This window comes from Octopus sinensis, linkage group LG6 (genome assembly GCF_006345805.1).
Source record: "Octopus sinensis linkage group LG6, ASM634580v1, whole genome shotgun sequence".
Taxonomy (NCBI): Eukaryota; Metazoa; Mollusca; class Cephalopoda; order Octopoda; family Octopodidae; genus Octopus; species Octopus sinensis.
This window is the reverse complement of record NC_043002.1, coordinates 54,668,944-54,741,032: the sequence shown is the minus strand read 5'-3', so window position 1 is coordinate 54,741,032 and position 72,089 is coordinate 54,668,944. Positions and strand designations below refer to the sequence as shown.

General features: G+C 38.8%; 1 protein-coding gene and 1 long non-coding RNA gene across 2 annotated transcripts; one reads left to right on the top strand and one right to left on the bottom strand.

Moving 5' to 3' along the window:
* Positions 1 to 12,108: 12,108 nt before the first annotated feature.
* Positions 12,109 to 34,813, top strand: LOC115212773 (BUB3-interacting and GLEBS motif-containing protein ZNF207). The gene is made up of 9 exons (XM_029781451.2): positions 12,109 to 12,481; positions 20,827 to 20,953; positions 21,806 to 21,938; positions 23,294 to 23,512; positions 24,682 to 24,709; positions 25,008 to 25,164; positions 27,317 to 27,538; positions 29,627 to 29,717; positions 33,184 to 34,813. Exons 1-9 carry the CDS (start codon positions 12,441 to 12,443, stop codon positions 33,321 to 33,323), a joined length of 1,158 nt encoding a protein of 385 aa, XP_029637311.1. The 5' UTR covers positions 12,109 to 12,440; the 3' UTR covers positions 33,324 to 34,813.
* Positions 34,814 to 45,607: 10,794 nt separating this feature from the next.
* Positions 45,608 to 51,903, bottom strand: LOC115212814. Its single transcript, XR_003881766.2, has 4 exons — positions 51,839 to 51,903; positions 47,879 to 47,956; positions 46,133 to 46,287; positions 45,608 to 45,785 (listed from the first exon to the last, which is right to left on the bottom strand). It is a non-coding gene; the product is annotated as an uncharacterized LOC115212814 (long non-coding RNA).
* Positions 51,904 to 72,089: the final 20,186 nt, after the last annotated feature.

The window sequence follows — 72,089 nt, the reverse complement described above, 5'->3', positions numbered from 1 at the left end:
TTACCCAAATCACTGATCACGGATCCTGGGTGGATGTTGTTTACCTGGACTTTGCTAAGGCTTTTAACTCTGTGCCACACAAAAGACATGGTGAAGCTTTCTGCGTTGGGTGTGAGAGACGAACTCTATAACTGGTTAAAGTCCTTTATTTTCAGCCGAAAAGAGGTTGTCACAGTTCTAGGACAGCACTCTTCGCCCTATGAGATGACATCTGGTGTACCACAGGGATCTGTTCTTGGCTCCCTTTTATTTGTTGCATATGTTAATGACATAGATGCCAACTTAAAGAATGCCATAGTGCTGAAATATGCAGATGACATCAAGCTGTACCTCGAAATAAAGAGGTCAAATCCTGTACACTATAGATCTCTATTGCAAGCAGACCTGGACACAATGCAGCAGTGGATCATGGACTGGCAACTCAAGCTGGCTGTGGACAAATGTACCACCATGCATTTTGGGAGGAGAAACCCAGCGTCCACCTACTCCCTCCACAACACTAGTCTCAAAAAGTCTTCATGTGAACGTGACCTGGGTGTTACTGTCGACAGTGATTTGCGCTGGACAAAACACATCGCTAAAATTGTCAAGAAGGCTGAGGGTGTCTTGGCATCACCCACCAAATCCTTTGTGAGCCGCTCTCCGGCTATCTATCTGCGGCTTTATATAGCTATGGTAAGACCTCACCTGGAATTTGCATCACCGGTCTGGAACCCCTATCTTGCCCAGGACATCAATCGTCTGGAAGCTGTTCAGCGACGTGCAACCAAAAGAATACCCTCCATCAGGCATTTGCCATATCCTGAACGCCTTACTTCCCTGGGCATGGACACATTGAAACTCCGACGTCTGGCAGCTGACTTGGCAGACACCCATAAAATTATCAACCATCGCACAAACAATAACTCTGAGCACCTCTTCAAACTCCACCCATCTAACACCCGTGGACATATTTACAAAGTAAGAAAACAGCACAGCTCCCATGACTTCAGGAAACATTTTTTCACGCTGAGAGTTGCTGAAGCATGGAACAAACTGCCGGCATCGGTTGTTAGTTGTCGGAGCACTGCATCCTTCAAAACTTCCATGCTTCCTGAGATTCGCTAACACTACACTTGATTTTCTCCCCTCCATACACACACAAGCATGTATCTGACTCATACATTGTTCGCTTTCCAGACATTTCTACATTACTGCATGTACTTTATATGCACTTTCTGACAAGTTGTGGTGCACCTGAGCACTGTATACAATAATTTCATTATTATTATTATTATTATATATATATAGCACCCCATCCATCTCAGAATTATGATTCCTATTATCGAGACAACGCCATAAATTTGATGAGAGAGTGCAGTCAATTAAATCAAGCCCAGTATTTGATAAATGCTTTATTTTATCGACTCTCGGGAGACAAAATGAGCTACGGCAGGATTTGAACTCAGAACATAAACAGATGTTGACTAATATGCTCTCTGATTTTTGTTTGTGAGTGTATACAGTTTGTCGGTACTTTTTGGTTATCTCACCCCCTTTAAAAAATTGGAGTATCTCCCCCAACTAAAAAAATTGCTTAACCCTCAATAAAACAAAAACAAAAATGAAAAATTAATAAACATGAAAAGCGAAAAATGTTTTTATAGCAAATCCTATCCTGCCTAGTGAGGGGGCCAAAAGTCAACAATGTGTTGAAGTATAGAATCAAAAGGATCTAAACCCTTTTAATCCAATCTCTTCTCCCCATATAAACTCAACTTTTTAGTGGGGAGATAACCCAAGTTTTTAATTCTTTTCTATTCTAGGCACAAGGCACGAAATTTTGGGGGAGGGGGCCCAGTCGATTACATTGACCTCAGTACGCAACTGGTACTTAATTTATCGATCCCGAAAGGAAGAAAGGCAAAGTCGACCTCGGCGGACTTTGAACTCAGAGCATAAAAACAGACGAAATACAGCTAAGCATTTCGCCCAGCGTGCTAACGTTTCTTTTTCCTTTATTGCCCACAAGGGGCTAAATATAGAGGGGACAAATAAGGACAAAGGGATTAAGTCGATTATATCGACCCCAGTGCGTAACTGGTACTTATTTAATCGACCCCGAAAGGATAAAGGCAAAGTCGACCTCGGCGGAATTTCGCCCGGTGGGCTAACGTATCTGCCAGCTCGCCACCTTAACCCAGTTTTTCAATGGCAATTTTTTAATGGGGGTGAGATAAGCAAAAAGTACCAGTTTGTCTTTATTTACAAACATATACCACTATCTTCAATTAAATTCGATTTTATCTTGAAAACCTTGCGTGCTTAAATATGTTTTCCTTCGTATCCTGGTTGTAAAATACGCATGCGCTCACACAATCGCACAGCTGATAGGGGCCAGTGACGTTAACAAAAGACGATGGACATATTTTGTCTGATGAAGATTCTACTGTTACCCAACTTCGTCTAAGTCGGAATTGCGGTCTCATATTTTGGCATAAAGCCATCAATTTTTAAGGGACGGTGAATCGGTTATATAGACCCACGCGCTCAGCTGGTACTTATTTTACCAACCCCCGAAAGGATGAAAAACAAAATCGAGCTTGGCGGTATTTGAACCTAGAACATAAACCGGAAAAAAATGCAGTTAAGCGTTAAATTGTCAGCTTCGCATCTTATTACCTCAAAACTGATACTCCGTCGGTTGCGACAACGAGGGTTCCAGTTGATCCCATCAATGAGACAGCCTGCTCCTGAAATTAACCTGTAAGTGGCTGAATAATCAACAGACGCGCGTGCCCATAATATAGTTCTCAAGGAATTCAGAGTGATACAGAATGTGACAAAGCTGACCCTTTCGAATACTGCTATAACTAATTTTTGCCAGCTGAGCGAACTAAAACAGTATGAAATAAAGTATCACAGTGTGTCGCCAGGAATTGAACTCACAACCTTACGAACTTGAACTGGATACTCTAACCCCTACACCATATGCCTTGAGTACCTCCAAAATGAGAAACGGAAACATCCCGTCACCAGAGTTTTCTCCCTTCGAAGCACCTGAGTTGTCTCTCTTGTTCATGTTATTTGCTTTTATTTCTTTACTATCCACAAGGGGCTAAACACAGAGGGGACAAACAAGGACAGACAAAGGGATTAAGTCGATTATATCGACTCCAGTGCGTAACTAGTACTTAATTTATCGACCCCGAAAGGATGAAAGGCAAAGTCGACCTCGGCGGAATTTGAACTCAGAATGTAACGGCAGACAAAATACCTAACGTAACGGCAGACGAAATACCACAAGGGGCTAACACAGAGGGGACAAACAAGGACAGACAAACAGATTAAGTCGATTATATCGACCCCAGTGCGTAACTGGTACTTATTTTATCGACCCCGAAAGGATGAAAGGCAAAGTCGACCTCGGCGGAATTTGAACTCGGAACGTAACGGCAGACGAAATACCTATTTCTTTACTACCCACAAGAGGCTAAACACAGAGAGGACAAACAAGGACAGACAAACGGATTAAGTCGATTATATCGACCCCAGTGCGTAACTGGTACTTATTTAATCGACCCCGAAAGGATGAAAGGCAAAGTCAACCTCGGCTGAATTTGAACTCAGAACGTAACGGCAGACGAAATACCGCTAAGCATTTCGCTGGACGTGCTGGCAGAAACGTTAGCGCACCGGGCGAAATGCTTAGCGGTATTTCATCTGTCTTTATGTTCTGAGTTCAAATTCCGCCGAGGTCGACTTTGCCTTTCATCCTTTTGGGGTCGATAAATTAAGTATCAGTTATGCACTGGAGTCGATGTGACCGACTTAATCACTTTGTCCTTGTTTGTTCCCGCTATGTTTAGCCCCCTGCGAGCAATAAAGAAATAAATATGGTTTCCCCACCGCCCCACGAAATTCACTCTTTTTAGCTTTCAAATCAGCAGAGAATTAAATCAACGGAAAGATCGGTTGGAGTTTTTATTAGATTTCCTTTGTTTTTTTATTGTATTTGTTATTATCGACACCCACCACCACCCCACCTGCCTCCACCAACGTTTCTGCCAACTAATACCCTTTCTCTTTTTTCTCTATCTACCATTTCCTCGCTCTTTCTCTCTGTCCTTCTCTCTTTGTCTCTACTGTTGTTTGGCAGAATCAGATAGAACACTATGCAGTATTTCGTTACATCCTACCTTTCATTTCTCCAGAATCAATAAAATAAATAAAATAAAATCAACACACCTGGTACTCCACCCCTGTATCATAACCCCACCACCACCATTAGCTCTAGAATATTATTAAACTTTCTGTTTCAGTATTTAAATGTTGTCATCTTGTTTGATTTTTTTTTCTACTCTAAGCTCAAGGCTCTAAATTTTGGGGGAGGGTCAGTCAATAAGATCGACCCCAGTACACAACTGGTACTTAATTTATTGACCCTGAATGGATGAAAGGTAAAGTCAACCTCGGTGGAATTTGAACTCAGAACATAAAGACAGACGAAATACCGCCAAGCATTTTGCCTGGCATGCTGACATTTCTGCCAGTTCACAGCCTTTAAAATACATATTCCTTTCAACTTTAGGCACAAGGCCCGAAATTTTGGGGGAAGGGGCCAGTTGCTTATATCAACCCCAGTATGCAACTGGTACTTAATTTATCGATCCCAAAAAGATGAAAGGCAAAGCTGACCTCAGCGGAATTTGAACTCAGAACATAAAGACAGACAAAATACTGCTAAGCATTTCACCCAGCATGCTACTGTTTCTGCCAGCTCCCCCCACTGCATTTTCTTGTTTGATTTATATTATTGTTCAGTTTCAACATCAGACAATTTCTTTCATTACAGCTGCAAATGGGTATCCCTGTGACCAAATAGCTTTCTGATCAGCCTGCCTAACCAGCAACGTGGCATCATTCGAAAGCTAAAACAATGGAAAGCGCATTGTGACTAGCAATGTATAACGTAATCTGATAGTCTGGTCAATCATGCGATATGTATCATCATCATCCCCATCATCATCATCATCATTATCATCATCATCATCATCTAACGTCTGGTTTCCATACTGGCGTGGGTTTGGACAGTTTTGCTGAAAACTGGTAACCCGGGGAGCTGCACCAGGTTCTCATCTCATTTGACATGGTTTTCTACAGCTTGATGCCCTTCCTAATGCCAACCCTTCCGAGAGTGTAGTGGGTGTTTTTTATGTGTCACTGGCACAAGTGCTATTGACCTGGCACTGGCATCAGCCACAGTTACAGTATCACTTGGCTTGACAGGTCTACACAAGCATGGTATATGTCAAAGCCACTGCCTCCATAAGGCCCAATCCTTGAATGGTGCTTTTTTATGTGCCACCAGCACAGGTGCCAGTCAAATAGCACTGGCATCGGCCACGACTATGACTTCACTCTGCTTGACGTGTGTGTGTGTGTGTGCATGCACGCGTGCGTGTATGTGGCCGTCTGCCAGCTTCGTCTGGCACCTGTGTCGGTGGCACATAAAAAACACCATCCGAGCGTGGCCGTTCGCCAGCCTCGTCTGGCACCTGTGTTAGCGTGCATAAAATCACCCACTACACTCTCGGAGTGGTTGGCGTTAGGAAAGGCATCCAGCTGTAGAAACACTGCCAGATCTGACTGGCCTGGTGCAGCCTTCGGGCTCCCCAGACCCCAGTTGAACCGTCCAACCCATGCTAGCATGGAAAGCGGACGTTAAATGATGATGATGATGATGATGATGATTGTGTGTGTGTATACACAGTAGGCTTCCTTCACTTTCCTTCCACCAAATCCATTCAAAAGGTTTTGATCAGCTCAGGACTCCAGCAAAAGACATATCCCCAGGGTGCCACTCAGTGGGACTGAACTCAGAACTATGTAGTTGGGAAGCAAACATCTCCCCCCCCCCACACACAATCATGAGCTTGTAGTTTTGATTCCCAGACCAGCTGCTATACGTTGTGTTCTTGAGCAAGGACCATTTATTTCATGTTGCTGCAGTTCATTCACCTGTAGATGGGTGACTGTGCAATGGAATAGGCTTTTGATCAGGGTTGATTTGTTCAACTAAAGGTGGTGCTCCAGCATGGCCACAGTCAAATGACTGGAACAAGTCAAAGAATAAAAGAATATATATATATGTATATATATATATTACAGGCTTCTTTCAGTTTCCATTTACCAAATCCACTCACAAGGTTTTTGTCAGCCCAGGGTTATTGTAGAAGACACCTGCATAAGGTGTTGCAAAGTGAGCTTGAACCTAAGAGCACCTGCTTGCAAAGCAAGCTTCTCAACCACACAACCAGTCAATAAATATTGGACTTACTGATGAATGCCATTTGATAACCTCACGCTGGTTGTTAGTCTCTGATAAAATGCCAACACACAGGGTGGAAATAATTGAAATATTTTCTCCAGTGGGGGTAGACTATCAAGACTGACATATATTCTCAAGAAGAATTAGGACATAATTCTTTCAAATTTCTGGAATTCCTATTGATGAAATTCATGAAAAAAATTATTGGCAATAAAACAGAAATGGTAGTGCTCCAGCATGGCCACTGCCTTTGGGCTGAAACATATAAAGGAGTAAAGAAACAGAACTCAGACTTAAGGTCTTTTCTTTGAAAACTCTGGGGCTTGAACACATATCTGATTATGAAATACATAACTTTCTTTTTAGTAATTCTTTTGCAGTTGCCAGCATTGTGAAGAAGGAAATTTCAGAAAAGACAAAGATTTGAAGGAATTTTCATTGGCATCTATTGAAACAAGACACAAAAACAATAATTTATTTCACAAAAATTTTTTAAAGTGTTACTTTGTGTAAGAATTTATGTCATCAGTATTGCATAATTGGCTAAATGTTGGTTTCACCATTTAAAGAGACATTTTTAATGATGATATTTAAAGAAAGAAAACAGAACAACTGTCACAAAAGTCAGTCAAACATTACAATGATTTGTTTTTTACAAAATTTGTTAGCAAGAAAACAGTATCTGTCCTTCAGTTAAGTAAAACTGAGATGACTTAACATGGGTTGTGTGACTCATTCAGCAAGTGCACAAACAGCCCACAACACCCTTGAGTGAAACAAATGTAGGGAGAACAGTTTGAATATGCTTACTGTGTAACTTATTTGAGCCTGGCAGCCATTGCATGCAGTCAGTACATCATCATCATCATCGTTTAACATCCGTTTTCCATGCTGGCATGGGTTGGATGGTTCCACTGGGGTCTGGAAAGCCAGGAGGCTTCACCAGACTACCAGTCTGATCTAGCAATGTTTCTACAGCTGGATGCCCTTACTAATGCCAACCATTCAGAGAGTGTAGTGGGTGCTTTTTATGTGCCACCGGCCCAGGGGCCAGAGGGGGCTGGCATCAACCACAATCGAATGGTGCTTTTTACATACCACCAGCACAGGGATCACAACTACAATTTCCATTTGATTGTGATTTGATTTCCTTTTGATGTTGATGTACTTGTCTCAGTAGGTCTCCTCATTTTTTAAAAGGAAGTTATGACTTCCAAAGTTATTTGTGGTAAGGGTGTTGCATTCATGATTGCCAGATTGTAGGTTCAATTTCTGGACCAAGTGGTGCATTGTGTTCTTAAGCACTTCACTTCACATAGCTCTAATTCACTCAGCTGACAAAGTGGGTGTCAGATGAAAAGAGGAGGGGAGTTGAATGCATGTGGTGGAAAGGAGCAAAAAGAGAAGATTAATTCCTGTTCACAGCAAAGGCAGGAGTCTGTATCGCCCCTCTGAAAAGACAGTCCGAACACAGACAGATGTTGTAGTGAATGACTGGTAGAGCGGGAACAGCACAAGACCGGGGTGTCATTGCTGAGTCTGATATCTCAGAGGTGCTCTGCAAATTGGTCAACCAAGCGACATCCTGTTTGACCAGTGTACAGGGATGGGAAGAAAGAACAGGAGATGCAGTAAATGACATTGCTGGAAGTGTAGGTAAAGGAGTTGGTGATGTGATAGGAACAATGATGGGTGCCTGTGAGGGTGATGGTGTTGGAGAGGTAGGGGCAAGTATGGCAGTGTGGGTTGGAGCAGGGGAAGGAACCAGGCTGGAAGGTGGTGTTGTGGAAGAAACTGTGGACCAAGAAGTCATGCAGGTTATGTGCTCATTTGAAGTAGGAAAGGGGTAGAGTGGGGAAGATGTGCAAGGTGGAGGGTCAGACTGGAGTCACTGGAAGGCTCGGAGAACGGTGCGTTGGAGGGGTGGTAACTGAGGGGAGACAAGAAATGGGCAACAGCAGGGTGGTGTGGGGAGAAAGATCAGAGGCACGGTCCATGGAACATGTCCTGGCAAACACAGTGTGGATAGTGGTGAGGAGATATCCACGAAGGATGAAATAGCAAGCCATGAGTTGAGACTGAGTCTCTAAGTCATGGTTATTACTGCAGAGGCTGTGCAGACAGAGAAATTGGGAGTAGGAGATGGAGAGCTTGGTGTGGGTAGGGGGAAGAGGAGAATTTAAGGTAGGAGTGTGAGTTGGTGTGTTTGTAGTGGATGAAAGTAGTGTGGAGGTCTCAGGTTGGGGGTTGGGTCGGAAGTCTAGGAAGTGTTTGAGGGCAAGAAGTCCTTTGTTGTGTGAGATCACCATATACAGACTCTTGATATCAAGAATGAAGAGAAGTTTAGAGAGGCCAGGATAGAAGTAGAAAGAGTTAAAGAGATGGTGAGCATGGGGAGGGAAGCCAGTTGGGGGGCAAGGACACGGTCGAAGCATATAGAGATCAATTCCATAGGGCAGTTGCAGGCAGAGATGATGGGGCAGCCAGGGTTGTTGGGCTTGTGGATTTTGGGAAGGAAGTAAATGGTGCGGGTGCATGGAGTGCGGATAATGAAGTTGGAGGCAGTGAGAGGGAGACAGGAGGAGGAAATGAGGTCATGAATAGGGAGGATACAGTCTCTTGGTAGTTAGGCATGGGGTTGGAGGGCAGAGGGTAATAGAAAGAGGTGTCTTGAAGTTGGTGGAGAGCTTCAGCCTTGTAGAGATCTGCACACCACAGCTCCACCCTTGTTGGCTGGTTTTATGACAACATGTTTTTGGCGACAGAGACATCAGAATGCCAAGAGTTCAGCCGGGGAGATGTTGAGTTGTTGGGGACACCTGCGAAAGTTGAACCAGTTCACATGTTGGCAGACGCTTCCAAAATGATCAACTGCTTGGAACTGGCCAGTGGGGTGGTCAACGGCCCAGGTCGGTGAAGCAGTCCTCTTCATTAGATGTAGGTGGAGTGTTGTGGAAAAGTGCATAAAGCCTGATGTGGTGCACAAAGCTATGACTATCAGCATGGGTCTGAAACTTGTTACTGGATGAAGTGAAGGGGATGAACCGCAGACCCTTACTGAGAAGAGAGCGCTTCACCTCAGAGAGAGGAAGATCAGGAGGAATGGTAACAACAGACTGAAGTGGGGAGGGGTGGATAAGTTAGATGGGGGGGGGCGGAGGCAGTGGAAGGCTGGGAGGAGGGAGAGGAGGACGTGCATAGGGGTCAGAGTAATGGAAGGGTGGGAGTGAGGATGAGGGGGTGGATCGGAGATGGAGGGGTGGGATGGCTATAGTGGCATCAGGTGGGACAGAATGAAGGAGTGAGTAGAGTTTATGTTGTTTAGTGCAAGTGAGGAGCTCATGGGAAAGATTATTTAAATGGCATATGAAGCATAGAGTGGAGTGTGCATAGGAAGGCGAAAGGCAGGAGAAAAAGGTGGAATATGCGAGAAGGAGAAGGCAGTGGAGGGTGTGTATTTTGGAGATATTAGAATGAATGGTGGCACACATAAGGCTGTACGAAGTAGTACAGAGTGTGGGTAGGATGACAGAAGCAGAGTGAAAGTGGGGTGGAAATGGAGGAGGAAGCCTTTGGGGACGAGGTGGTGGTGAAGGTGGTGACTGAGAAAGGAAACATGGCCACAGGCGCGTGCTTTTTGAAAATCAGTAGGGAAAGATTAATAGAAGGTTGAAGGCAGTGGAAAGGAGCCGTGGAAAAGTGTTCCTTTAGACGGTGTTGAGGAAGGATTTGTAATTAGGCATGCTGGAAAAAGGAGAGGAAAATAAAAGGAAAGGAGAAAGGTCAAGTAATAACGTACGGAGTATGAAAGTTCAAAAGTCGAGGAGAGAAGAAAAAAGGAGAGAAGAGAAGAGAAGAAAAAAAAGGAAATAAAAGAGAGAGAAAGGCAAAGTATTAAAGTTCAAAAATCAAGGTAGATTGGAGCGATTTACATCAACGAAAAATTTCAGTGAAATCTGTGAAAGTAGAGTCGGTATATCCAGTGCTAATCCAGGTGGAGTGCTGGTATGTAGATGAGGAGAGGTACAGAAAGTTCGGAAAGTAGTTAAGATATGTTAAGTCCAAAGAGCAGGAAGTGAAAGCAAGATAAAACTGGGGCAACCACGTGAACATATAAGATATAGCTGAAATTTATAGGAAAACAAAAGACGAAGACATATACATACATACATATAATGTCTTCGTCTTTTTGAACTCCATTTAACGAATTAATTCTTACGATGATCATTTGCTTACACATACACACACACATGCATATGTACATATATACGTGCACAGACACATATACACACGTATATTTTACTTGTTGGGTCTGAAGAAAGGGGCAATGCCAATGGCCCAGACCAATGAGATTGTTACCATTAATGTTCCTCTTGAGCCTTTAACACCTGCACGGGATCTTTGAACGGATAAGATCCCCTGCACGAAAAATATAAGGAAGAAGGGATTGCGAAAGTAGAGAAGGGAAGACGATGCAATTCTTGCACCCCGTTGAAACCTGCCGACTGTTCAATCCATGACAGCATGGGACAGAGACGTTAAATGATGACGATGATGTTGTTGGCGGAGATGATGATGATGATGATTATGCATGTATGTATGCATGTATGGGGTTTTATAGAAAAGCAAGAAAAATAAGTAAAAAAATTAATTTTACGACAGCGAAAAAGAAAAAGGTGACAGACAACAAAACTTCCCCTCCATTTCACCCAAGTTGTGATTTTTTTCTGAATTATTAAAAATTTTTAATCTATTTATTTATTTGGTTCGTTTTTTTTTTTTAATCAAAAATACATATTGAAGAATCTTAACCTCAGTTGATTAAAGCATAAATCTGAAACATTTTCAAAGGAAAATCAAAACTGAAAAATTACGTTAAAAGTAGCAGGAATTTTCCCCGCAACTTCTCACTCCCATTTTCGCTTCCTTTCGTCTTTTCTCCTTTTTTCCCCCTTTTAAATCGTAATCAGTGATGTTTAAAACATAGAAATTGTGTCTTTGGCACATTATATAATTTAAAACTATTCTATAGGAACGCTATATATATATATATATATATATATATATATAGATAGATAGACAGAGAGAGAGAGAGAGATACATTGATACATACATACACACACACATACACACGGACGTAAAAGGGTGAAGGCCGTGACACACATTGTTTCCCACAAGAGAATAATATGTTCAACACAAAACCTGAAGTAATACAATTTATGTCTAAGTAAAGTTTAGACCTTAGTAATTTTATGTCTTGTAATCGTTAAATTTTAGCTTCAATTAAATAACAATGTCTAATCAATTAAGTGCACATACACACACAGTTATGCGGATATAACTGGGTTATATAGCTTTAATTACATAAGCCTGCTATAGGGTAGACGGTGCGCTGGCAGAATCGTTAGCACGCCGGACGAAAGACTGAGCTATATTTCTTCCATCTCTACGTCCTGAGTTCAAATCTGGCTGTCGTCGATTTTTGCCTTTTATCCTTTCAGGGTCGATAAAAATAAGTACCAGGTGAACAATGAGGTCGACGTAATTGACTAGCACCTCCCCCCCAAATTTCAGGGATTATCTCATTAACAGAAAGAATTATTCTTTGACTTTAATTATATAACTCTTTCTCCTATTAAAGATGTCTGCTGAGAGAGGAAGAGAGAGAGATAAGATAGAAGGAGAGATGTAAGAGAGAGGGAGACAAAAGAGAAAGACAGGGGGTAGATAGGAGATTAAGAGGAGAGAACCGCGACGGCGCGGTTACGTGAGCGGAAGTATGGAACTCTCCTGTCATTATCGTCATCCGGGTTATTTCAGAAGCCATCTTAGGTTTCTTCACCCCAGAAAACGCAGCTGAAAAAAATTTGGTGTAAAACTTTCGTTATTTTATTTGATTTGATTTAAATAACCAACAACAACATTATAAAGTTGTGGTTTTTCTCTTTAGACAACACTACTTCAACAGTGGCCCTCAATTGTGCTCGCTTTTGTCTATTAATTACCCTTCTCCCCAGACGTCCGTCTCCCCCTCTTCATCCAACATTCACATCAACCGTTTCAGTTTTATTGTCTTTTTCAATATCAACCAGGAAATAACTTCAAAAGTCTCTAAAAATTATTAATAATAATGGGTCGGAAAAAGAAGAAGCAGTTGAAACCTTGGTGCTGGTATCCTTTCATATTTTATATTTTATTTTTTTTTTCCTGTTTATCATTTTCTGTTGAAATGTTTTAATATAAAAAGACTTTGTTGTGTTTAATATTGTGATTCTTACTGCTCTCTCCCTTATTTATTTCATTTTACTTTATTATTTTGCAAAATTTATTTTTCATATACGATATTTGATGATTTTATAATTCCTTAAGTATTCCCTTGTATTTTTTCACAGCCTTTTTCTACAAAATCTTCGCGCCTTCACTATAAAACGGGTATTTTTGCTATCTATTGCCAGTGTGTGTATAAATATATAATAGAATTACAAAATAAAAAAAAAAACATGGTCGGTCATTTGTGAAGTCTCCTTAAAACCATTTTATTATTAAGGGTTTCTCTTTTTTTAATTACCTTTGTTTCCAATTTTTGGATCAGATCATTAATTTATTCCTTTGTTATTTAACTAATACTACAATAATGCTTTCTTTACATCTACACTAAATGGTGTGTGTGTGTATGTATATATATATATAAATATATATATATATACATGCATACACACAAACACAATTGTGGAAAACGCATATTAGCCATTCAAAAGCACATTGTTTTAACTTCCCTTTTAACAGTGTTTGGTGGCAAAATGTTCATTGCGCCAATTAGGACCTTGTCACCGACATGGTTTCACTTGGCTATTTTTCAATGGTTGTGTGTCTTCCATTCTAATTGTTTTGGTTTCAATGCATGGCCTCAAATCAAATCCATGGCCTGCCAACTATACCTCTGAAATACAGATGCGCAAGCGTGGCTGTGTAGAAAGAAGTTTGCTTTTCAAGCTCATGATTCTGAGTTCGATCCCACTGCATTACACCTTAGACAAATGTGTTCTATTATAGCTTCGGACTGATCAAAACCTCGAGTGAATTTGGTAGGGCGTGCTCTTTCTAACGGAAGAATACCAGTAGACGTAAATTGAAAACCCCTCGTGTGTCCTGTAGCTGCTTGACAACCGGTGTTGGTGTATTTACGTCCCCGTAACTTGGCAGTTAGACGAAAGAGTTTGATAGAATAAGTACTGGGGTCGATTCTCTCGACTAAATTCTTTCAAAGCGGTGCCCCAGCATGGCTGCAGTCTAGTGACTGAAACATATATATATACAGGGTGATTCAAAAGTCACCATACATAGGAAAAATGTATTTTTTAAATAAGAAACAGTTAAATAAAAAAACAACAACTTTCTTATAAAAAAATAAATTCTTCTGTATGGCAACTTTTTAATTACCCTGTGTGTGTGTGTGTATATATATATATATATATATGTATATATATATATATATATATATATGTATATATGAGAGAGAGTTATGGTATATTCTGTTAAGAACATAGAGTACAGTGTAAAGTTCGTTCTCCTCCAGTTGTGTGTGTGTATATACATATATACAGGGGAGGCTTGTATGTATGGGCGACTGCTGGTCTTCCATAAACAACCTTGCACGGATTTGTGCTTCGGAGTAACTTTCCAGGTGCAATCCTATGGTTATTCATGACCGAAGGGGGGTCACCCTTTATATATATATATATATATATATACGCAAACTTGAACAATTATTTTTAGATAACATAACGTGCTTCACCGTTTCTTTCATAAAATATATTATAACCATTCTAGTCCCTTCCCTCAACCTATGTCGTCAGTATTAATGTAATAATACAAACCACGAGATAATATCTGAACTTCTAATTGTGTAAAATCCCTCCCTTCCTTTCTCATAACTTTCGGGCGGTCCCTCTCCCTGTCATCTTTTCCCGTTTCGGATATCATGACTTCAATCTAGACCATTATTTATATGACTAACTTCTCATTTAGTGATTCCTACAAGAAGTATCGCTATTCCTGTGCAACTGTATTTTCTATAAAACTTTGGTAGTTCTGATTATCTTTTGTTATGGTTTGAAAAATCTCTGTCAAAACGGAGAAAATCCATCTTATGTAGATGACCTATTCCAGACCTCTGCCGCGGGAAGAAGTGGCCATTTTTTTCTTTTCTTTCTTTTTTTTTTTTTAACGTAAAGAAGCGACTTGATTAATGCAAGGAACGCCCACTTGGTTGTTAATTGCTCAGAGTTAAAGAGGAAGCTAATTAGGTGTTTTAGTTTTTGACATTGTTTATTTTTCTTCGTCAGAGGCCACTTCCGGCTGACAGTAGGCGTGGCTGTGTGGTAAGAAGTTTGCTTCCAATCACATGGTTTCAGGTTCAGTCCCACTGCGTGGCACCTTACGGAAGTGTCTTCTATAGTCTCAGGCCGACCAGAGCCTTGTGTGTGGATATGGTAGACGGAAATAGAAAGAAGCCCGTCGTATTTATATGTGTGTGTCCTTGTGTCTGTCCACTATCGTAGCTTGACAACCGGTATTGGTGTGTTCACATCCCCGTAACTTAGCGGCTCCACTGTTCATTCATTTTTGATTGCTGGCAGCAACCACTTTATTTACTAAGTTGTCCATGCCCTTGAAAATAGGCATGAACATCACACAGTCTTATTCTCCTGTCTTATAAATTCGTTGTTTTGTAGCTGTGTTGGCAGAAATGGTAAAGCAGTGCATGAAATACCTCTGTTCTGAGGTAAAATCTTACCAAAATGGATCTGGTTTCCCTCTTTTCATCAGTAAAATAAGGATAAAACGCATTAATAGCAATACAAAGCCAACTGACAAAAATGTACATTCCAAAGAATTATCTCAATTGTCTTTTACTTACTTCAGTTATAAGACTACGGTCATGCTGGGGCACCTCTTGACGAATTTAAGTTGAACGAATCAACCCCAGGACTTCATTTTTTTTCTTTTAAGCCTGCCACTTATTCTATCAATGTGTTTTGCTGAACTGCTAAGTTATGGAGATGTAAAGCACAAACACACTGGTTGTCAAGTAATGGTGACATAATTGTATATACGATGGGATTCTTTCAGTTTCCATCTACCGAATCCACTGATAAGGCTTTGGTTGGCCTGAGGCTGTAGTAGAAGTCTCTTGCCTAAGGTGACCTGGAATGGAGCTGAACCTGGAACCATGTGGTCAAGAAGCAAACTTCTTGCCATGTCAGCACCTATGTTTAATAATATTAATTAATGGCTCAGTTAAGAACTTCGCTCCCCCACCCCCCATTATGGTTTCAGGTTCATTCCTTTATTCCCACTGAATGACACTGAACTAAAAGAAGCATGTTTTGTGTGTGTTTGTGTCTCCTTGTCTTAACATTGCATGATAGTTGTAAATGAGTGTCACTGTCATACAAGCAGTGTCATTCACTTTCAGTCTTTCATGTAAACATGTCTGGACATGGGTGAGGGTTGGAGACAGGAAGGGCATCCAGCCATAGAAGATCAATCCCCTCCATCAGATCCATAAAAGCACAGAAAAGTAGACATGAATGAGATGACAATGAAATGCTTAAATTTTAACTGACATCCCACTCTCTGATTTACTCCTTCAATGTAGTGACCTCATTTTATGGAATAATTACCATATATTAGATTGGACTTGATCCAATTTTGGCCTGCAAAATTTAGCTCTTACACTATCAAAATAAATACTAAAGTCAGTGGTTTGATTGGACATCAAGTGATTAGGGAACATGTCTGCTGAACTTCACTGACTGTTTACCCAGAGCACTGCATTTAGCAGAAATGGAATGTTACCAGTCATGGGTTTCGTTTCAATGTCCTTAAGGAAATTGAGAACTACCCAGGATTTGTTTTTGCTTTTTAAGGATCTCTTGTAGATATGAAAGTGTTCTGTACTCCTTACAATCCACGTAAAACTAATTCCTTCTGACTGTTGGGATAGAAATGGTAGGGGTCATAAAATTATAAGTATGAAGACTTTGTAAATATTGACAGCATGTATGACTGGAAAAGAAATGCAAGACTTTGGAGTTAGGTGTTCCACTTCCAGGTCCCAATTTGAAATTTCCAATTGATTATTTGATGTAAGTGTACTAGATAAATGACCTCAATCTGCCTGCTTTGTTGTATGTAAAATTAGCTTTCACTTGCGCATTAGCAGCAGTGGGAGGAGGAAACAATTGGATAACTATAGGTGGGTGAAGAACAACCTTGAAACCAATGGACTGGACCTGCAGAGATGACAATAATAAGATATAAATATTTATCATTTGCCATTGATTTTCAATATCAATTAATATTAAGGTAAAATTGATGCAGAACAGCTAAAGAAAAATCTTAGGATTGTTTATGTATTTTAACAATATCCGGCTAGATAATTCTGTGTAATGTTTTAAAACAGATTCATGTTGAAACTTGATTCATCTGTGTTTACTACACTGTGTGTGTGTGTGGTTTCTGTATGCTGTGCAAGCTGACTTTCTCTTCATGTTTACTATGGTAGGGATATATAATGCATAAATATATATAATATATTTATGATCATCATTTAATGTCTACATTCTATGCTGGCATGGGTTGAATTGTTTGATAGGATCTTGTGAGCTGCAAGGCTGTGTAGGGCTCTAATGTCAGTTTCAGCATGGTTTCTGTGGATGCCCTTCCTAATGCCAACCACTTGTACTGGGTGTTTTTTACATGCTCCTAGCACTAGTAACATTGTGTGACGGAAGAAGAGCAGTGAGAAGAAAAAGTTTCCACTCCTAAATAGGGAATATTTGAGAGGCTGAAGTAAAGTAGAGGGACAAGTGTGTGGCTGTAGAAGAGGTATATGGCTTACCCCTATTATATATAGATGTGGGTGGTAGTGAGGGAGAGCCAGAGCAAGAAGGTGAACTTAAGAGAGGGTGTGGGCAGTAGGTCTTGAGAGGGCAGGAGAGCATTGGTGCTTTCATAGTGTGAAGGGTAGTAGTAACAGAGGGTGATGGAATTGATTGTAATGAGTGATGAACCGGGGTCAAGGTTCAGTCGAGGGAAGTATCAGTATGGAGAGGTGTAAGATGGGAGATATACTAGTAGTTCAGAGAGGAGAATAGATCAGAAAGTAACACCACCACCCCATGATGTGCAAGGTGTTGGAGCAGTGGAAGGGGGAGATACAGAGATATAGTAAGTGGGGTGTGATGGTAGAGGTGAGGGGGTGTTGAGAATGGAGTATGGTAAAGGGGAGAGAGAGATGAAGAGCTATTGAGATAACAGGAGGTGATTGGTGGAAATGGAAGCAATTCTAGGGAGAGGAGGGATAAAGGTAACCATTAGGAAATGGAATGAAATATGTCCCCCAGCCTTAGTAGTACCATAAATAGGGAGTAAAAGGTGTTAGGGGATGAGACTTGGGAGGATGCTCAATAGGGCAGAGGGAGGGAGAAGAGGGCACTGCTCATCCATAGAACTTATTCTGTGAGTGATGGGTCTTCTCGGGCACAATAAATCACCAATTATCTTAATCTCATCCAAAAAGCTCAGCATCTTGAGATCAGGCTTCAGTACTTCATCTCATGTCTTCCTGTGTGTCTCTCTCTCACTTCCATGAATTCCATCCACTTAAAGCAATCAGCACTTCTTTATGCAACTGTTCTCATCTAGTGATCCCTTGACTGTCGCAGGTATTACATTCCAAAACCCCCCACAGAAATAATTAAAATCTGAAAAAATATCAATACCTATCGGCTGCAGAAACCTGTGATATACTGAGAAATACGCAATATAAATTTACATGTATTAGCCAGAAAAATCTGATGTGCTGAATGCGTGATAGGTGAGCTGCAATATGGCGAGGGATTACTGTAAATGCATCACATGCCCATATCAGCAGTCTTCTTTCTTGCACATTACATCTGACACCTCTTATAATTTTCTCTCAATACATTAGCACTTTATCATATGTGCACATGCACTGGACGTACTTGTGTGTGTGTGTGTGTGTGTTAAACTTCAATGTATCTTGCATTTAGTCTCATGAGGTCAGAGCTTATCCAAGTTTTGGTGTTGCTTCAATGACACAAAGTACCAGGGACAACAGTCCATCACACACAGTTTAATTACTTCCAACGTGTCACTGGTACTTGGTTTTAGACTAGACTAGAACAATGTGAAATGAAGTGTGCTTTCCAGAGAGAAAATATGTCATCTGGTTTAGAAATGTCTCATGAACATAACAACCCAGACTGTTGGACCGCACCTAGTTTTCATTTGAATATGAATGAAAGTAGACTAGTTTGTTTGTGTATACTCATGCACACACACACACACACACACACGTATATTGCATAAAGAATGAATGTCCTTGAAATTTACTTTTAATATTTTTAACAAAATAAAATCTGCTCTCAGAAACTGGAGCCTCTGGTGTGTGTGTCTCGTCTTCTGTTTTTAATTATTTGAAATATTCCTTAAAGGAAGGAGCTAATTTTTAACAAAGTTACAAAGTCCTATTGTTGGAATGTAGATGACAAAACAATTTCAAATTGTTGAGAAATATCTTGCATATTTTCACTGCTGACAGATTGTACTGTCCAAGTTGGCTGGTTGATTTCTTTTCTTGCAAACCTTAGCCTATCCAGATTGTCATTCACAAAACCAAGTCTGGCTGGTGGCACAGGAAAAGCTCCTTTTGGGTGTTGGGCCTAACAGAGGCAATGACCAAGACCTTTGGCATTATGTTATGCTTGAGAAGAAGACCCATCAAGCCAAGTAAAATTTCAGTTGTGGCATGTAAAAGCACCCATTACACTCTCAGTGGTTGGCATTAGGAAGGGAACCCTGCCAAGCCAGACTGGAGTCTGGTGCTGCCTTCCTGCTTGCCAGCCCTGGTCAAACCATCCAGCATGGACAATGGATGTTGAATGATGATGATGATGGTGATAATGTGAATTTAGAAGCTGGAGGTTTCAAAGTAGTTGTCCATTGTTATCTTCTTTCTCTTTGATTTCTGAAGAGATATTCACATCAGTAGGATAGTAGATCCCCCTCCACACACCTTAGTCAAATGAATTGACCCCAGTAATTTTTTTAAGCCTAGTACTTTTTCTCTCAGTCTCTTGCTGAACTGCTCAGTTATGGGGACATAGACACACCAACACCAGTTAAGTGGTGGGGGACAATCACACACAGATATATATGACCAGCTTCTTTCAGTTTCTGTCTACCAAATCCACTCAAGGCTTAGGTCTGCCCATGGCTAAATAGAAGACACTATCCCAGTGTGGCACGCAGTGAAACTGAACCTAGGGCTATGTGATTGGGAAGCAGGTTTCTTACCATGCAGCCACGTATATCCAGCGTGTCATGTTTGCATCATCTGTCTGTATTTGTGGCACAGGGATAAAAGCGTAGTTCACCTACCTGTCATAAATCAATCCTTTCCCGTCGGGATATATCCTTGGGTGTGGGGTCCTACCCACCTAATGCCAAATTCCCTCAGCTTATGCAGCTACTACATCCATTCCAAGTGAGAATCCCAAAGCAAATGAAGTCCATGATAGCAGTCCTGTTTGCATCACCTCCTTTGCTCCTGTTCCTTCCAGTAAGACCCTTTGGTCATTCACATGACATCACTGACCCTGTACATTTTGCCCTAGCCCCACTGTATGTATGAATTTTTCCTGTAATTGAAAAGAAGTTAGAAAAGATTGAGAGTGAATTGTATATTTGGGAGGTTTAGGATGGAGGTCCATGATTGCTACAACCCATGGTGCATCAAGTATGAGTGTGTGCATGTATATATATATATATATATGTGTGTGTGTGTGTGTTTTTATACATAGTGTTGGTGCCATGTACAAAGCACTCAGTCTCCTCTGTAAAGTGGTTAGTGTTGGGAAGGCCATCCAGCTGTAGAAACCCTGCCAGAACAGTGAGGTCCCTGTCAAATCATCCAACCTATCCCAGCATGGAAAATGGATATTAAATGATGATCATCACACACATACATTTAGCACAACATGGTACACTTGTTTCATTTGCTATGGTGGTAAACGCCATCAGATGTTGCAATAGAAACAGCAGATAGAATTCTCAATTGCTCGCACTGAATGAAAGGGCTTTTTTTGGCGACCTTAGCCAAAACCTTTGACTTCACTTGGCCAGTAGAACTGCTACTTTATTATTTCTTTACAATTCATATATGCTTGTTTTTTTTTTTTTATATTTTGCTGAGTGGTGAGCTGACAGAGCCATTAGCGTACCAGGCAAAATGCTTAGTGGCATTTTGTCTGTCTGAGTTTGACTTTGCCTTTCATTGTTTTGGGGTTGATAAAATAAGTACCAGTTGGACATGGGGGCGGGGGTTTGATGTAATCAACCTTGTTCCCTCTCCACCAATGCTGGCCTTGTGTCAAAATTTGAAACCAATATTATTTTGCCAAGTTGTTTCCTTAAATCTAACTCAGGTACTGCAATAGAGAATTTGATGATGAAAAGATTCTCATCCAACATCAAAAAGCAAAGCACTTCAAATGCCATATATGTCACAAGAAACTTTACACAGGGCCTGGCTTATCGATACATTGTATGCAAGTAAGTGATTGCTTTCAATTAATATTAATTTCTCCTTTTCAATTATTTGCTATTTGAATTGCCATTTGAGATTTAGTCTTATTGAATGTCCTCCAGGGGCCAGACCTATTGATTATTATATCTGTTGGATTTTACCAGTGCCCTTAAATCCGTATAGAGTATGGTAGACTTGATAAGCTTGATTTGCAGCAGCATGCTCTGCTTTTAACATCATATCTACCCTCCCCGTTGTTTGCTAACACACAAACACCATACAAGACTGTTTCAATATTGATTATTGATTTCATGTTCAATAATTTCTTGAGTCGTGTCACAGTGACATAGAAACATCTCCTGTTGATTATTGGTTGGCACAGTTGTGCAGCACTTGTGTCTTGTAGCCGAGTTTGATTTAGTCAATAGCTTAGAAAGGGATGATCTTTATCAAACTAATCTGCAGCTTTATTTCTAATCATTAGAAATGTCTAGTAAATAATAATTTATATAGAATTTAAATTCTATAGCAGAAGAGAAATTTACCATGTCCATTTTTGAATTTCTTTTTAAAATTATATAAAGTTTTGTAAAGATTAATTTAAGTTAGAATGAAGAAATACATAGGTGCAGACATGGCTGTGTGGTAAGAAGCTTGCTTCCCAACCATGTGATTCCAGGCTCAATCCCACTGCATGGCACTTGGGCCAACCAAAGCCTTGTGAGTGTATTTGGTAGATGGAAACAGAATGGAAAGTGAGAGTTCCATGAGATATTCTTTTGAAATTTCTCTGATACTAGTTTCTTCATTTCAACTTTTTTGTCATCAGCTTGTCCTTAAATAAAATGCTAAATATTTACAAAAAACCTTTTTTCTAGGTTCATAAGGAAAAAGTTGATAAAGTTCCCAATGCATTACCTGGTCGGAATAACATAGAAATAGAAATCTATGGAATGGAAGGAATTCCGGAAGAAGATATGAAAGAACATGAAAAACACAAACTTGGAAAAGGTACCTCACCACAGTTTTTTTCTTTTCTCATTATTCTTAATGTATTCAATACTAGTTATGAGATAATCCACTTTTAGATAATTGATATCTTTCCAGTATTTCTAATATTGCTAATATAAAGTGATGTTTTGTTTGTCAGAATGTTTTACAATTGAGTCCTGTCAATACAAATGGAATCTATAGAATAGCGTTGTTCCTCAGCCACCAAATATTTTAGCTCTTCTCTACCACCATTCACCTCTCACTCTTCTCGAGCACAATGCCTCTCTCTTATGCATCATTGTTTTCTGCTGTTTTACACCCCACCCTCACCCCATGTCTCATTGGACATTCCCCCCATCTCTTATCCACCATTCCCTTCATCCATCCCCTTAACATTTGTATTTTATTATGTAAAGAGTCAGAAAAAATGCATTTCGTCCAACACGAGAATAATTCTGTCAGCTCCACTGCCCTGACAATCTAGGAGGCAGTAAAAGCAGTTTTGAGAACCCCAATTTCACATATTATAGTGCAGTGGTTCCCAACCTTTTCACTAATGTGTGTGTGGTTGCCTACCTTTAACGGTAACATTGATTTCAAACTTTGGCACAATGCCAGCAATTTCGGGGCTTAGGAGGTAAACTGATTGCATCAACCCAGTATTCAACTGGTATTTATTTTACCGACCCCCCTCCCCCCAAAAGGATGAAAGGCAAAGTCAATCTTGGTGGAATTTGAACTCAGAACATAAAGGCAGATGAAATGCCACAAAGCATTATGTCCAGCATGAGAACAATCCTGGCTGCTCCCACCGCTTATCTTTGGCTGGAATATTGTTGGGGTTCTTAGTGCTGATATGATTTGATGCAAAGATGAAATCTGGTTGACTGTCTGCTCACTGGTCTGGCATTCAGATCTTTGGAAAGGGCCTTTTCATACTGAATTGAGAGAGACCCCTTTATCCTATATTTTGCTCAGTTTGTCTCTTCCTGTTTGAGTATAGTTCTTAGACTCTTACTGTAAGAGACTCTCCGATTATTCTTCAAAGATATTCTTCATTTCTTTCCAGTCATTCTTTCCTTTTTCTGTTTCTAATGATATACACACTTCCTTGAGGCCCCAATAAATTTTGGAAATAAGGAATTTTTAGAGATTTAGTAATATAGATGCTCGCTTTTGAGAGTGTTTGGAACATACTTTTGTATTTCTAATTCTTAAAGTTATGCTGGAAAATTAAAATTTAGATCTAAATACTTTCACATTGTCCATTTTAAATCCTAAGACATTAGTGTCCTTGGGTGATAAAATTAGTGTCCTTGGGTGTTAAAATTCTTTTTTTTTATTAAATGATTTTCTTTTCTTCCGTATGCTAGGAGATAATCGGCAGCCGCAAGCAGACAGTGATGAAGACAGCAACAGTTGTCCCGCTAACAACACTTACTTCAATGGAGGTCAGGTACCAGTTGCTGCAATGCCACCTTTTGTTCCTCCAGGGGCTCCTAGTATGCCTCCTCTTCCTCCAGGACCGGGACCAGCTGGGCCATTAGGGCCAATAGGACCTATCGGTCCAATGGCGCCAATGCCTCCTGTTGGTAAGTTTCTTCCATTCAAATGTACATGTTTCATTCTGCTGAGAATTCTTCAAGGTGATGCTTCAACTTGGCCACAATCTAATGACTGAAACAATATATATATATATATATATATATATTCTTTCAGTCATTTCACTGCAGCCATGCTGGAGCACCATCTTCAGTGAAACAAATCTACTCCAAGACTTACTCTTTGTAAGCCGAGTACTTATTGTATCGGCCTCTTTTGCCAACCACTAAGTTATGTGGATGTAAACACACCAAGATTGGTTGTCAAGCGATGGCTGGGAGGCACAAACATACACACACACACACACACACACACATATATATATCCCGTTCTGTCTGTGTGTGTGTGTCTTCTAGGATCTCAGGCATCCTTCCCTTCATTGTGCCAACATTGATGATAGCGTCCCTGGGTTTAAGTACTTGGGAGTGGTTGCGGTAAGTTAGTTGTGAGAATTTTGTCGTCACCTGAAACGAAGATCTGCGAAAATGCTTACCAGCTTGCATAGACCTCATCCAACATCCTAAGCAAGAGCCAACAAGTGGATATGAGAATAGGGTGGTTACATAGAGCAGCTTAAGTATTATGTGTGTAAATATTCAACTGTATGACACACATCAGGGCTCTTGTATGAGGACTATAAAGAGGGGGAATAAGGGTATGCTCAAAATATATGTATTCACATAAACAGCACACGTATGAATCACCAGGTGAAAATGTTACGAGTTAAAATGGTGGGGAAGGGTGAGTGGGTGTAATGCATATGCAAAAACGGACATTGAGCAGCCCTTGTGTAAGGCTAAGCTTATGCATAGTGTAGCTAGTTCGGGCACAGAAGGAAAGCTGTAGTATTTAATAATTATTATTCTTATTAAAATACTAAATTAATATACATGTACCTTTTTTAATTGATAAATTTATCTCCTAAGCATTTTTGCAACAGGAATGGGAGTCTGGCTGAAACTGAAATGAAATGAAAATTAGGTGTGGCCTTAGCAAGTAGATAGTGAAAGAAATGAGGGAATCCTAGATTGATTGACTAATTCACATATGGATGATAATAACAAAAACTTAGCTAAAAAACAAATCCTACAACTGGTTGATTAGGATTGACTTGAGGTTAAACAACAGTTTTTATTATTATTTTTCTCTTTTTTTGCAGGCCCTATGGGACCAATATCACAAATAGGGTAAGTCTTAATTTCATCTCTGCTTTATTCATACCAATAATTACTTATAACAATTGTAAAACATCTTGTGATGTCTCAATATTTCCAATGTCCATTCCAACTAAATATATAAACCAATAAAGGAATTATAAAGAATGGTAAATACACTTTTAAGGTAAGTGATTAGGTTTTAAAGAAGGAAAAAAATAAATAAAGATGTTTAATGTGTCAGTTTTGAAATTTGTCTCTCATAAAATCATTTTTATAAAATATTTTTAAAGAATTCTTTATTCAATTTTGTTGTATTCCTTCTTTGCAGAATGCATCCAAACAATGGTCCTGGTATTCCCACAATGGCTGTTCCTCCACGTGGAATAATGCCTCAAGTGTCAAGACCTCCAATTTCCTCACAGTCTATAACTTCAACACAGAATGCACCAGCAAAACCTCTTTTCCCCGCTGCAGCAGCTGGACAGGTAAGCTAGGGCTTCCTATCAACTATTGAAAAATATTGATACCTCAGGACTTGGAGCATTTTTAACTTGTCACTCTCAGTATCATCATCATCATCATTGGTTTTTCATATGTCAAATGGACTCTCCATGTTGACCTGCTACTTCTCAGCATTGAGAGATCATAGCTTTTGTTGTAATGTGATTAGAATGTCTCAGGAAAGAACCACAAAATGGATTAAGCTAAGCCAACCAGTAGAAAACGTAAGGGTGGAGATGAAGAATGAGATGGCTGAGTATCTCTAGTTTCAGTTGGTTAAGTTTGGAAACCCAGCTGGAAAGTGAAATAGTAGTTGTTTCTGATAAGACCCTATGGAGGGAGATTCCTGAAATGGTGGGCAGAGAGAATGGATGGAGAAGTTTGTAGTATGGTCACCTTGTCTATACCTAGGGTCTGCTTCTTAAGTCATCCTTTGCTCTGTGCTCTGGACTAGTCTTGTTGATACACTGGCAGGTTTCTGATTGAATTTATCATCATCATTTAGCATGTTTTCTATGCCAACAATGGTTGATAGGTTCCACAGGATCCTTCAAGCTTCACTGTCAACTTTGCCATGATTTCTATGGCTGAATGCCTTTCCTAACACCAACCAGTTCACAGAATGCCTTGGCAGCTTTATTTAATTTATTTTTCCATCGCACTAGCGCTAGTGAGGGTACTGAGTAACTTGCAAAACAAAACCCGTTGAATGAGGGAAGTGGCTTTGTAGCAGGGGATGAGAGCTTAAAGTATGATGGAGGGACAAGCCCATAGGTCTTGCTGTAGTGGAGATATGTAGCTGCCCCAGCAGGAAAGGGAGAAAGCATGTTGGTGTGCTGTCAGGATACAAGAAGGTGAATAGTAATAGAAAAGGGACAGGGAATCAAGGATTGCTGTGTGGATAGGTTTGGGTGATTGTGAAAGAAGAGTAACAAATGGTTAGAAGGGGTGGGGGTGATCAGTAATGAATCTCGGTTTAAGGGTGGTAGGTAAAGGACAATAGGATGTGAGTCAGAGAGTAGAAGATGATAGGTGGCAGTACATAAATGGGGGAAGTGGAGAGTAACTAATAAAAATGTAGAGAAATGGCGAAATGATGTGAAGTGTTGGTGAGAGAGAAACTGCATAATTTTGTTACTTAACATCAGGTTGACCTTGGGAAAACCTCTATATTAACCACTTGACCTATTAGAAAAAGGAACCTAAATATCTCATCTTAAAAAATGGATGAAGACAAGAATGGTCACAGCTAAAGAAGGCCAGTCAGTTAAAGATTCATTACAGAAAACCATAACGGTTGAACATCAAAAAGCATTAAAAGAATTAATTTGGCAGTTTTCAAGTTGTCATCAGTGGTTTCATTGTGTACACAGAAACAAATAGGGAACTGGCTTCAGAAATTTCATCATTATTATTAAACATCCATGTTCTCTGTTTATCTGTGATGAACAGCCAGTTCCATTGTAGCTACAATGTCCCCTGTTCCCTCAAAATTAGTTTTGTTCCACCTTCTCCAGAAGCCCGTCTTGTCATCCATGTTGTATTAGATCCTGCACTAATCCCTAAAGCCATTCCTTCTTCTGCTGGAACATTCATTCTCTGGGCTTCCCTTAGGGTTGCACTGTACCAAATGAGTATAAGTATTTTGTAAAGGGAAATGTCCAAATCAAGTTATTGAACTGTTATTGATTGGATAGGGAACGTTATTCTATATTTCCTGAGTTTGTTTATATGTAAACAACAAGATCAATAATGCTGATCCATTGAGATCCATAGAGAAGCGGTCAGTACAAATCCTCTTTTTATTGATACATAAACAATATGAAACGTTTGTTTTTTTATCTGGTACCAGAATATAAAACAGATATAAAGAAAGACAATGGAAAATAGTTGGGGGATCAAATGTGAGGGTGCTAGGATCAGCAGATTAAGACAAGAAGGGATGTCAATCAGTAGCAATGGAGAAGTTAAGGACCATAATGATATAGTTATAAAGCACCACTGTAGTATCTTTTTTCTTTTTTTTATGCTACTATAGATTGAACCTGTCTCCTCAACAGTATCTGTTGTAACTTGTCTGTCTGTTGTATTTGATGCTAAATATTGATCAATGTTTTCAATTTTGTTTTTAACCAGACACAGACTAGCACATCGCGACCAGTTGGACCAGATTTCAAACCCACCACAGCTATAAGCCAAGCTATGGCACAGATAAAACCAACATTTCCTTCAGCAGCTGCTGTCACAACATCAATCTCCCCCAGTGCCACAATATCAGGAGCACCTATTATCCGTAAACCAGAATCGGCGTCAGGGTTAACGTCAAAGTTGATGCATCCGGATGAAGACATATCACTGGTGAGTTTATATGTGGGTTTGTGGCATCGGATGGCTGGCTCTCTTCCATCTTTTCACTTCTTAATAGCGACCATCTTGGAGTCTTGTCTCTACATTTCTTTTTAGGTCTCAAGTCATCCTCCTCCATAGATTCCTTCTCTTCCACTTGCCTCATCTCACACACACACATATAAAATGTATGCCTACGTACGCATGTTGTGTGTATAAAAATATCCTTTCCCTTATTAAATTCCTGTCTTTTATTTTTGCTATATTTTGAATTATTTAAATTTCCTTTCCCCCTTTCAAATAACTGTTATAGGATTTAAAAACAAAACTTGATTTAAGAAAAAAAACATTAAAAGTGAAAATGTAAAATTGATTTTGCTCTTCTTCTCAAAGTATTATTGGTGTACAGTTTTGTGATGGTAAAGTTCTTGACTGAATCAAGTCTTTGAACTAGTTTTTGTTACTATTTGGAACGTTTGTTTCACTAAAATGAGTTCACAGCTGAAACCTACACCAGTGTCGCATAACCAGCCCCAGCCCACTCAAAAGTACCTTAGATTGTAGGGCGACATGCTGTGCTTGAGGAGACCTATTGAGTCAAGTTCATCAAAATCAAGTGGAAATTGTATTTGTGATCCCTGTGCCGTTCCGTGCTGGTGGCATGTAAAAAACACCAACTGTGGTTGTTACCAGTCTCCTCTGGCACGTAAAAAGCACCCACTACACTCTCAGAGTGGTTTGGCATTAGGAAGGGCATCTAGCTGTAGAAACACTACCAGATTAGACTGGAGCCTGGTACAGCCTCCTGGCTTCCCAGATCCCAGTTGAACCGTCCAACCCATGCCAGCATGGAAAACGGATGTTGATGATAAACTGATTAAGACTATTGTAAAACAATGCAACTTTCACAACAGAATATTATCTCCCTAACTTGAGGCTTCAAGCTGATAAGCAGTGTTCTTTATGAGGGGAAGTTCAAGGTCAGCTTATCTCACTAAGCTTTATTCACTGGAAGTGTTGAAACTTGTATATTAAGTGTTCCCATTTACTTAGCAACAATCAGTTGATTAATTTTGTGCTATTTCTAAGGAAATAATTCAACTCAGCTAGTGAGACTTTTGAGTATATTCTTTTTTATTCTAGGCACAAGGGCCCGAAGTTTCTGGGGTGGGGGTCAGTCAATTAGATCGACCTCAGTACGCAACTGGTACTTAATTTATTGACCCCGAAAGGATGAAAGGCAAAGTCAACCTCAGCGGAATTTGAACTCAGAATGTAAAGATGGACGAAATACTGCTAAGCATTTTGCCCAGCATGCTAACATTTCTGCCAGCTCACTGCCTTGTGAGGCTTGAGTATATTGCCTGCAGACATGGCTCTGCAATGCAACCAAGATAATGCCAACTAAATCTTTAACTGGCACCATCTTGTTTTCTGGGGAGTGAAATGTGTGATGTGATTTTTTATTCATGGTAAAAAAAAAACCCAGCCCATCACTCATGTCATTTATGCCTTTGGGGGTGGGGGAACCTGGCTGATTGTCAGTTTTATTTGCTGCTTGCTTTTAAATCTGGAGTTTGATGTTTGTGTACTTAGATGCTGTCAGTATTGGGCACTGTGGCCCAGCAGTGATAAGATTTTTTGATCTTTAGTTAGAAGTATTTCAACTTTCTTCAGCTAATTCCTTGTGATTTTATGCCATTGACCGTTTTCCGTTCTTGTATTTTTAAAGTGGCAAATTTGAATTTCAAAGTCTGTTAACATCATAAATGTAGATATATTTACCTGCCTGATGCTGTCCTCCTAGATTTAAAAATAAATGTTACAGATTCTAGATAATGTTGATTTGAAAATTCCTACTAATGTCCTAGAGCTCAGCAAATGGTTGAGGTGGCCATCTTTCTCCATTGAAGAATCACTTGATCAGTAAGTGAATGATGCACTACATTTTTCTTTGTTTTTAATTTCCCCAAAAAAACTAAAGTCGTCTTGCTGTAATTTTCTGTCATTGAAGAATGTCTGTAACAATCTATTAGATATCAAAGAACTACCATGTTTGTTTTAATGTCTACATGTGATGTATTATTATTGCTTTTATAGGAAGAAAGACGTGCCAGTCTCCCTAAGTATAAAAAAGCCACTCAGTCGCCTCGGCCTGTACAAGGTATGATGACATCTGGAATGCTGTCTGGTCAGTAAATATTTTCTCTTTTAAACCCTCTTCTTATATTCTTGTGTTCCTCATACCAAACAGAGCAGCAAATATGAATGAATGCATAAATATGTACAACTGCATTTCTTATATTCCACAATAAATGCTTGTTTATAAAACCATTGGTTTTACATCCATTCTCTCTTCTGGCATGGGTTTGATGGGTCATCACAGTCCAAATCAGTTCTTATTCAGTTTCTGCCCTCCAAGACGACTGGGGAGGTGCGGTAGGGGGGGGGCATTTCTCACTTGTGTTTTTTTTTTCTACATAGTTTCTACAGCTCAGTACTTTTCCTAAACCCCAACCACTTTACAAAATGGATTGGAAGCATTTGATTGTGGCATTAGTGCTAAACAAAAGAGAGCTGACCATTGCATGTTGTCTCTTTTTGTTCAAGAAGGCAGTGTAAGCAACAGAATAGGCAGAAGATGAATCAGGGCAGGAGAGAAGAGAAGAATTGAGAGAGTATGTTGGAAGAAACAGTAATTGGAGTGACAGGACGGGAGGAAATAATCAATGCTAGGTGAAGTAAGGAAGGAAACAGTTAAGCAATGGGGAAGAGAGAGAAGAGATGGCTAAGGGCAGCTATAAGTTAGTAAGAGAAGCAAGTGGTGGTTCTAGAAATTGGTTGATGTGTGTGTGTGTTGACCATGAGTGACCTGAAATGGTAGCTAATAATATAGAAGGGTAATGCTTACTGTTAAGGTGTGAGAGGCTAACCCTCAGAATCCTTTGTCTTTGTGAAGTGTAACTTCTTGTGAACTGCCTTTAATGCTTTGTTTCTTGTTGTCCTCAATCTCCATCTTTCACAGGGTCCCTCCACTTGGAGCATTCACTACTTTCTTGCACATCACATGCCTCTACCAGTTCAGTTCTTGCACACTAAATTTGATTCCTTTTGTATCTGGTTTCTCTTTACCCTCATTTGTACTCCATCATCCACACGCTAACATTAGACATCCATCAGTGTGTGCTCACTTCATTTCTAATCTTTGCAAATGCTCTGCATCCAAGGCCCATGTGTTGCTACCATGCAGCATTATACATAAACATTAAATGATTTGCCCCTAATTCTGAGGGAGCAATTCTTTATTGCTATCAGAGGTGATAATACATTCTTACACAAACACTTAGAACACTTGCACCTACGGTTAATTTATTTATGTCCCATCTGTTATTAATCTTTATTCCTCCTATGCATCCATGCAGAATTTCTGTCTCCTCCTTTTCTTGCATATCAAACCCAGTACCAGTTTCTGATGGCACCAGAACCCTGTCTTTTTTCGTATTTAATAAAATTTACTATTTGCTATGTTTGAGGTTTCTCTATTCTAGTCTTCTTTACGTATCTGAAATTTCTTCTGTAAATCTACATTAGATTTAATTCTCAGAACTAAATCATAGTTCCCATGCCATGGACTAACAGTCTTAAACTCCTGTTATATCTTGGAAGACTACAATGGACAAAAAGGGCTGAGGACCAGGCCCAAATAGACCCCCACCTACACTCTAAACTTGTCACTGTTCACATAGCTAACACTGACCTTGCTGCCGATACCTGTGTATATAGTTTGTACAAGAAATTTGTCTGGGTTTCCTTAACATTCATCACATAATAAATCATGGAACTATCAAAACCTTTCTCCTGGTCAGTATATGCAAGTTACAACAGCTTACTTTTAGCTAAAAATATAACAAACAAGATGAGGACAAATATCCATCAAATGTAAATAATTTAAATAATGTAAATAATAAGCTTTTACATGGTTGCTTTTCTTTTGCTAGAAAAGATAGCCACATCTCTCTGAACTACTACAACTTGAAATAAAGGAATGTATACTTGAGATAATGTTGTCTTAAATACTCCTGGATAGATGAAATAGTCATGGCTGGACTGTTTTTGGTGACAGATCTCAGTGGAAGTTCACTTGTGATTGAACATACCATTTCTTCTGTCTTCTTTGAGTTCTGTAAAAGGTGTTGTAATTTTAAACCTGTTATACATCATTGATCACAATGTGCTTTGCATCGTTTTTAGCTTTGAAAGAACCCTAACCCTGTTGGCTACAGGAACAGGCCAACATCCGTTCCCCCTAATCAGAAGGCTAGTCCGTCACAGAGTGACCCATTTATAGCTGAGTGGCCCAAAGCAACGTAAAGTATTTTGCTTAAGTACGCAATGCACCACCCAATCTGGAAATTGAACCCATGGTCTGGCAATCCTGAGTGCAACACCCTAACCATTAGGCCACATGTATTGCTATAATGTGTTACAAATCAAAAAAAATATCTAAATTTTTCAGGTTCACTGGTATTACAAAAAGTTTCAGCTTTGAGTGGAATAATAGCCGGCACGAGTAGCTTGCTTGGTAGTTTCATTGTCATCATTTAACATCTGTTTTCCATGCTGGCATGGGTTGGACAGTTTGAGGTTTGGGGAGCCAGCGGCTGCACCAGGCTCCAGTCTGATCTGGCAAGGTTTCTACTGCTGGATGCTCTTCTAATGCAAACCACTCCAAGAGTGTAGTGGGTGCTTCTTACATGCCACCAGTACAGGAGCCAGTCAGGCATGCCTGGCATCAATCACATTCAGATAGTGCTTTTTACATGCCACCAGCATGGGGCTAGTCAGTGGGTACTGGCATCAGCCATGTTCAGATGGTGCTTTTTATGTGCCACCAGCATGGGAGCCAGTCGGGAGCACTACAAATGGTGGCTGTATTGTAGAAGTGGAGTAAGTTATATTTGATGTGTTCAGTATTTTACTGTTTGCAAGTGACTGACCCTTCAGCATTCTGATTACTCTGTCAAATGTAATCCTTATTTATTCACATTGTTTCGAATTAATTTTGCATCATCTCATAGCCTTGAGATTTTGACAATGTGATTGTTTTTAGAATGACATTGTTGGGTAGGTGTGAGAGGCTGGATCTGGCCAGTTTGAACATAAAATAGGTAGAATATTTGGTCTGGGTACGGTCAGTTTAAATGCTAAAAGGTTAAAGAATGTTACAAATCACCATCATCATAGTTCAGCACCTGCCTTCCATGCTGGCATGGGTGGGATGGTTTGACAGGAGCCAATCAGGCAGAAGCTTGCACTAGACTTTTGTGACTGTATTGGCAGGGTTTTTACAGCTGGATGACCTTCCTAACATCAACCACTCAGCAGAGTGGACTTAGTGGTTTTTACAGGACACAAGCACATGTGAGATCAGTTTTGGCAAGGCTTTTTTACAGCTGGATGCCCTTCCAAATGCCAACCACTTTACAATGTGAACTGGATGCATTTTAAATGGCAAATGGATCCCAGAAATAGAAAACTAACATTGCATTTACTTTAATTCTGACTTTGTGTAAAATGATTTCCTTTAGCATTTTAATTTTAGTTTTTTTCTTTTTTCTTTCTTTGTCACTTATTGTAAAACCTTTTGACAATTTCAGGCCCAATTCTCACTCGAATGCCAGCCACTGTGCCACCAGCGATGGGCATCCGTGCTCCTTACAACCCATATCCACGTGGTGTCATAATGAATCAACCAGCAACGACAACACAATCACCGCAACAAGCAGGGAGGTTCTAAATGTTATGTTAGAGCTGTTTATTTTCTTTTCTTCTTCTTTTTTTCTTCTTCTTCTCTTCTACTTCTCCCTTTTTATTGCCACCAACTTAGAGTGTCCACCTCATTGGTGAGTGTCATAATGGGAATCACTAAATTCTCTAGCAGTGACAGTCTGATTGGTAATTACAGCAGTAATTGGTAAGCTCGTCAATACTATTATTATTATTATTCTTTAGCTTGAGCTTGCTGCTGCTACTGCTGTTCTTGCTGGTTAGCTCCAGTCTTCAGCTGCCAATCTGTTATTCCTCCTGCTCCCTTGCCCTCGTTCTTATTTCACAATCATTTTCTGACTGTTCACTCCTTGAGAGAAAAAAACAAAACAAAGCAAGCAAATGTATATTTTTCCTTTTTTTTTTTTTTTGTTAAATACCTCTCCATTAAACAAACTTTATCTCTTTTCCTTACAAAAATGTCTATTTTTTAAGAAACCTGCCTATTAGGAGTTTTCAGTAGATCATAAGCCTAATTAACCTGATGGGTATTGTTATGTACAGTTTATGCAGGTGAGGGGATAGAAGAAGACTTTAGCCCAGCTACTTACCATCCAACACTTGAATTCAAGGTAAGCGTCATTGTTTAGTCTCTTCAGACTTCCCTCATGTCCTTTTCTTTGTCTACAGCCACTTTTTTTTCCTATCTCCATCACTAGTACAACCATAGCTGCTCTCCGCTCTTAAATTATTGAGTTACTCATCTGCAAAGTTCTACCTTATTCCATCTTTCTGATTTCTCCTAGCAGTGAGGAGAATGTTGTTTTCTTTGGATTAGCGGAATCACGTTAATAATTCCTTATTTTACTGGAGAAGTAATACAATTCAAAGATTTCAAACTGTTTAATTTTATTGATTAGAAAACTTGATTAGCAATTTTTTTTTTCCATTCACAAAATGTTTTCTGACCTCAGGAACTTGTGGCTAACCTTCTGATTATGTTCAAGAAACTCTGAAATAAAACTCTTGTGTCAAATGTGTGTAATAATAATAATAATAATAATAATAATTATAATAATCTCAAGCAATTCAGACCTGCATTTGCTACCCATGGCAACACAACTGTCAAAGATATGGCATACAAAATCCATTCTATTTATTGGATAAAATGAATGTTGTGTAAATGGTGTTCGAAGAAATAGACGTCTATAACATTAAACCCTGAACATTTTTATTCCTGACACCATTAGTTCATTTGGTTGGGGGTAGGGTGGGCGATGGGGGGTAAGGTTGAAACGTGATCCTAAATAGGGTGGGGATGGGAGTGGGAGGAATGTTTATTTCATCAGACATTGAACACTGCTGGAATCTGGTAAGTGTGTGATTTATGAACATATTCTCAACCCCTCCCCCTGCCCTGCTGTCCCCTGAGCCCCCCCTACCTATTTAATGTATAGCTCATTGTGTATACTTGGGGTATTTTTCATTTCTAATAAATCACTCTAAGGAACAAGTTTTCAATATGTGTACTGTTATGATTTCTACCTTTCAATTTCCATGTTTGTTTGTTTTTAAATATTTTTTTTTTTTAAACAATTTCTTGTTTTATCTCATTTCCAAATAAAGAATGGTAGAAGGAATCCTTTCTAGAATTTTCTAGATGTATCACCTTTTTCTACCATTTTGTAATTTTGAAAGAAAACTTGTTAATTTTATGTATAAATGCATATATCTCGCAACTGTTAATTTGTCTGAATAGAAAGGCTGGTAGCTTTCAAATATTTTTTATGACTTCCAAGACTTTCAGTTCGGAGAGAGAACTAATATTCATAGAATTAGTGTTGGTTTTGGATTTCTCAAGAGTAACTGATGAAAGAGAAGTCATGGGCAGAAATGAAGGTGGTGGGGAAGAAAGATTTGATAAAGAAATTAGTGTAGAATAATCTAAAAATGTGGCACAAAGATGAAGCAATTTAAAAGTCTGCAGTTAGCAGAATCCAAAAAACAGAAGCTGTCAAAACAGCAGTATTTATATGACAGCAGGCATGTAACTTGACAAAGATAAGTGGTTGGTGGAAAGGATTGTTCAAGGAACATCAGGGGTTGTACAGATGATGGGAGGAAGTGATGAACTTACACCTTAAGATCAACAGCTGTTTCAAGTTAGTGTGTGTGTGTATATACATACACTAATTGGCTGAAAGATGGAAGTCACTGTCAATGATATTCTTGTATAAGAATGATAAAATTGTTTTTATTATAACTGAACATAAAAAGCAAAAGTAATTATAGAATATCTCTCATTTACACAAGTTTGCTCTCTTATTAGTCTTGAGCAAAGTGGGGGTGGTCAAGCTAGGGCACTGACATCAAACTGCTCCTACTGAGGACTTGAACCTGTAACTGTCATATTAAGTCTGATGCTCTAATGAGCTATGTGTGGGGTGGCACAGATTGAGATACAGGAACTCATTAACTATTAAATTAATTGTAGTTATTAAATTAATGCATTTATATTTACACATGTGAAGTCATATGGCCTTGTCATTAGAGACATTGCATTCACGATCTGGTGATTGTGGGTTCAATCTGTTGTCCAGGTAGCCGGTTGTGCTCCTGCACAAAACCCTTCATTTCACATTGCTCTGTCCACTCAGCTGTAGAAATGAGTCGCCCTGGAATGGATGAAACCCCCCCACCCAATTGTGGGGGAATGTTGACCTCTGCTAGTCAACAGTGGCATTTTTTGAAACACATTGTGACTAGTGGTGTATGGGAATGTCCGATAGCCTGATCAATCATATGATATACCCACATGCTACTACCCATTAGGTTGAAAATGTATTCAGTCATTCTCTTTCAAAATGAAGAAAAATTCTAAAACTAACACATTTATATGTAATATTCCAGTCTTTTGAAGTCTTTCCTAATGTTATATATGCTTGATTTGCAGATTTAACATTTTCAAATTTATCTGAAACTTGATTTTTTTTTTCTTCTTCTTCTCTTTATAAAAGGCTGAAATAAAAAAAAAAATATTTTCTGCCTGTTCATGGTTTCAGTTTTGAGTTTGGGTACATTGGGTGGGAGAGAGAGAGAGAGAGCTTGCTTGTGACCTGGCTTTGGACTCCAAAGAAATTCTACAGGCAAGTCAGTCACCACGTCACAGTAAGACTGCTCTGTGTATGGTTCTGCGGCTTACTGTTGGGCTAGCTACAATGGCCCCCAACAACATGTTGGCGATGTGCATTTTTCTTTCTAAACTTGAGTTCTATAAATATATATATATATACACATATTTTTTTCTCCTGTTCCTGTAAATTCTGCATGCTTATTGGTAAATTATTTTAATCACTATATAAAAGATGGCCTGTTATATCTTAAGTTGCACTTTAATTACCTAGGAAACCTTTTTTCCTTTTTTTTCTTTTTCCTTTTTTTGTTACTCGGTCACAGCAAGTAGACTTGTTGTTGGGTTTTATCTGCCCCTAACTGCCTTTCTCGAGGTCAGTTGGTGACTTCGTTTGTTTGTTTGTTTTTTGTGTTTTGACTTGTTCATTTTCCTTTCATCTTTTGCAACATTTCGCATTTACGTAAACCTCATTCATCTGTTACATTCCTTTCTATTCCTTGAACAATATTAATGGATTCCTTTTCTTTTTTTCTCGTCAGTAACAGATTTAATTTGATTTTGGTTTTGAATCTGATTTTCACTTTCTATTTTTAAAACTAGTTTGCTTTCTTCACCATTTGAGTTCTTATAAGGCTTTTACATACCTCCATGTATGTATATATAAGATTAGTGAGTGAATCGAGTATTCGCAAGTGTGTGTGTGTGGAATGAGATTTAGTCTAAGCCTAGTGTGAGTCTCCATTCATTTAAACCTGAATTTTAAGATTTCATTGATAAATAGCTTTACATTGCAACAACAAATAACTGATGTTTTGATGTTTATATTTAAAAACTTCAAGATTTTTCTGTCCTGTTAAGAAGGAAAAAAACATTGAAATAGTTATTTGTTTGTTTTTGTCATGACAAAGCCATTTCTGTTAGTGATATGGTGAAGTTACTCTTGCATTTACTCAGATCAATGTAGTTTGAAACTTGTGTAATCTTCATTGGTGTTAATAGTGTGTGTGTGCGCGCGTGTTCTTTTTCGCGTTTCTACATCTATGACTGGTTTCTGAATCGTTAAGCAGTTGAGTTGAATTTTAATAGTTCTTTGGATACAGTGATGGCCAAGCTTAACCACAAGATTATTTTACTCAACACTGGAACCCAATGAAATATTCAGTCTAACAATATTGTCCCTGAATTCCATCATTTCAGTAAGGACTGAGAGCTAGGAGGGGCAGGGAGCTTGACTGCTGACAGTGACTTGATCTTGGGCCCAACCCAGGCCTGGTGACTCAACACAAACTGCTTGTTTTTGCAACTAAATAGAAAACTTGAATGTTCAGTCTTCAGATTTAAAAATTGGCTGAAGGAAAATATTTTCAGCTGAAATCACAATAATCCATATTGGCCCATTGGGAAGGTTCTAAAAGAAGGAATTAGGTAGAACTAGAAGCAGATTGGTCAAAGTTTGACCTTGATGTTTGAGTATTGCTCAGTCAGGTTGATTGATGTCTATTATTTGTAAAATACTTGAGTGTGCACTGAGTCTCAAATAAGAACTCGATTTTCTTTTCCTTCATAGCTGGACACGCAGACATCCCCAATGGAGCAAAGGCTGCAACTTTGCATCTAGTCTTTAGATGTCAGTGACAGCCTACAGTTGAATCACTAGGGTGGCAAGCTAGCAGAATCATTAGCACACCAGGCGAAATGCTTTGTGGCATTTTGTCTGCTTTTATGTTCTGAGTTCAAATTTCACCGAGGCCGACTTTGCCTTTCACGCCTTCAGGGTTAGTAAAATAAGAACCAGTTGGGTCAGTGTAATTAACTAACCTCATCATCATCGTTTAACATCTGTTTTCCATGCTGGCATGGGTTGGATGGTTTGACTGGGGACTGACAAGCCAGGAGGCCACCCTAGGCTCCAATCTGATCTGGCAAGGTTTCTACAGCTGGATGCCCTTCCTTACACCAACCACTCCGAGAGTGTAGTAGGTGCTTTTTACAAATTGAAGGAACATGCATGTGGCTGAGCACTCCATACACATGTACCCTTAATGTAGTTCAGAGGGAGATTCAGCATGACACAATGTGTGACACGGCTGACCCCTTTTGAAATACAGGTATGACTCCTTTTTGCCAGCTGAGTGGACTGAGGTAACGTGAAATAAAATATCTTGCTCAAAGACACAACACTTCGATGGGAATTGAACTCTTGATCATACAATTGTGAGTTGAATGCCCTAACCACTAAGCCACATGCCATCCCCCAAAATTTCATGCCTTGTGCCCTTAGTAGAAAGGATTATTAGTCCAATCACTGAAGGCTAAATCTCACTTCAAGTGTAAATCCTTGTTTTTTTTGATATCCATCCCCATTTTTATTCTTTCCCCTCCCCACCCAATCAGATATGTTGTGTCAGTTGTAGCACTGACATGGTCTCTCTTTCTCCTCACCCTCCTCCACCAACTCAAATGTACCCTTGTATTCAACCAACTCCTTTCACTCCTTCACAAAGCTCCACACACAACACACACACACACACACACACACACACACACACACACACACACACACACACACACACACAGCAGCCATCTCCTGCCAGACTGGCACTAATTCTCTGCAGAGGATTTGTAAGCTGCCTTCAAAGGTCTTGCTTCCCAACCATGTGGTTTCAGGTTCACTCCCACTCTGTGGCACTTCAGACAAGTATCTTCCATAGCCTTTGGCCTTGTCACTGGATTTTGGTCGATGAAAACTGAGAGAAGCTGGCTTATATTTGCACCATAAAAGAGTTCTTTGCTAAGTAGTGGTGTTTTCATTTCTATCAATAATTCATCAGCTCCCTTCACACCTCCAAACACCTGTGAAAAGATCCTTTACTTGAAAAACAAGGGTTAGCCACAAGAACACAACCTCAATCTAGTCGTCTTACCTATACTAGTATTTTCTTTAAAAATTGACATAATTTTATCTTGTGCCATTCCCTGTGTACACCTGAATGACACAGAAACCCTCGAAGTCTCTTAACCCACATCCGGCCCCAATATTCTCCCTGTTTTATGTTTAAACTGACCAGATCAAGCTTCTCATACCTACCCTATAATGTCATTGTAAAAATAAACAATCATATCATTGAAATCTCAAAAGCTATGAGATAATCCATGATGAATTCAAAACAATGTGAATAAATAAGAATTAGATTTGACAATAATCTGAATGCTTAAAGGGTTAATAGACCGTTTCAGACCAATCCCCCCCTTTCTCTCTCTCTCTCGATGACCTCTTATTGACACTATTACCAAAGCTTCATAAGTTTCCTTTTTAGGGTCAGATAATAGCTGAATTGTGACTCTTGCTAATTCTCTACAAACATCAAGTAGAGCCACCCTAATTAATCTTACATCTAGAAGAGTGATTACATAACTCAGCAATCAATATCCCTGAAGGCCATTCATTCGATTGCAAAATGTTGACTCACCAACAAGTTGCTGATTCATTGCATGTTAACTACAACAGCTTCTAAAATAGATCACCACCACCACCACCCATGTCCAACCTATATATACCTTCTCTCACCTCTTTTACTCAACATTCTACTGCCCAATCCTTCCTTCAAGCTAAAAAACAACCTCACTAACCCCCACCACCTCTTTTGGCTTATTACAAAAGAAATGCATACTTCTGCGTGTCATATCTACAGGTGTGACTGTCTGATAAGAAATTTGCTTTCCAACCAAATGGTCTCAGGTTCAGTCCCACTGTTTGGCACCTTGGGCAGGTGTCTTCCTCTAGCCAACTATAACCGAGTGGATAACTGAAAGAAGCTCATTGTGTGTGTATTTAATGCACAATATATGGAATTCTCTAATCCAGTGGTAATCTCAAAAATAAAAGCTCCTTTAATGGACTGGCTTACATGCCACATAGCAAGCCAATATGTAGGAGTGTAATGTGGAGCCCCCTATCCAGTTGAAATCCAATAAATCTGATCAGTGGAGATTAATACAGAACGTAAAGAAAGTCTGGAGATATGAAATGAATATATTTATTTCACATTTGAATATCCAGCGGATGACAGCCATTTTGCAGTCGACATCAGGAAAAAATAATTTTAGTGTCAAATTATTTCACATCTGCACAAGTGTGTGTGTATGCTATAAAGTTGCATAGTATTCTTCATCATCGTTTAATGTCCGTTTTCCATGCTGACATGGGTTAGACAGTTTGACTGAGGACTGGCAAGCCAGGAGGCTGCACCAGGTTCCAATCTAAATCTGGCAGTGTTTCTGTAGCTGGATGCCTTCCTAATGCCAACCACTCCAGAAGTGTAGTGGGTGCATTTTACATGTTGCCGGCACAGGAGCCAGTCAGGCGGGCCTGGCATCGATTACGTTTGCATAGTGCTTTTTACATGCCACCAGCATGGGAGCAAATCAGGGGGGCAGTGGCATCAGCCATGTTTGGATACTGCTTTTTACATGCAACTGGCACGGGAACCTGTACATTTTAGACCAACAGAATATCATAATTACATTAATTTTTCCAACTTTAGTATACACATACAAAATTAAATTACTACATCACTTGTCCAGTTTTTTTGTTTGGATTTCAATTGATTCCCGTAATAGATTTTCTGTCTTGTTTCCATTGTTTTACTTTTCCTTCTGCAAACCATTCAAAATGCTATCTTTATATCAACCAGTTGCATACAGCTGCATCTCCAAAGATCAGCCTAACTCTTCTCTCTTCATATCCTGTTTGTTTTGTTTTTAAACCAGAAGATAATTGAATGACCTGACCCTATTTCTTGACATCAAACAGTAAGGTTTCAACTAAATTTATATCAAGCTGCTCAAGAAAAGGGATTTCAAATTTTCTTGGATTTTTTTTTAACATTTATTTTTCCTAAACTATTCCATATGAATTATTATTATTATTATTATTATTATAGACAGAGAACACCACTGGAAAATACAAAAACTAAAAAGAAACAGCACATATGCTAGGACACAACCTCCTAAGCAGACAGAGTGTAGATAGGAATAGCATATGGGAACCAGTATTAAGGAAGGATAGGAAAATATTAGATTTATAAGTCCTAAAATTCACTTCATAATTGCCCATGGGTACATGGTGTAGTGGTTAAGAGCATAGGCTACTAACCCCAAGATTCTGAGTTCGATTCTAGGCAGTGACCTGATAATAATAATAATAATAATTCCATATGAACAGTGATATCTGAGCTGATTAGGCAAAATATCTTTGTTCCCTTGATTGAAAAGGTTCATATCTTGCCTCTCTTTGGACTTCTGTCAGTCTTAGAAATCATTTCAAAAACTAAAATTCCAGATGTTGATTTTCTGCTTTTATCTGAAGTTTTTCCAAAATGGTTAATAGTTGCTCTTCTTGTTTCTTTGATGTTGTTATCTTTTAAGGTGGTGATTTGGTTGAATTGTTAACACACTTTTCATCTGTCTTCAGATTTTGAGTTCAAATTTCACCAAGGTTGACTTTGTGTTTCGTTCCATTGGGGTCAATAAAATAAGTACCAGTTTAAGCATTGGGGTTGACATAATCAATTTAACCTCTCCCACAAAACTTGAGGTGTTGTCGAAAAGGTTATTTTCTTTTGTTTTAAGTCCAAATCAGTTTCTCTCAATGAAACTTTGGAACCTGTCGAATCGCTACCGATGTAATGGCTGGACATATTGTAGATGATTTAGTTAATGCGATACATTAAAGTGGATAAGTAAAGGCTTGCATAAAATATATTTTCAATTTTTATTTGCATGCAACAAACAGCTTCATAGTTTGAGAGGAATTTCAATGTGATTTCAAATGTTGTGCTAGAAATCCTATTTTGAACAACAGTTATAAAAGAGAATTGTCTTGAAGGTTATTTAGAGGATTTGGATACAGATTGCATAATTTTAGTGTTACATTTGTTCTTGTCAATGTCTTTTTAGTTAACTACAAATTTTCATTATTTTTGTTTTTCATCTAGTGTGAAAATTAAGGTTTTAAATTTATCTAATGCAAAGCTAAATGCTAAGCTTTTTTTCTTTTTTTCTTTTCTTTTGTATTTTCCACTCCCCTTTGTTTAAAGTGAGTGAATTGGTTGAAAAGAAATCAAGAAGCTGACATCTGGAGTTTCCAGCTACTTATCCGTAGTTCCTATCTTCCAGATTAGGTTTTGGGAGAGAGTGGCCTGGTGCTTCAATGATGGACAGTCTATCATATTTAGCAGGCAAGTAGGTTAGGTCACAACAAAATGTTGTTGGGCTGGTTTAACCTGCCCCCAACTTTCCACACTGTTGGACTGTTGGTGACTCCCTCTACTTTCTTTGTCCTTCTCTTCCTCTCAAACCATTTTCTTTTACTCTTGGAAAATAATTTTTAAAATAATTATTTAGACAAGTTGTTTCAGAATTTTAAAAATTTATAATTTCAGTAAATATTAATTGTTAAAAAAAAAAAAAAAAAAAAAAAAATTTTCCAAATGGTATTTTAGATATAAGATTCTGATTTAATCTCTTTTAATTCTGAAAGTATTTAAGATGACCAGTTAATGGGATGCTTTCTAACTTTATGATAATCATGTTTTGCTACAGAGTCCAAAGTCTTTGAAAATGGTTGGGGGTGAGTACCATTTTTAAAAACTCTTTTTAAATAATTGGAACAACAACTACAACAACAGCAACAAATATCACAAATGGTCAGTCTTTGGAATATCATAGTAAAGGTATTGTAATTTTCAATCTCAGTTGGTTTTTCTTGTTTGACCCATTGTCATGGTAACCCAGACCAAATATATCGGTTTATTAAAATGTTTAAACATACAGGTAAGTCTGCTTTTCCCTGTTTTTTCTTCTTCTTTGTAACCTAAGTGAAACGTTAAACCCCCCTCCCCTCACCAATGACATTCATTGTTGCTTTTCGTAGAAATAACCATAGTGTATTTCGTTTTGTGTTTTGGTATGGAAACATTTTTTTAAATAACTAAACTTTTAATGATGTTTCAATCACATCTAAAGTTTTCTGTTCTGTGCATCTGGTTGATTAGTTCTCTTTGAAATTTTGGATTCTCTTCAAATAGTGATTGCTGAAATATCCAAAAGAATCTTGAAGTAGAGAAAACATTAAATTGGACACCTCCTGGTTCCATCGATGAAGAAAATAAAAACTGGTCATTATTGTTTAATTTGTAGAGGTTTTGCGTTTTTTTTTTGTTTTTTTTTGTTGGATAAAAGTAGCTCTTTTAGTAGGTTCTTCTAAATGGTTTAGTCAATTGGAAACGGGGCAGAAGTGGACAGTAAAAAGTCTTGGTCTGACCAAATGGTTCCATGTCTTATGGAGATTATTAGTTGGTTTTCACACTTGTCGTTTGTGATGGAAATATCTTTTATTTGTGTGTGAGGATACACACACACATTAATTCTTGTTTAGGATTTGTTAATGATGAATTGGAGAAAGGGGAAGGATTTGCTGGACTGGCTACTTCGTGTGTAGGGGGGGACGCAAGTGTGGCTTTGTTTTGAAACCACATGGTATCAGATTTAGTCCAACTTATGTGGTACCTTGGGTCAAGCGTCTTCTACTACTGAACCTTGTGAGTGGATTTGGTAGATAGAAACTGCAATAAGGTTGGCGTGTGTTTGTGTATGTTTTTTGTCCCCCAAGACCACTTCACAACCAGCATTGGTATGTTTACATCCCTCATAACTTTGCAGTTTGGCAAGAAACCAATAGAATAAGAACCAGGCTTTCAAAAAAACAAAAATACTGGGGTTGAATCATTCAACTAAAAATTGAAAGCAGTGCCCTAGCAGGGCCACAGCCAAATGATTGAAATAGAAGACAAATTGTTCACTCTTTACATATTGTTGCATCATTTTATATTTTCAAACTTTGGGGTTTACACACCAAACTCTTATCTTTTCTTACTTTTTTTTTGCTCTCTCTAATTATCTCTTTTAATGACTGCCAGACAAGGCAGAACCTTGGAAGCCTCACAGAGGCAATGTGGCCAGTGTTGTGTAACTGGCACATAAAAAGCACCTTTTGAGCATTGGGCTTCACGGAGGCAATGACAAATGACTAAGATCTTTGTCGATATACTGTGCTTGAGAAGATGCATCAAGCCAAGTGAAATCATAGCCATGGCACATAAAAGCTCACTTTACACTAAGTGGTTGGCATTAAGAAGGGCATCCAGCTGGTGTCTGGTGCAGCCCCTCAGCTTACCAGCCAACCCATGCCAGCATGGACAACAGACATTAAGTGATAGGATTACTAAACCTGTCACAATCTCTCTACTCTCACTTATTATTAGCTCTCTCTTGTGTGTGTGCGTGTTTATATATAAGTTTTTTGTTTTCTTGGAATCTTGTAAATTATTTTTTCATTTTGACATTCAGAAACTTACCAAGTTTTAAAGGAAATCATAATACTCATCAGTTCTAAAGTTTGTCACTCCTGCATCCACTGTTAACAGATTGTCTATGGAACACACACTGTGTATGTTCAGTACTTACATAGAAATCTTTTCAACCAACCAAACTGGGTCTGCTTCAACTGTAGATGCTTTGCTTTAAGGGCTTTCACTTTTATTGAAATCCTCATAACATTATAGCATTCCAGCATTATAATATTTAAAGGTACATCAGGCCATGGGTTGAAAAGTTTTATTTGGTGCCTTTCCATTAGACAATATATATTTATTACAATTTTGATTTTCTTCTCTTGGAACATTTGCCACTCGTTATCCTATTTACTGCCATTATCAAGAGTTTAATTGGATGAAATCTCTTTCCTATATCAGCAAACATCTCTGCTATAAATTTGGTGGCCTGAAGTGCCAAATGAGAGAATGTTAAATATTTGGTTTATCTGTTCATTTATTTGGTGCGTAAATTTGGGAAGAATTTGTTTTCATTTCAAAATAAGTTAATTTGTACCTAAAAATTTCTAAAGATCTATTTTGGGAGTGTATTATTATTGTCTCCAGACTGAGGAACTTAGTGCTATGGATTCTAATAGTTGAGGAAAGTTATTTGGGGTTTTTTGTAATTTAAGAATATTTCTAGTGTTTTTGAATCTATAATGATTTTAATGTCCTCACTGATGGTCTGCTTTGCAATTAAAAGCAACAGAATTCTATTTTTCATAATTAAAGCAAAGAAGAAAAAAAAAATCTTTGACGCATTTATTTGTGGCAATTTTCACTGGAGAATAAAGTAGGTTTGAGATGCTTCCGAAATACTCAGGTCCTGGAAGTGACCGTCTTGATGGCTTGTTAGGCTTGACATTTCTGTTAAGCTCAAGCTAAAATTAATTTGCAATGCACCAGTTGGATTATCTGATGGAATCTACAAGAGAAAAATGGAATTGGTTTTTAACTGTGCAAGAGCTGCTGCTAATTAAAATGGCTTTGCTTTAATCAATGGACCCCACTGACAACCATATTATTTGGCTGAAACAAAACAAATGTTGATCTCTATACTTTAGATGAATTACAAAATGGTTGCCCATCTGGATTGTTCCCTGCCTTTCAAGTGTACTACTACTACTACAAGTACACTGCATTCATTTGTATGAAAACAAAAGTAAATAAACCAGTAAAAGTCTATTTTGCTGTATTTGTATTTTGTGTGTAATCAATTTATTGTGATGTTTAAACCTCGAAATACAATGAAAAACAAAAGTGAATATTTACCATGTGACCTGCATTTAATATTCAGTAGAATGAGAAATTTTTTAGGCTTCTTTTATATACCATAACAGTTTATGTGATTGGATCAACAAGAATTCTTCTTTTGGTGTTTTTAAAGACCATGGCAATGTCCATATCATCCACCCATTTTTCAGTACCTGTTCGAAAAATTTCAATTAAACTTTGGCACAACAGCACAAATATTGGTTTAATATTAATGGATTTCACTCATTCATCTAACAGCAGCTCAATATACCTGCTTTAGTTCAGTTTACTGTGATATTGAGCATTAATATAAAGTTTTCTATAGTAATGTTGCTGGGTAGACATGACAGCTGTCAATTGAAAATGACACCACTTGTGTGACAGTGACTCTTATTTACAACTATTGTGCATTGTCAAGGTAAGGAAAAACAAACACACACTACATAAACAGTGAGTTTCTTTCAGTTTCCATCTCTCAAATTCATTCAAACTTTTGGCTTCTATATAAAAACACTTGCCTAAGATGCCACAACATGGAAAGGGTTTTTTTCCCTCTCCATATGTAAATTGTACAAGTTTACTAAAACTTTTCCCCAGAAATAGTAAATACACACCTGGTGCTGTATCAGAGCTCAATGAGATATATAAAACGAATTTCATCAAGATCAGATGAAAATCATTATTTAATGGTCCCTTTTTTTTTCTTTTTTGTGCTGGCATGAGTTGAACAGTTTGACAGGATCTGGTGATCCACAGGGCTTACATTGTGCTCCATAGATGCCCTTACAGTGTATTCTGGGTGCTCTTTTTGTAGGGGGGGGGGGCAATTTTTAATTTCACACCAGAAATTAATAGAAATGATTTTGGAGTTTTTTCTTAATCCTGCATCCCTCAACATGCTATCTTAGTTTGGTCTTCAAAATTCCTGGCAATATTTTTGCAAATTTACCTGCCCTCTTCCCTTTTCCAATCATCATCATGATGCCTCTCATTCCTGTTGCTCTACCAAATTTTAACTGCTCATCACCAGACAAAATCACTTCCCCTTCAATCAAGGGGTCTTGTCTTGGTGACCTTGCAACTGCTGGTACCACAAAGAGCATCCAATGCACTCTATGAAGTGGTTGGTATTACAAAGGGCATACAGCCACAGAAACCATTCCATAGCAGACATTGGCATTCAGTACAATCATCTGGCTCTGTCAAAGCATCCAAATAATGATGCCAGTATGGAAGAGTAAAGGTTACAGACAACTTTTTTTTTTCCCCCCAAAGTTAACAAAAGCAAATTTCTGTGGCATCTGCTTTTTTTTTTTTTAATTGTGTAATGACGACAAAATATATTTTGAAATAAAGAATTAAAAACTTTTTTTTTTTTTTGCCCCCTCACCATCCAACCAAAATGCAAATATATGGGAAACTACCACCTGTGTCATCTCTTGTGAAAGGTAGGAGAGTCCAGTTTGCTGGACATTGTTGTAGAGCTGAAAAAGAGGTAATTTCTACTCTTCTCCTCTGGAAGCCATCTACTCGCAATACCAGAGGGCGCACACTCTCCTACCCTGATGTAATCTCCAGGGATACAGGCATCCAGCAACAGGACCTCCATAATGCCATGATGGAGCGTGAAGTCTGGCATAGCATGGTAAATTCCATTGTCTCGACCATGGTCGAACAATGATGATGATGTGATCTGATTATGCTAAACATTACAATATATTCAGTGTAAACAGGATAAATAAGGAAACCAGTTGTTCTACTCACCTAAGGTTGCCACAATAAGGTCCAGTTGTCCACTGTAAACCACCACTTTTAGTCTGCTCGAACGGATCAGCTCATTAACTACGGGAAACAAATCCACAAATGGCATCAGATAATCTTTATATATAAAAGAGAGGTTGTGTGTCTGTCTGTCTCCTACGATTTAGATTCCTAACTACTCCCACATTTTGTGGTGCAGTTTAACCAAAACCAGGTATCTTATAGTCGTGATTCATATCAAGCCCTTCTGGGTATTAGCATGAGTCTACAATTTTAAAAAAAATTTACCATCATTTTTTTTCGATTTTAATGCATTTTTTCGCTATTATATAAGGGAAGTAACTCTCTAAAAATGTCTGATGAGTCAATGTTTTTAAAAAAAATTTACTATCATTTTTTTCCCATTTTTAATGCATTTTTTGGCTATAACTCTCTAAAAATGCTTATATAGTTATTTCCCTTACAAACCCGAGCAACGCCGGGCGATACTGCTAGTATTGATTACAATAACATCGGTTTGAAATGAAAATGATTGGGTTCAAAATTGATGGTCAACTGATTGCAGGGCAGCCAACACTTTGTATTTAAGTTATTGGAATTGGTTTCTGCTATAAGTGATGGGAATGCATGCAAGTCCCTACCCTGCATATGTGAGACTGATGGCATTAAAGTTCCTGTGGAACCTTTAGCACTTGCAGGAAAGGAGGGAGATATGACTTGCGTGATAGGAAGAGCAGAGGCAATCATAGTAGCTGTAGAAAATCCACAGCGCATCTGTGGGGCCCCAATGGCAGCTGGAGATTAACTGTGGCTTGATGGCAGATCAGTCTGGTGGTTATCTGCAATACATGTTCTGAGATGTCTGTCTTTGATGTTTGGGGATGTAGTATCTTCAGACCTTCCAGGGAAGAAATAGTTAATGGAACGTAGTCCTAGCTGTGTTACATTGGGTTGGTGCAGGATATAAAACTGTTGTAAATTATAAAACAATCATCAATTATGCACCAACCTAATAGAAACAAGAAGTGTTCTAACGCACTATCTCCACTTTTAAAAGAGGGCCGTAACGATTACCTTTTGGCATTAATCCTCCTCCTGTTGCTATTAACTATCAATAAGTCCATTGGCTATTTGCAATGCCAGTGCCTGAATAGACACTGAGATTCCATGTCTATCACTGCTATCTCTAGCTTTAGGTGTCTACCATTGACAAGGCCAAGGAAGGCTGAAATCATGTGACCTGCTAGTTCCAGCAGTGGCAGCAATATGAACATGAGTGTTTCTATGCACCAAAGGCCAAGGTAAGAGATTCCCTCTCTCTCTCATGGTCACCTGTTGCAGTATTCTGTATCCCAACACATTCCCCTCTCCTTTTTAAGTGAGGATAAATGTTACCTTTTGGTGTTTGTACTGCTTCTGTGTTGCTGTTATTTTTTAAAAAGAAAAGTGATGGAGTGGGGAGGAGAGCGTTAAAAATTGTGATTACAGTAAATTAAACTCCGTAACATTAGTCACTAATGTAATAATGTAACTTGGCTGCTTGGAAACGAAGGGGGTTAGTCCAGCATGCTACTCTCCTGACCCCTGACCCTAAATTGCTGGCCTTGTGCCAAGATTTGAGATGTATTTTTACAGCCCAGTACTTATTCTATCGGTCTCTTTTTGCCGAACCACTAAGTGACGGGGACGTAAACACACCAGCATCAGTTGTCAAGCGATGGTGGGGGGAAAAACACAGACACACAAACATATATACACACACATACATATATATATATATATATATATATATATACGACAGGCTTCTTTCAGTTTCCGTCTACCAAATCCACTCACAAAGCATTGGTCGGCCCGGGGCTATAGCAGAAGACACTTGCCCAAGATGCCATGCAGTGGGACTGAACCCGGAACCATGTGGTTGGTTAGCAAGCTACTTACCACACAGCCACTCCTGCGCCTATGAGGAGGTTATCTTGCAGAGATGGGGACAGACTGGGATTCTGCTTGACAAGTTACCCCAGACAGAGAGTGCAAGCAATGGCACCATGGCCTCACACCTGAATTAACTGGCATTTCAGCAAGTGGTGCTTAAAAATAAATTATATTTTATGTTTATCTCATCTGCTTTTTTAGAATGTATTGGAAATAGAACACTTGGTGCTTCTACCAATTTCAGGATGAAAACAAATACACTTCAGGGATTTATATCTGCCAACTTCAGATGCTAAAGGAAATCCCAAGTAACCATGCCTGCAACAGCAGACTTTGATAGGGTCCACATAAGATTATTGTTGTTAAAATTTGTGTGCAATAATTTGGTTATATTTCTACAACACGCTAAATATTTTTAATAATTTTTTTTTAAATACAATTCTTCATCATCATTTAGCATCCAGCTTTCCATGCTGGCATGGGGTGGACAGTTTGACCGGGACTGCTAAGCTGGAGAGCTGCATCAAATTCCAGTCTGATTTGGCATGGGTTTTCTATGGCTGGATGCCCTTCCTAATGTCAACCACTCCAAGAGTGTAATGGGTGCCTTTTACGTACCACTTAGATGACACCAGTAACAGCCACAACTATTTTCTCATTAATATGCAGTTCATTACCTGTAAAGGAATGTGTCCAGAGAGCGCTGACTGATGTGTGCAATAAGGAAATCAGCAATTGCTGACAAACTATGCTTGCAAAGACCTGTTGAGGCAAGTGAAATCGCTGTTGTGGTCGATGACAGTACCGCCTGATTGGCACCCATGCCAGTGACATGTAAAAAGCAACATTCAAGCATGGTCGTTGCCAGACTGGCTCCTGTGCAGGTGGCAGGTAAAAAGCACCATTTCAGCATGGCTGATGCCTGTACCGCCTGACTGGCCCTCATGCCAGTGGCACGTAAAAGCACCCACTACATTCTCAGAATGGTTGGCGTTAGGAAGGGCATCCAGCTGTAGAAACTGCCAGATCAGATTGGAGACTGGTGCAGCCTTCTCGCTTGCCAAACCACAGTGAAACTGTCCAACCCATGCCAGCATGGAAAGCAGATGTTAATGATGATGATTGAAAGATAAGTTATCCATATATTGCAGAAAAAATTTGTTACTGGTCAGCCATGAGACTCAAACTCACATCCCTGGGATGTGAGTTCGAGTCTCATGGCTGACTAGTAACAAATCTTTCTGCAATATATGGATAGTTTATCCTCTTCATGCTATTGTATTAGCATTATCCTGCGTTTGAGAATAAAATTCTTTCCTTATCTGTATCGTTCTATACATCTCAACTCTTCTAAAGCAAACTTTGACTTTCATCCTAAGTTGAATTTAATATTTAATTCTAAAAATATAATAGGATATTTTTTTAATCATCAAATGGCTACGAAGATCCATCCAAATAAAATAGAAATCAAAGCAGTCCATGGGTTTAAAAAAAAGGGTGGTGGTGGTGGGGGTTAACCACAGCTCCACAACCTGAAATATATTTGAGTAAATTGAACAACTGTGGATACAAACTGAAGAGGCTTGGTACAGAGATATCGTTAGATGAAATCTCACTGTAAACATTTTTGCTGTAGGAAAATTTGCCATTAAAAAAAAAAGATAAGTTTTCTTAAAATGACAACTTCCTCAACCTATCAATTAGAGAATGGTAATTTCTTTAAAATAAGTTTTCTAGTTTACAGTCTGCTTTTGTGCCTCTTTTAGGGTGACAAATTTTCCTATTGTAAAAAAAGTTTAAAGCAAATTTTCTGGACACAAACGTTATATTTAGCATTGTTTAATGAGTATACAAATGGCTATGTATATGTGCGAAGGGGTTACAATCTTCTGTTGGTGTGTGGTCTGTGAAGATGTAATGTCTGCACATTGTGGATGAAACAATCAAGATGAGAATGGAAATATACCTGTCCAGTGCAAAGCAGACATGAAATACAGACATTGAATGACAACAATTCCAAGAGTTTCTTACCAACTTTAGTTTCTGCTTTCATGAATTCACCCACTTGTGCTGCAAACACTTTACCAGTTTGACCTGTAATTAAAAAACAAAAATCGTCATAAACAATGTCTTTTTTTTTTCCAAACAATAGTCTACAGACATCATCATCATCATAGGTCTATGTTTCATGTTGGCATCAGTTGGATGGTTTAACCCTTTACCATTCATCTTTCTCTGTCAAATGTAATGTTTATTTTTTACACATTGTTTTGTATTAATCATGAATTACCTTGTAGCTTTGAGATGGTTTCTTTCTAGAATGACATTATAATGTAGGTGTGAGAGGCCAGATCTGACTAGTTTGAGCATAAAACAGAATCTTTGAGCCAGATTAAACACTAAAAGATTAAAAAACCCATGGACTGCATTGTGCTCTGATGTCTGTTTTTACATGGTTTCTATGGCTCAGCCACTTTACAGAGTGTATTGGATGATTTTATTCATGACACCAACACTAGTGATGATTATATATCTCTCTATATATATACACACACACACACATAGAGGGTGAGTAAAAACTAGTGGCCAATTCCTGTTTTAGGGTTAATATGTGTGACTACTATTGACTCGTAATTCTTGTTTTCTGGCTATCAGTTTGTTTGTTTGCAATTTATGTTATTAGAGTGTGCAAGAAGGGAGAAATAAATAAAAAACGTGTTTTCAAATTAATTAATTTATTCAGGCTTATACTTGCCATTTTCAAAGTGTCTTCCTTCATGATCAATGCACAATTGCAATCTAACAAGCACAGAGTGACACACACACACACACTTGCAGAGTTCACTTAATTTCCTCAAACTTTTCAGTAATTTTAACTTTCAATTCCTGGATAGTACAAAGCTTTTCGCAATAAACAAAGTCAACAAAGGTCCCCCAAAGAAAGAAATCTGCCAATGTGAGGTCTGGGGTAGTGTGCAGGACCACTGTCCAGGAAAGTTTTATCAAGTCACTGACAAATATGTCATCCATAATGAGGAGGGGTGCTATCTTATATAATAGTGCCCTGGGCCAAAAGAAGGTTTGTAGTATATCCAGGTAGCTCCCTCAAAGTATAAGAGACCAATTTCTAACAAAGATGTAGTTGCGCAAACTGTCACACCAGGTAAGTCCACATCCCTATCAAGCATCACTCTTGGATTCTCCTCACCTAGTAGGCACAACTGTGTCTGTTAATTGTGCTATTGAGCTTAAAACGGGCCTCGTCTGGCCACCAGATTCTGTCCAGCATTGTGTCTCTGTCAAGGTAAGCTGAGATCTCTTGCAAAATTGAAGACAGTGGTCGTCATCCCCATCATGAAGGGCATGAAATATAAGGCTTCCATTTTTTTCTGCTGAAGGATATGCATAACGTTTGGAGCACTCCAATCAGTGGAGATAAATGATAAGTTGACTTTTGGTGGAGCTCGTCACAGTCTCTGTTGACATTCAGACATCGTTTCATTTGTAGCCATTTTTGGCTACTGATTCTGTTTCAAGTTTTTTGACAATTTAAAGTGTATCTTCCTTGAGGTGAGTTAAAATCAAATTCCTCGGCCAACGATTGGTTTCCGTTGCATTTGTTGTGAAGTTTCACAGCTGCATTGATTTATTGAAAGTAAATTTAACTTTCAAAACTGTCAATAAATAACCTGCAAAACAAGAGTGTGACGAACAATTTCACCATCTTGTTTACCTGAATTTGCAGGGCAGCCAAGTGCACCTGTCCTCCTTTATTGCAACTAATTGATGACCCATCCTCCATTCCCCTGCTATATAAACTATCTTTCTGTTTACGTATAGTATGCTTTGTTGCACTTCATTTCTGCTTTCTAATTTGCTGTTGCACCCATTAAAGCTTTTCTGTCTAGACTACATTTCTTCTCATTGCAAGAGGTCAGGTTGAGACCAAAGAGTATAAACAACAGGATACATAATCCAGGTTTAAAAACTCAGTAATAACCTGCAAAGCGAAGAAAGAAAGGACTGACTTCCCAGAAGATGGGTGCTGCTTTTGATTTGCCCTCAAAACGGTCCTTCCCAAGCCATAAAATCAGCTTCTTGGATTCTGTGTCAAATATAGCCTGCCCCTGGACAAGATGCAAACCCATCACAGGATTACTCCTTTTTGCCAGCTAAGTGGACAAATGCAAGATGAAACGAAAAACAATGCATTGCCCACTCCAGGAATAGAAAAAAAAAAAAAAAAGCACAATCTCATAGCTTAACGACAATAATAATCCTTTCATCTGGAAGTGCAAGGTCTCAAATTTGGGGGAAGGAATTAAGTTGATAGGACCGACTCCAGTGCATAGCTGGTACTTATTTAATCAACCTCAAAAGGATGAAAGGCAAAGTCAACCATGGTAGAATTTGGATTCAGAAAGTAGTAGCAGACAAAATACTGCTAAGCATTTCTCCTGGTGTGCTAACGGTGCTGCTAGTTTGCTGCCTTAAAAATAATAATAAATATGGAGACCTGAGAATTGAGATCGCTAAGATGTGGCAGCTATGAGAGTCGAACATAAAAGTTAACCCTATTGTCATCGGAGCATTGGGTTCAGTACCACCCAATCTGAAAAAAACATCTGAAAACCTTAGAGATACCCTACAATCTAGATGTATTGCAGAAGTCTGCATTACTTGGAACTACACATATATTGCATAAAGTACTGTCTGAGGTCTTTGTTGTGACTTGACACAGTACAAACCCCTGGTAGATACAATATCTTCAATCAACAACCTCATCACATTGTATATTGTGCAGCATCTATAATAATAATGATTTCTTTATTAACCACAAGGGTTTACATTAAGAAAAACATTATCATCAGGACAAAACAAAGAATGTGCAAGTCATCTCTATATATATATAAAACGGCAAAATGTCTGTGTGTGTGTATCCTTTATACAAATCCACAATTTTTCAGTTAGAGGGCTTGCACTTTCTATGGTCATTCAAAACTGTCTAAGGGTGGTTGTGAAGATCTTTTCATTTCCCCAGTTACCCCTGAAAACCATAAAAGAAAATCGATAAACTGAACCCTTATGTTTCAGGTAACAAAAGTCTTTAATACAAGGGATGTAACTCCAGCAGTTTAATCTAAAGATATTAAACCATAGCAAGGGAAGTAACTCTTTAAAACTCTGCATTTCCCTCCCTTTGTTATGTATCACTCCTCTTTGGCTTTCAAACGTGCACACTTTTTTGATTTGAGAAATGGAGGGAATAATTAACGAGTTAGACCAAGTGAATGACAAGAGAGTGGATTTTCATGGAAGACCAAATATGCTTGACTAGCACTAGACCAGACAACACCGGGTCATAGTGCTAGTATAATAATGGTTTCAAATTTTGATGCAAGGCCAGCAAGTTCAGGGTATAAATTGATTAACATCAACTTTGAAAGAACAAAAGGCAAAACTGAGCTCAGAACATAAAGACTGACAAAATGCTGCTAAGCACTTTTACCTGGCGTACCAACAATTCTACCAGCCCACCACCTTAATAATAATAACTAGCACTATGACCGGCAATGCCGGGTCATAGTGATAGTGCATGCATTAGCACATACACACGAGTACTGTCCAAATCTCCGACCATTCACATACGGCTAGCTGGCATTCAATTGGCGTATCAAGTTTCGGGCATTTTGATTGGGTTTTGGATAGAAAATTCACAAAAAAGCCACTTCCATTGATTTTTTTAATGGCTTTGCAGGGTGATTGGGGAAATGTAAATATGTAATATGTATATAGATAAATGTGTACAATATGTATTAATTTCACATCTTAGATTCTGGGAAAACTTCCAAAAATCCGAAAATGTTCAATAAGAAACACACACAGCCTTGGTTTTATTTATCTCATTATGAAAAAATAAATTTTATGTATTTATATATAGATATAGATATATACATACTATATATCATCATCATTGTTTAACATCCGCCTTCCATGCTAGCATGGGTGGGACGGTTTCACGAGCCAGCCAGGCAAAAGCCTGCACCTGTGACTGTTTTGGCAGGATTTTTTTTACAGCTGGGTGCCCTTCCTAACACCAACCACTCAGCAGAGTGGACTTAGTGCTTTTTATGTGGCACATGTACAGGTGAGGTCAGTTTTGGCAAGGTTTTTACAGTTGGATGCCCCTTCTGAACACCAACCACTTAATAGTGTAGATTGGATACTTTTAAGTGACACCTGCACTGACAGGGTCACCAAGTACTTGCACGACAAAAAGAAAGCTCTTTTGAGAGGGGAGGGGGCATTATCGGAGGTGATCTTGTGTTGGATGATGAAGAGTTATAGTGAGACAGAAACAGGTGTCTTGCTGTAGAGGAGGTACAAAGTTACTCAGCCAGAAAGAGAGAGATCAGGAATGAAGACAGAAACATGTGCACTACCACAAAGGAAATACATGGTTACCCAACTTGAGGGAAGAAGAGAGTGGCAGATCGCAGGATAGAGATGGTGGCAAAATGCTGGGCATACTTACAAGGAACAGGGATCAGAATATAAATGGGATGGTTGAGTAAAGGAAGAGAGATATGGATGGTGACAAGTGACAGGACATACCCTTGGGGTTCAAATACAATAAGTGGCAGGATATTGTGAAGGGAGTGTGAGTATAGTTAGCCTCGAAGGCATTTCCTTCGTCTGGTTCGTACTTAAACTCTTATCGAATTCCCCAATGTGTGTCTCGGGGAGGCTTTCTAAATCTTCAAAAGAAGCCTGCACCAAGATCTCCAGAGTTTGCGGGGCGTCTCTGGAGAACTGGATAATATTTATTTTTTTTCTTCCTGGCCGAAGAGAATAGTAGCTGCAATCCACGCCGCCCCCACCTCTGGCGGTATATTTTTTATTTTAATTCGAGAAGTTCTTCTGCCCAAATATAAGGGCAGAAGTAGAATATTCCCGCTTTGCACGATTCGAATCTAGAAGTCCTTAGCCTTCTCAGCCGACTCGAATCGTGCTTCGATTGTTGCGAACCTTGAACCTCTTGCCAGTATTTGATTTCGTTTAACATTGGCCCGAGGCATCTTTCAATAGTAGATTCTTCCAGATGCTCAAACTTTTTTCTCTGAGTTGAAGGATTTATATATAATAGTTTTTTTTCTTGTCCGTGTTATCAGCTCGTTTGGTGGTGTTATAGTACATTAAGTCGGCTAGGTTGCAGAATCGTCAGCACGCCGTGTGTGATGTTTCACGTTTTTTCGTCTATGTAAGTTGAATGGTTAGCGGTTGTATTTGTGTAATTGTTTTGGATTTTTGCTGTTCGCAGCGGTGGTGTTTTTGAGAAATGGCAAGAAGGAACAGGTATTCTGACATCAGTGAGTCGGACCTGTCGACTTCGGAGGAGGAACTGGCGAGAGCGGTCAATAGACTGGATATGGCGCTGGAAGGAAGAAGGAGCTTTGCAGGAGCAATGAAACCAACAAGCAAAGAGGTTGACCATGCTAAGTTACTGGATGGCCAAAAATGGGTGAAAAAGGTAGGCGGTGACGTAGAATTGTCTCTGCCAAGGAAAACGATGAAGGTTTTTGAAAGGAAAAACATAACGTACAAGGTGTTTAAAACTGATAAAAGAAAAATGGAAACAGTTGGAATGGAAATCGTGGGGGAGGCATTAAGGACAACAGCAGAAAAGGTAATATTCCTGACACGAGGGAATAAATATGGTACTGTTGTTGTGCAGTTCGAGTCGGAGACAGTCGCTAGAAGGATGGCAGCAAGGACTATCAGAAGAGAAAAGTATTCCTTCTGCCCTCGTATCTTGGCAGGAAGACGTCTAGAATCAGGGTGGAAGGAATCCTGCCCGTCGTAGAAGCTGAATGGGTAGTAGCAGCCATCCTCATTGTCAATGAGGATAAGGTGGATATACTGCAAGCTACGATTACGGGTGAAGGAAACTGGAAGGGAGGAATATTAGAGATGAGCATCCAAGCGGAAACTGAAGTCCTGGAGCGCCTGACGGAGGTAATCACGTTGGGAAACATAAGTCTACGAGTATGGGTGGAGGGCAGAGCTCCTCGATGTTTTAAATGAGGCCTGAAATGCCACATAAGAGCTAACTGCCCTCTACCAGCGAAGGAACCCATAAAAGAGATAGAAGATACCCGGGAGCTGCAAGAGGAACAGAGAGAGACAGAAGAAAAGATAGAAAATAAAGCAGAATGGGAAACCAATGGTAAAAGGAAGAAGAGAAAAAGAAGTTATAATGAGCCCCAACCCACTCCAGTACCACCCACACCCTCTTCGTCCCATCCTTCCCCTGCAGACACAAAACCTACCCACTCCCTGCCAACAAGAAAACAAAAAATAGACACACAGAACAGCTTTCAAAATTCCCCTCCAGTTATAGGTTTATTAGACAAGGAAGAAGAGGAACTGTTGGAAATATTGAGGGACTGGGGTAAAGTTGAACTGCCGGATAGTTGAGATGAGGAAGGGTATGCGGAGGTGCTTTTTACGGAAAAACAAGTGAGAGAATTTGAAGATGAACTGATTAAAGTATTTGGGTTAATAAGAAAGGAGATAGACTCGGATAAGGAAAAAGAACTAGAAAAAAAAAAACGGTACGGGGTGAAAAGAAGAGACTATGTATTTTTCAGAAGACTGTAAGAAGGTTGGTAGAAGATAGGAATGATGATGGCCTGTGGGAGACTCTGGGCTTCGATGAAAATCAGTTAGCCAGCCTGTTCCGTAGAACGTTCAGGCCAGGGTCTTTGGATAACTTGTAGAGATCTCTGACCTGGCAATGTTTCCGAGGTGCGTTACCCGTTCGCGATAAACTCGCAAAGCATGGTGGCTCCTGTTCACCCTTGTGCCCAAGATGCGAGCAGGACAGGGATACCGTTCTGCACGCGATTGTGCAATGCCCAAAAAATACAGAAATGTGAGTTTACGTTGAACATCTGTTGTCACGACAAGGAAGAGTACAGCTGTTTTCCGTATAGATCATAAAAAATGTTCCCTCTTCCTCCTTTGACAAAGGTAAGGCTTGTTTTCTCACTGTAGTAACTATAGCGAAAGAGTTAGTGTGGAAAACCTGTGTGAAAGGAATCGTGACAGGCACTTTCATTTCCAGCCTTGGGTTGGTGAGGTTTCCTACTTTCCATTTGAGAACGAAAATAAGGGTGAAGGAGTGCCTGTCTCCGGATGTATATAAGAATGATGTATATATAAGATGGAATGATGTTGCAGGAATGGTGAGAGTGAATGATTCCGCATAATAATGTCCATAAAGTTTTTCAAAGGTCGCAGTAGCGGATCGGGGATTGCGGGGCCAAAGCAGAACCCGCCCCCCACTTCATTGTGTTACTGTTTGTCTTCGTCATTCTTATATATAAATTTTTATTTGATTTATATTCATAATTGTGTTTATCTCGGCTCCTGTCCTTTGTAATGTTCCTTCTATGTTTGGCCCCTTGTGGACAATAAAGAATTAAGAGAACATTTGAAAAGAAGAGAGCGTATCAGCTTTTACCTGATTGTTGTGTGGAATATCAGTGAGTGTCTATAGTAACTTTTGTTATTATTTATCTGTTACATCCTGTTTGTTGAAAAACTGTGATAACTGCGCGTGGCAGTCTTTTTGTTATTATTCCCCCTTGTTTGAAGGGGGAATTATTGTTTTGTGAATTTAAATTAACGCGGCATTTAGCCTTTATTTAGTGGGGCAGTTTGTCCAACTCTTTCTGTGAGGCGTAAGCCTAATACATCGTTTCAAAAAAAGAAATGTGTGACTCAATAGATTCTGAACAAAGCAAAACTAGACACAGCAACAATGATAATGTCACTGACATCCCCTGAGAAAATTAATTTTGCCGCAGCGGTAGATATTAAAAGAGGAATCTTAACACCGACCTTACCAAGATCCTAAAGTTCAAAGTAATGTTGAAAAAGGAGGGTCTGGTAGTGCAAGTAGCCCCTCCCAGTGAAATAACACAAGCAACAAACACAACCAGTGATATATAAGACGTGCATAATTAAAAGTAAAAGAATCGTCAAAGCAACAAACCAAGCAGTGGAAAAGTGCCTAGGGCCAATTTTGTCTGATATCACTTGCATAACTTGGGTTAAGAAGTTCGGCGCCGTAGAGTGAGATCTGTAACAGAGGTAAAAAGCAAAGTTTCATTCGACCAATACCTTAAAAATGGACGAATTCTTCTATCCATGTACTTAGGAAGAAGAAATTCAAAAATAAAGATCAAAGGCATACCACTCGAAGTCGACCCAAATTGGCTGGTGGCAGCTTCGATTATGGGCTGAAAGGACAAAATCCCGATCCTCCAAGCAACAGCGTTTGATAACCAAAATTGACAGGGAGAAGGGCTTGAGATGGCTATTTAAGCAGTCCCTGTCGATTTAGAAGAATTGGCGGAGATAATTCAGATTGGCGAAACAAGACTCATCGTAACGGTAGAGGGGAAGAAGCCGTGCTGCTTTAAATGTGGCAAAAAGGGCTACATCAGAGCAGAATGCAAACCTCCCCCAGAAGAGAAAGGAAAAAAGATTGCCCCCACCACCAACTACGGAAGAAGAGGAGGATATACCAACAAAAGCAATAATTGACGAAACGGAGGAAAATAATACACCCCGCTCTCCTGAAAAGGTAACAACGACTTAGTCTATTTTATACTTTGTTCTGGCAAACCTTACAAATATCGTTAGTGACAAACAGTATCGGCTTCTAGTCCTTGTCTTGAGCAATAGTGGTATAGAGATCTGCTGCATCGGTAACTTAATATTCCGTACAAAAAAAAAAAAAAAAAAAAAAAATCACAAAATTTTAAAAGTGATAACTCGTTAGATAATGTAATCAGAGAGAGGCTAAAAACAAAGTGGAATGGTCATAGTTAGAAAGCCCTCGATCATGCGTCTGCTCGAGCAGAACTAATTTCTGGTTAAACAGTAAAGCGTTTTACAACCTTCGCACCAGCCACAGAAGTAAACGCCTGGAGGAGATAATTACTCAATTACCCCACTTCAATAAAATGTAGAAAGCAATTCAACGAATTAGACATTGACTAAAATGGTAGCAATATAATCTGACATTGAAGAATTAGTGCTACTGCTGCTTCTAACCAAACGGTTATTGATTAGCAAGAATTGGATAATCAGAAAATGTAAAAAAAAAACAGAACAAATTTGGAAGTATCAGTAGGTGTCCTGACAGAATTACTACAATTGCCAATACGATCGTTAATATTTGCACAAAGATAGTATAGATGAGCGGTGTTGCCGATTAGTTGACAAGGTCCAGTCCTTGTTACTACGTGCAGGTGTGTGTGCCTCAATGAGCCTGAGAGCTATGCCAGGGAAGTGCAAGATCCTGGTAGGACAAATATGTTGGGTAGAGGCCAGACTAATATGGACCAAATTCTCCCCAGAGGTAAAAAAAAAAAAAAGTAGTCACAGAAGCGTCGATGACAATTGAAAACCAAAAAGAGAGCCTTCCTTCAGGGGAGAAACATGACAGTGTGACAAAACTCGAAAGGTTTCCTAAGCCACAGCTTAAAATCAAAAACCAAAATCTTTCATTACACGTTAGGTCCTGACCTGGAACCCATAAAGAGGTGGGAGAGGGGGACATCCCCTCCACCACCACAACAAAAACAAATACCTGGAGGAAGGATATAGATGCAGAGCTGGAAAGGCAGGGCCCCAACTGGAGAGAAGCAGGAAAGGTAACACAGAGCCGAGAACTGTGGAGAAAAGTTGTCGATGGCCTAAGTTCAATAGGGAGTAAAGGGCTAAAGAAAGTTATCGATTAATTAGGCTTCAATGCTTGATAGGAATTTATTTTGTCGTTTCTTGGAATAAAAGAATTCGGTAACTAAAAAGCTATTTCCATTCCACCTTGATTACAAAGTTAGAAGCCGAGATGCATGAAGGAAGTTCATTTTTTTTTATTTTCAGAAAAATTTCACGTAATATAGTTATCTTCGAGAATGAAAATATAGACATCCAAGTTACGGAACCTGTGTTCTTCAAAATCCACCAGGTTGTAACGTGAAACCTATTTTCTCCCTGATTTCCATACTATAAATTGAGAACTGTGCCGACGGAATTTTTTCCGAAAATAAATGTAAATATTTTTGCCTGTATGAATGAAAAATTTTATAAACAGTTCATTTTGTAAGCCTATAAGAAAGAAATACAGTAATATCGTATTCGACTATTTTGAGATCTAGCATTTCAAACCAAGCCATGCAGTCAACATATTTCCACCAGTGCCTACCTCAGATCTGTCTTCAATGCTTCAACTCAACAATATAAGAAAAACAAAAAAAACTAAACTGCTATAACTGATCCTTAGAACGACTAGACATTAAATATGCTAGTGAAACGGCAAGTGTGACTGACAGTGAGAGGGATAAATATCACAAGCAACGAAACATTTGGAGAATTTCCAAGGACAAGCAAACTAAATATCCAGTATACAGTATGATCTTTAAAAGAAGCCATCAATAACAACCGTCCAATATTTGATTTACAGAACTGAAATAAGATTTTATACAACCGGACATATAGTTTGACCGACTTCAATAAAAGCAAAATCCAAATCAAGAACTGTTTTATTCTTATATAAATTCCTGATATACGTCAGAAACTAATATGTATAAAGTCAAGTAACTAAGTGTGAGTATATATATATATATATATATATATATATATCATCAGACGTCTGAGCTTATATCTATCCTTTCTAAGCATTTTTGGAAAGGTCTTTATTCCTGCTCCTCTGCGCCACCGACCTCCTGATGGCGACCAAAATAAAAGCTTAGAAACCGGTTGGTTCTCTAGTTTGTGACAAAGGTCAGCAAAGGGCAATCTTCTCTGTCGAATGGTGTGATAGCCGTGGAAGCCCTGTTGGTTATATGATCTTTCCAACTGGTGTTAAAAATTATTCTCAATAGCTAGTATATAATCCATCAATTTTTATTTTTAAGTTTCATGTTATAGTCCAAGTTACCGAGTTGTATAGCAGAATACGTTCTACACATGCGCTTAAAAGTCTAAGTTTCAGTTTTCTGTCCATGTTAGACTTCCATATTTTGTCCAGCTTATTTATTGCAGCCCATACCAATCCTTTCCTTACATTAAAATCATTCTTGCCTAAATATTTAAATTGATCCACCCGGTTAATGATTTGACCATTAAAAGATTTTACGTCTGTTTTTCTTGCATTAAGATGTAAACCAATTAAATTCGCTGTATGTTGAATACAATGTAATATATTCCTCGCTAGCTGCCATGATTCATTGATCAGTGCAGTGTCGTCATAAGCCAAATCGTATCTAGTATCTCTAGACACTTGGTCTCCCTTCTAAGTTCTATAACAATTCCATGGTCTCTAGAGATTTTAAATACTTCTTTCAATAAAGAAGCCAGAGCGAAAATGGAACTGATGTATCACCTTGAAATATACCTGCAAAAATACTGAAAAATAGGTTTTGCCATCAGAGGTTATCACCTGGGCTGTGTTTTCATAGTTGCGAGATCGATCGAGTGATACTGGTAGCATGAGCCCAGTGCAATCTGTTGCATAGTTGGGTCATCGGCGACTAAACCGGTAACCCCATCAAGCGTTCTTAGTGAGGATTTTTAGACACTGAAAAAAATCAAGATGGGGCAAAGAAATTTGGGAGAATTAACGGCCATCCCGTACAATATCTAGAAGATAACATTAAAATCTGCAAGGCTAGATGGTGCTCAATAGTCGTAATGAAGACAACCGATCTAGAAGGAAATCTCTGAAATAAAAGCCATTCAGCGAGGACTTTCAACCAGCTGATACTATTCTTGCACACAAAAAGTTATGACACTAAAAACACTAGGGTAAAAACACTCTAGCAATTCTAGATTTCTTGAAAATTGAAAGGATAAATTTATTGTCCAAATTATGACGTGCCATCCCAAATCCAACTGGAAAGGTGGTCATTGATGTTAATTCTTTATAGAAATCTAGAAAACTTAAATTGCAATAAAACGTATTCAGTGACAACACAATGCTCATGCAATAACAAAAGATTCCCGCATAAATGAATTTCTAATCTCAGCAATAGAGCATAATTTAGATATTGTACACGTTCAAGATAAGCTCATACAAAAAGGTATAAAATACTATCAGCTTAACTCAGATTTTTACACTCATTACATCGTCGACTATAAAGAACTCCAATGCTACAATTGGTGGTATTGGTTAACTAAGTGCTTTCTTCCGAAGACTACCACTGCTTTCATGCTTTCGCACCAGAGGGGTATTAGCTTAAACTATTGCATCAAAATTATATGATAAGCTGATACTAAATATTATACAAGCATGTATAGACCCTTTACTGAGCTGGACTTAATGTGGTTTTCAAAAATCATGCTCCACTATCAAGCATTTTAGTTCTAAGGAGAATCATCGAGAGTTTGAAAGAATTTGCCATTAGCATTAATATTCATTATTTTTCAAAAGATATTCGATTCCACACATAGAAAAAGAATGTTCCAAATTCTTGAAGCATATGACGTACCACCTTTTAAAAGTGAATGCAATATATTCATAACTGAGAATGGAAAAGCGATATTGCAGTTGTCATTGTACAGTTGATTTCATTTCGTGTTACGGTTATTTATATTTATTATCAAAAATCTATTGTTGAATTACCGTTGATTTTTGTTGCAGGTTTTCCCTTTTGGGACGACCTTTGTTGATAAATTGTTTAAGAACTGTTAGTATCTTGCGACATATTGTTGGCCTTCACAGGCTTGTTTCCTGCTGTTTTCCCCCGTTTAGCGGCGAATTGTTTACATTTTGTATAGGGTGTTCCTACACAAAATGGAAGACGATATGTACGAGCTCTGAAAGAGCGACGGAGACTCGGAATGCACCCGCGATTCAAGAGAAAGCACGGAAGGATATGATTGAAACGGTTCAACATCAAGCCGGAGGCTATAAAGAAATTTCAAACAATTTTTTGCTGAGAGGGAGCTAACGTAAGGTTAGCTCCCCACAAAAGGACGCTCTCGCTGAAGACTAAAAAGATAGAGATAGCATCCTTAGAAAGCATTGAAGCCTATTATGTACAAACTAGCATCTGTGAGACGAGGAAGGAAATATGGTACGGTGAGGCTCAGATTATAGCTGAGAATGATGCCAGGGTCTACTTACCCTGCAGACCAAAGAACTGTCTCTTTTGCCGACATACCTCGGCAAAAGAACAAAAATAACAATAGAAGGGTTCGCATCAAAAATTAAACTGACATAGCTCCTGCCAGCCGCCTTCGCCAACAAAGGAGGTGACACTTTGGGAGTTTGAGGAGAGAAGTGTTCAGAATTGGTGTGGCAGAGGCTTAAGAGTAACTATTCAAGCCATACCAGCAGACATTGATGATATACCGGAATTCGTAATTTTTCCGGATGAAACGAAGTTAAAAGTCACCGTGCAGGGCAGAATTCGGATGCGGACAGAAGGGGTACATAAGAAAAACGTGCCCCCAGGCCCTACAACTTGAAGCACAGGGAGAAAGTCAAGAGGAGGTCAGTGTGCAACAGGAGTAAAGGTGAAGAGGAGGTCCCAGGGGAGAAGCAGGAGGAGGTGATGGAGAGAGAAATGGTCACGACAAAAGATGACACACCGTTAACACCAACGTCTTCAGAGGTAAGTAATGGTGAAAAGTTGCTGGGCGGGAAAAGGTAAAAAAAAAAAGAAAAAAAAAACTGCTCGTTCTCTCCCTCCCATAAAATAAAAGTGAAAAGAAAAGAAATGACAAAAACTGTAGTGACTTCAAGCAAAGTAAAAATGTTTAATGATGTTACTTGGGTCGTGGGGCCCGGTAACAGTCATTTCATCTTTTTCCGAATATAATCATTTTTTAAATTCGATTTTACCCCACTTTGAAATGTTCTATACAGTCCCCTCTATTTAGTCCCTTTGTGAATAAAGAATCAGCGGTTGACCTCGTTTAAGAAAAACAATTGCTTTGAGTTTGTGGTGAGACTAAAGTGATCGTAGCGTTTCCAGAATATTCCACCTCACCCGCCGAAACCTTTCAACAGATAAATGACGAATCAAATATTTATACAATTTAAATAATGCAAGCCACTTGCGGATTTCTTATCGAGTTGCCGTGCCTATCTCCCACTGTCTTCTAGTGTACTGTTCCAAAATCAGTCTAAATTTTGTACTAGCTATGGCGAAGTTTGCTTCTATTTCGTCGTTTGATGTGAGATACAAATTCTTTTGTTGAAAGGTAGGGTTGTCGGATAAATGCGATTCATATCGTACGACATTTCACATTGATTGAAAAATAGGATGTGAAGCGAGGTAGTGTCATATCTGTTGTACTATTTTCTATCCTATCATTTCCTTAGTTACTATCTCCTTGGTTGTCTGTTGTTGGTGGCGGTGATGTTTCTATATGTACTATTGTTGTCAGTAATGCGTTGGTTTGCACGTTTTCATCTTTGTTTTCGATGTAGCTGTCATAGTTACGATTATTGTTATCAGTCTTTATTACTATTAGCTTTCTCATTGTAGGTGTCGCTGTCGTTATTAACGTTACTGTTGTCTTTGTCACTCCAGCCGCTGCTGGTGTCATCGCTGGTTCTAGTGGTGTTGGGGTTTGTGATCTGTGTATCTTTCGTTCTGTTGACCTTCTCTCCGTCCTCATTTCTTTTACTGCGTCGTTGTGTCATTCTGTATTTCTGTGTTCGTTCTTTACAGTATCGTTGTCGTTACCTAATGGTACGTTACGTTATTGTCGTTCCTAATGGTACCAATATTTGGTATGTTGATCTTCCTCTCGCCTACATGATGTTGTTCATACTGTTGCAGCAGTTTGTGAAGTTACTGTTATGGTGCAAACCAACAAACAGTCACGATGGCAACAACATAAACGAACACACAAAGATACAAGAATACTAAAGTAAGGGTCAAGAACAGAAGCAGCAGCAACAGAAAGGAAAATGTAGGCGAGGGTCAACATACCAAATATTGGTACCTATTTCTTTACTACCCACAAGGGGCTAAACACAGAAGGGACAAACAAGGACAGACAAACGGATTAAGTCGATTACATCGAACCCAGTGCGTAATTGGTACTTAATTCATCGACCCCGAAAGGATGAAAGGCAAAGTCGACCTCGGCGGAATTTGAACTCAGAACGTAACGGCAGACGAAATACGGCTACGCATTTCGCCCGGCGTGCTAACGATTCTGCCAGCTCGCCACCTTCAACATACCAAATATTGGTACCATTAAGAACAACAGTAACGGTAACAATAACGACACTAAAGAACGAATACAAAGACAAGCACGAAAAACTAAGGGCCCAGAATAGCAGCAGCAGTAAAAATGAGAACGGAGAGGTCAACAACGAAAGATACAAAGACCACAAACCCCAACACTTGAACCAGCGATTACACCACCACCACTAGCTGGTGTGACAAAGACAACAGTGATATGAATAACGATAACCACACCTACAACGAGTAAACTACTAGTAACAAGACTGCTAACAATAATCATAGCTGTAAGAATAACGATAATAATTGGGATGGTAATGACAACAACCATGAAAACATGGATTGAAGGACGGGGCCCAGAATATTGAAGGTCACTAGAACAAACAAGCTGGACTACTGGGGCTATGGGATAGAACTCACTATCCAGGCAACAGTGGAAGATTTAAACAATAGCAGAGGAGATAGTGTTGCCTGACGGCTTTGTACTAAGAATGAAGGTGGAGGGCAGGCCGCCTGTGTGTTTTGAATGTGGTGAGAAGGGCCACATGAAGGCGAGGTGAGAAGGGCCACATGAAGAACAGAGAGGGATGCAAGAAAATGTGGAACAGGCAGTGCTGGTGGAGAATGAAGAGAATATAGCGGAGGAAGAGGGATTCACGCTAGTTGGAAGAAAAAAGGAGGAGAAGCGGAAGAATGAGCCCACCACCGACTAACCAGAAAAAGAAGAGGTGGAAAGGGAAGATGCAACGAGAAAGAAAGTGGAAAAATAATCAAGAAGGTGTGCGACAATGAGTCAGAGAAGGAGGAAGCAAGGTGATTTGGCGGAAGATTCAGGAGCATAACTACAAGAGGGTGAGAGAAACTGTTTACAGTAGAGACATAAGAAGGTTTCAGACTCGGAGAAGGAAAGTAATAAGAGAGGTAGAAAAGCAGAAAGGAGAAAACCTCGAGGAGAGAAGAACAAGTGAAACTTTGTGACTTAGTCTAAAAACAAGGAAGTGGAAAAAAGAATTGTGAAATTCAAACACATCATAAGTGTAAAATTACCCAGTGACGTATACCCAGAAAGTGTGAAGGCCATTGTGGTCGATAAGGAAACCTATAAAAAACTTACAGACATGTGCGGGAATAGAATTGACCCGCCCGGAGCGTTGGTGGAGTTCAATGAACTGCCACCAGTAATTGAACTGACAGAACTGGAGCCGTATATGAGGCATTGAAAAGAAAAAAAGAGTAAATAAAATTACTTTATTTTATAAAATTTGCAAAAAATTAAAAGTTGATGAAAGACTGTAGTTCTTAAATTTGAAGTTTAGAATATCTGGGATAATGTCAAACTGTAAACAGTGATTAATAATTGGAAATCAGTCTCCATCACCTAACAATTCTGGCCCACGTAATCGGAATCAGATTTAGGCATAAGCTAAACAAACTTTCAGCTTAGAGCCTTACAAGACAGCAGAGACTTCGGCGGTGGTAAAGAATACGTACACCACTCGTTTTCGGCGTAACAAAAACCCTAACCCCTAAACACCGGGTGTACGTATTCTTTACTTTCGCCGAGCTTCCAGTAACAAGTTCTGCTAATTTTCTCTTAAAGACCGTCTAGCAAAGTTTTTTTCTTTTTAAAGGAACCTCCAACTTCATATAATTTAGGAGCTCAACAACTTCAGATTCAGCACCTTTGGCAACAGTGCCAAGATAAGTACCAAATCAGGCAAGGATAGTGGAGCTAAGTCCAGCAACAGTTTAAAACAATCTTAAACGTGACCACGTATTTGGAAAATTGTAATTGATATGGTTCTGATTTCTTTTAGAGGGTGGGATTGTAATATCTATACTTTTCTCAAGAGCAATTAGCACCAACAGAGTCAGTCACACTAATGTAATTTGAGAAGTGAAGAGCTAATTATGTTAAAGAACACAATTTATGCGTGTTGATATGTGTTCTAAATCTACTAATTAAGCACACTTGGACTCGATATTTTAGTATTAAATACTCGTAGCTTCCTAATTAACACTTCATTGTACATTTCGAAATGTTATAAATTTACTGCAAAGAAGCATTTTGCAGAACATACACTCAATGAGTACTGTAAATCTTATATAATAGACAATGACTACCACGACAAAATTTTATTGTTGCTAAAAAAAAATATGGGGGAAATCAGTTGGTTTTCAAAAGTTAGAATGCCTGTTCTTTGGCATTTTTGAAACACCTCTTTACTGACAATAATATATATATATATATATATATATATATATATATATATATATATATATATATATATATAAAATACAAACTTTTTAATGCATTAAAAATAGATGCATCAAATTCATGCAAATACAAAATAATTAAGTCCAATACATATACTGCGACCTGGATATTTGAGTAAGGTTTAGTGGGTATTACACATATCCATTGCAAGTATATTGTGCGAGTGATGTGGAAGACTTAGATAACATAGGGAATTTTAAAAAAATAAAAACCCAACGTATCTAAGTTCTACCTCACGTTAAAAACAAAACCATCTGGTTAGTTTGCAGCCTAAAGTGGGAGCCTAAATACATTTTACAAATAACTTCGGTTTAGAAAAACACAAGTGTTAAACGAAATTAGCTAAAGTCAATTGTCACCAATATTTAAGAATTATTTGCGAAACGAAAATTATTTTAGTCTTTGCATATTCAATCAATCTCAAAAGTCTGTTTTGAAACAGTTAAAATTATAAATAACTAAACAGGAAAATGTACAACTCCAGCTTTCACAAAAATTTCATGACCATTTGAACTTGAGACTTCCTGAAATCGCTGTAGTTGTAGAAGTACCCACGTAAGAACGAAATTGAAAGTATTTTTTAAAACTTTCAATTGTTAGAATATTAGTTATGCTGTTTCACATAAAATTATTAACATATCAACTGAATATCAAATGGCTGACTGTAAATGCTTCAAGGAAACTATTCTGCATACTAATACAAACACTCATGTCTAATATAGCGAGTTTCAGTATTTCGAATTAAGTGAGGTTATCCAAGCAATTAGTAGACAAAAACTCTCTTCGGGTCGTGTGTTTAAAATCTGAAAAACAAATATAAGTCCAGTTAGTCGAAAAAATTGTTTTCACAACACAATTCAGATTGGAATGAATCTGGTCTTTAAAGCCAACTGCTGAAAGCAATGACATATTTTCCGACTGATTTATCGACGCAAAAAATGCAGCTGGTTTCAACGTGCAGTAGTCTTTTTGTAGCAGTTGTCCTCGATAAGGTTCGCTAAAATAGCTGTCGTACAAACCAATGGACTGGATATGTTCTTAGAACCATCAGCTTCTCGCAAAATAGATGCCACCAGGAAATTACCGACGCTGCTGGGATCAAGCTGAAGAAGAAACGAAAAGTAAAAAAGTTTATATAATTTATGATGTTACATAAAAAAAGGTACCTCTCGAATGCATTAGTGGAATTTGGAGGGATCAAGGAATTCGATTACATCGACCTCGGAAAGATAAATGACAAAGTCGATCTCAGCGGAATTTGAACTCAGAACCTAATGAGTCGGAAGAAATACCTCAAAGTATTGTTTCTGATGCTCTAACAATTCTGCCAGTTCACTGCTTTAGCTAAGTAAATAATTCTCTCAAATTTTGGCCCAAAGCCTGCAATTTTAGGGGAAGAGACAAGTCGATTACATCGCTCCCAGTGCTCAATCGGTACTTATTTTATTTTCAATGCTTCATTTGCGTTTCAGAAGTATCTTTTTAGCTAACAAGGAAGGCTGAGAAATAAACTTGCTCATTGTAAATTTCGACAGTTTTGTCGCGTGATTATAGAGCATTACTGGAAAGAGCATTTTAATTAAGATAAAATGTTGATATAACCGATAATCAGGAAGAAGAGATTGTTTAAATAACACCATTTCAACATTAGTACCAATTATTAAAAGAAAAGTTTCAGTTGACAATGGGTTTCTTTATTATAGGCATAAAGCCTGAATTTAGAAAGGACACCACAAAGAGACAGACAACACAGAACATTGGGTACATACAAATAATTAGCGAATGAATTATGAAAAAAAATTGAGAATGAAATGGCTTTCCTACCCACCAAAGTAGAAAGTTCCATTTTACTGTTTTTACATCAATAATTATTTTTCCAGTTTGTATCGTGTTCACGCCATGAATTCTATTAACTCCTTGAAATCTATCACTGATTGTAGTTCGTCGTATCTAAATCGTAATGCTGTTATTTCTATCCCGTCTCCGAATATCTCTCTCAATCTTCCTGCTCTCTCATCTCCAGCAACACTGCTTTCTCATTGTTTCCCATCCTTTTCGGCCAGCTTAATTCTTATAACGCCTTTCATCTTTGCAATCCTTTTCTCTATATCCACGCGCTTTTCGTATGCAACCACAACTCTTTCGTATCTCCCTTTCGGTGGCTTTCTCGGCTGTATCATCTCACTCTCTACCTCTGTTGTTGGTATTTCTATCTCTATTTGTTCCTCTTTCTCACTTTCTAGTCTCTTCTTCCATCTTTCCTCCTCCTTACTAGTTGAAGGCTCTGGTCTTTGCGTTCGATCTCCAGTTGATACCTCATTGTTTTCTTTTTTCGTTCTTATTTTTTTCCACCTTCCTTTTCGTTTTTTGGTGGAAATTCGCTGTTTTTTCTCCTCCTTTCTACCACTGTAAGCTCCTTTTCCTCCTCTGCTGTTACAATCTCTTCTTCCCAACTCTCCTTCTCCGCCTCCTTCTGTTCGTGTTTCTGGGGACACTTGGCTTTCATGTGAACCCTTACTCCACATGCAAAACATATTGGAGGTCTACCTTCCACTATAATTCTCAGTCTGGTTTCGTCTGGTAAAACGAGCTCTTCAACAATCTTTTGGCGGTCTGGTAAGCTGATATGGACCATTACCTCTATCCCATATCCCCATCAATTGACCTCCGCAGTCTTCGACATTTTCAGGACTTCCGCGTCATCTTCTGTATTGTAGAGGAT

Coding starts and splice junctions, on each gene's coding strand:
- LOC115212773 (XM_029781451.2), top strand. CDS start 12,441: ATGGGTCGGAAAAAGAAGAAGCAGTTGAAACCTTGGTGCTG. Junction 24,710..25,007: donor GGACCAATATCACAAATAGG/GTAAGTCTTAAT, acceptor CCTTCTTTGCAG/AATGCATCCAAACAATGGTC. Junction 25,165..27,316: donor CCGCTGCAGCAGCTGGACAG/GTAAGCTAGGGC, acceptor GTTTTTAACCAG/ACACAGACTAGCACATCGCG.